General features: G+C 34.9%; 1 pseudogene across 1 annotated transcript; it reads right to left on the reverse strand.

Moving 5' to 3' along the window:
- Nucleotides 1-20,567: 20,567 nt before the first annotated feature.
- Nucleotides 20,568-22,210, reverse strand: LOC308419398 (eukaryotic translation initiation factor 2D-like; annotated as a pseudogene). Its single transcript has one exon. The product of its transcript is annotated as a eukaryotic translation initiation factor 2D-like (transcript).
- Nucleotides 22,211-72,089: the final 49,879 nt, after the last annotated feature.

A 72,089-nucleotide genomic window follows, 5' to 3' on the forward strand; every position in this document is an offset into this window, starting at 1 on the left:
TCAATAGTTACATGTTTTAATATTTTCAAGATTGTTCCAAATATTCTAAATTGGTGTGTAATTTATTGTGGTGATCATAGAAATTCTAATCTTGAAGACAACATGAAAATGCATAGAGATTTTTAGTTTCTATTTTAAATATCAGTTTTTAAACTAATTAGTATTATATTACTCTATAAATACCATATAGAAAAATTGCATTTTCTCTTTGTATTCATTTACAAAAGGTGTGTTTACTACACACATGTAAAATTTTTCACTTTTATTTTGAGTTAGTTGAATAAAGTTAATATAGTTTTCCACTTGTAGTTCTAAATTTTTATAATCATTTTTGGGATAAGAAAAGAACTCACTTTATAAAACATTACATTATGGAAATGGAAGACACATGTATGCTACAGGATGAAAACAGATTAGGCCCATCCTGGTGTCAGATAAGATGCACTGCCCTCTCAAATCTCACAATTCTTCACCTTCCAAGCACCTCTTTTGAAATCTGAATGTTTCATCAGTTACTTTTGTCTGAGAATTGCTGAACAGTGTTAGAGAATCTCCTAGTATCGGGCTAAGTGAATTTACTTAGAGGCGATTTTGTTTACTCATGATGTGCTATCTGTACAGTCTCCTAGAGGACAAATTCTAAAACATATTCAATCTACTCAAGCCCTGAATTTATCACTGTCTTCTTTAGTCTTATTTGAGGATGCTGTCAGAACTTGCCCCGTGATTGAAATTGGCAGCTTTGAACTTCCTGGCTCTGTAGGCTTTACTTCAGGAAAACAAAGAATACCTTGTGAGAAGTAGATATACTAGTAGTTAGTTCAAAGACACTGATTGATAGACCATATTAATATCCAATAAGCAACTTCCGAACATTTACTTTCTTTCAAATATTCTCCTATGTCTTCTTACATCTTCATTTCTTTTCCATATATTATAACTAAAACAGGATTACAATATCAGTTATCGCAGAAAAACTTGTGAGGGAATAAGCAGAAAAAAGAACAAAAGCAAATAGCAATGTACACACATAAAACCAATCAGATATATTACTTAGAAAAAAATGTTAAAGTGCCATAGGACATCCGTGCTTCTGAGAAGACAGAACATTCTCCCAAACCTGTCGATGTAACAATAGTGGTGGTGTGCTCCTATGGTAGTGGTTATACTCATGGTGGTGATGATACTGAGGAAGAGAAGGTTCGGGGAGAAGGAAGATTTCTCTGCTCAAGATGACAATGGAGAATATTCCCACACAGGTCTCTGTGCCACAAATGCACATGTTCTCCTCACCATGTGCTACCATTCATAAAACTGATCCCTGAAATCTACTGAAATCTGTCCAGAATCCTATCAGATGCCAAAACCAAAAATACCAAAAGCAAACTGGCCAAGGAGGTTGGCTTTTCCCCACTTGCTGTTATAAATTCATTAAATGACTGTAAAAAAAAAAACATTCCCATAATTTTGTAGGAAAAACAACATGGATCACAAGAAGACAGAAAAAGAAAAGCTAAATTAGGAGCATGCTTATATTAATTCATTTAATGGAGTAAGATTGTGTTTCAGAGAAGGGTCTTTTCCATGTCTTTCCTATTTATCTGCCTTGATCTTTCCTTATGGGAACTTTTGCTCCTGTGCTTACAGATCTGGAATTTCCATTATCCAATGCTCTGAGATTTCAGTAATCCCATCCTCGTGTGTGTTGTAAATCATGAATCTTAATATATGTTATAAACTATGCTCATCTATATGATCTTAAAAAAAATCAAAGACAGAATCTAGCTCTAAGTGGGTTATGCATTTGCCTTTAGCACAGATTTAAAGTCTGTTAAATGATATTTGACATATGTCATTGCTCTCGTGGTTGGACATGATGTCAATTAGCTTAAAAATTCCATGAACTATGACTTATGGTTTCCTGTTGTTGAATGCCCATTTCTTCTGCCCAGAGTGCTCTGGCTTTAACTTCTGCTTTCTATGTTTTGATTTGAAATTTTTTTGTGCACATATCTTTAGTCATGTTTCCTCAATTAACATTATAAGTCACAGATATTTTTTAACTTGTTTTACCCCAAACCTATGAACTTCTTTTTGAATTTACTTTGATGTTTGGCAAGTTTTCTAAATTTCTTTCATCTGCTGTAAAGAAAAATGATGAAGAGCCTTGAATTAGTAATCTGAAGACTTGGATTCCATTAAATTTTGATACAAAGTAGTTGCGTTTTGTAAATTACATTAATCTTTAGGAATAATATTGCAGAGTAAAAAGTGTGATCCTTCAAGACTTGAGGCAATATGATTCCAAATTGTTTTTAAAGCTACATCATAAAATAGATTTTGATTAATTTATTTTAAGAAAAAACATTCAGAGTTACGTGTTGCATCCCTTTTGTATCTGAGAAAGTCTAAATTAGACTTTTATCTCTTTCATTTTCTTAAATATAGCTCACTTAGTATTTAGCAACGTTTTATGAGTATCTACTTATGTAAGTGTTGGGTAGCTGTTTCCTCTGAATTGATAAATTGAATTATCATCCCTGCATCTCTTTAGCATATCCTATAGACATACACCAGGAAGGATCTACAAAATTTAGAAAATACATTTTCTTTCCTTCTGTTTAAACTTATATCAAACTATCGTATTATCATCTTTTAAAATATTTAAAATGTGCATCTATACATAAAATATTCTTCTGCACCTGGTAAAGGGGGAAACGGCAGCAGGGGCAAGAGGGAAAAGAGGAAGGCTGAAATTTTGACAGACTGCAGTAGAACCTTCTTACTTTTCAAAAATTATCAATCAGGATCATTCAAATCCAATAGCAGAGATTCTTCCAGGAGGCAGATGAAGAAGAAACAATTCAATAGTTATGTTTTCTTTATAAAAAGAAAATCTCTCAAGCTCTTACTTTAACACCTAAGTCTTGGATTGACATTTGTGAGAGCAGAGGTTAATCATCAATTGGAGAGAACACATAGTCATTTGAAAAATAGGCCTTGCCATTTGGCACTATGGGGGATTGTTGCTCTTGTCTTGTCTTGTTTTGTTTTATGTTATTTGAAGTGAGAAGACTTGCTCAATGTGGGTAGCACCATTGCCTGGATGGGTTCTCAACAGTATAAGTGACGAAACTGAGATGAGCTGAATATGCGTTTGTCCTGCTCAGCTTCTTGATGGTAGATGTGATGTCCTCAGTTGCTTTGAAATCCATCTACCTTGGCTTCTTCACCGTGACTGGATGTTCAGTACAACAGGAAGGCAGAGTAAACATAGTTTCTCTGAGGTTGCTTCTGTCAGAGAGTCTTGCATGCCAGCAACAGGTAAAGACACTTCAACATCGTCCTTGGGTTATTAAGTGTGTTATGCTTCTTTTTTTAAGTGAGCACGTAAAGTAATATGTCTCATTATGGTATCAATGCATTTATATAATTTTATCTTATCTATATTCATCCCTCTGTGTCAATTCCTTTACAGCAACCCTATAAAGTAAGTAAATTTGGCTGGAAAAGGCATGGGGAAGAGCAGGAATAAAGGCATTGTTCATTTTTTATAGTGTACAGTGATGTATCTCTAAATATTTTATAAGGAACAGAAAAATTACACAATGCTAAACAGGTATGAAAAGTGATGTCAACTTAAAGAGAAAGGCAATACCTTTGTTCTTTCATATATCAATAGACTTCCTCTCAGGGCTTTGGCTGAACAAAGTATTCATTAATTACATTGGTGGGGATGCATCTGTTGGAAGTGGCAATTCTCTGACATGTTGGTTGGGTATAAGTTGGGCGCTTAAAGCAGCACCAGAGACCAATTTTATTATTCATGGGGAATGTTGAAAAAAAAAAAAAGCAAAGCACAAAGAATGAGGTGTGCTTTAGAGAACAAGAGTGCCTCAATAGAACCTCCCAGCATTTTCAGCTGCTAATCCATTTTCCTGACAAGTTGGAGGATTAAGTGCTTAATACCAATTGTTCTGCAAGGCTTTGCAAAGACACCAGGGCACAGACTCACAAAGCACTTTAAAGAAACCAATCCCCATATTTAAAGGAAAATTTTTAAAACAGACCCCATAGTCACCCTCTCTGCATATTTAAGATCTCCCCTGTGTCCCTTAAGTATTCACACCTTCTAACACCTTGCCCCACTTCACAACTGCAGCTAGAATTTGTAATGAACCTCAAGGACTTGAAAAGTTACCTTAATCACAGTTTTACATTTGACTTGGAAATATTGATTTGAAATTTGACACAATATTTTTGGAGCACTTCTGTGTGAGTGCATGTGTGTGCATGTGCTATGTGTGTATTTGTGTGCTGTTGTGCATCCACTGAAACTGAATTTAGGCAGGTAGCCACCAGCACCAATGACATTGTGTGTGTCTGAGCCTTCTGTAATGACTCTTCCCTCATGGTGAATAGGCTCAACACATGGTACAGAAAAGGTAGGATGTGACCTCGGTCCCTCATACTCACAAGCAAGACCCATTATCTACTGAACCATCTCACCAGACACTAACATGAAAATGTTTAAGGGAATGGTATCTGGAAACTGAAGAAATACTCCATCTTTCTTTATATCAACACACAATTCTCACAGTAAATAATGTTAGTGTATGTTTGATCTTTTTAACGTTCATTTGATAAAAGGAAAGGTCACTGATTTCAGGAGCTGCCTTTTATTTTTTTACTTTATGAAAATGCCCTTTTGTTTTTAAATTCAGACTCAGAATTCATCCCTGAGCGGGATTCCTTAAACTAAGCCTAACTTTCCTATTTAAGAAATTTGGATCTGCTGTGTGCAAGCCTTAGCAAATTTCAGAACATCCTTTAACATCCCATCATCTCCACCATAGAAATATGGCGAAATAATTACTAGGGGATAATAAGGATGCCTAGTAAACAATTAATAATTCCATTTCCACAATCCAACATTAGAGTAATGATTCCTGATTCAGGTCTGTCAGACAATTGTGTGTATACTACAAGTCCCATAATGTAAGTGTTTTCAACTGTAATATTCAAGAAAGAAGATGCTCTACTTCTAGATCTTAGACAAAAACATGCCATTGCCTTTGAATTTATCAAGCTGTCCTAAAAATTCTGATCAGAGCCAAACTCTACATCATTTTAAACTACTGGAGTAGAAATAAGACTAAAAGTATATAAATTTCTCCAAAGCATCTAAGATATTCCTAAATGTCTTCTGCAAATAGGAGACGTTGCAGACGTTTGGTTTGTCTGATTTATGTAGCAGGTTTGTGCTCACACATATGAACACACACCGACAAATAATAGTATTTATATGAGTGAACTCACATCTTTAATTGAAATCTCCCTGGTTTCCTGTTAACCATAGCCTGGCCACCCACAATGCTTGTTCTATTCCAGAAGTTTCCTGCTTATTTAAGCAAGATCCCGAGGCAGAATTTCTGGAGGATTAGCGCTCTAAAGCATCCGTTCACCATGAGTCTCAAATCATTTTACACATTTTAATTCATGTTTGGAGAGCTACAGAGAGAGGAAGTTAACTGGCATGCCTCTCCTTGAATAGGAAGAGATTCAAAGAGATTGATACGTTTAATTCAAGCATATCAAATCAAGCATGAGGCACTTTGAGAGGAAATGTTTGAATTTTAACATAAAATAGCATTATTTTCATTCAGACCCTGGAAAGAGTTTGTAATAAGCTGGTCCAAGGTAAGCACACAGTTTCACAAACAAATGTTTTATTTAAATGTTATGTAATTATACTCATATCGCCTGAAAAAAAGAAAACATGCCTGGTGAAGAATAAATCTGTCTGTAATTAAAGTGTAACTATGTAATTTTACATGCGGCTTGTAGCATAAAGGTCTATAGGATCTTTTCATCCCTATATGAAAGACATAACATTAGATATATTCATTGTAGATATAAACTTCATTCAAATATATATATAGGAATGGAATTTATTATAAGTACATCTGCTCTTCCTTTGCCAAGAGCCCATAGCAATTCACAAATAAGTAGATAATTGATGGATTATGTATAATCAAGTAAAACAGAAAACGTTTTACTTAATTGTTAAGTAGAATTGAACAGCACCATGCATAGAACTTTTATTTTCCATGTGACAGTGTAACTCAGGAAGCTAAGGTATGAGCATTAAGATCATGAATAGGGGACAAAAGGCTTGAGATAAATGAAGCAGCTCATTTTGTCCTTAGCTTCTAAACAAGAACCAAAGTGGCTGAACTCCAATATAAGTTAAACAATAAATTTTTGTTTTTAGAATACTTATCCCAAACTAACCTCTCTACCTTCCCAAAGTTAAAAATGAAAATAGACATGTATTATTAAGGCATGAGGGGGAAAATACCTTTAGCCATATTCCCCCTTATAGTTATGTTTCTTCTCAAAACAATAAGACATTAAGATGTTTTCAGAATAATTTTAAAAGCCTGTGTATATAGATTTCACATTGCAAAACACACTTGTATATGTATAGGAAGCAATTCACAAATAGTTATGACAGGATCAATCATATACAATTAAATAATTTTATTTAAAGCATAATATAAAATTCTCACATAGAAGAAGCAAGTGAGTGAAATTAAATGTTCGGATTGAAAACTATCATTAAATACAGCTGAACAAAGTCACAGGAAAGCCTCCCTTGGATTCTGATAATTTCATTCCAATGATTCATAGCAGATGTAACTCTGTGGTTGAGTGCTTGCCTTTTCTGGTAGAGGCTGTGGATTCAAAGCTCAGTACTGATTTTTAAAACGAGCATAACATATTTTTAGTGAAAAGGTTATACCACCATCCTAACTGCATAGTTATAGATGATTATTTCTAATATTTTATTAACTTGACATACTCCATTTTTCATTATTTTATTTACTCCTAAATGAGAGCCTGAATTTTAATTAATTTTAATTATCATTTTAATCAATGCAATTTTTAATGCATCCCTGTTAGTCATTCAAAATATAACTGTGTATCCCTTTTTTTGTAACTTTTTTGTTTTGAAATTAAGCACAGAATAACTTAGATGTGTTGATGTGGTGGGTTGAGGTATCATCTATGTAACCTGTGTTTTTATGCTATCCATAAATAAATACTGATTTTTGTTAACATTGATCTGGATTTTGTAGCAAACTGCTCAGCCTCTTTCTGCTGCTTTTTTGTCTGTCACATGGGAATAAAAGCAATTAGAGTTTCCATTCCCACACCCCTTACGAATGTTCTTAGGTGAAAAATGTAAAGTATCAAAACAATTTCTGGTGTATGTGCTAATAATTTTTATCCATGCAAATAGTTTTAGAACTGTGGTTTGACTCAGGAGAAAATCGGTATGGTCAGACTGCACTGATAACACTTAAATCTAAAAAGAAAGAACACATGTTTCAAATTTACATGGTTTAAATCTAAACAAGGAAACAGTTTTTCTAGTAGCATACATAAAATGATTTAATGTCCTTTTCCAATCATGTTAATTGTTACGTGTGTGTGTGTGTGTGTGTGTGTGTGTGTGTGTTTGTGTGTGTGTGTGTGTGTGTGTGTGTGTGCACGTGTGTGTATCAGTATTCGCTTTCTTTTCAGAAACATGTGAATGGTGACTTTTCAAATAAGTAGCACCCAGTCACAATGCATATAAGTACTGGATTTAGAGAATGGGAAGCCTGTATTAACTGTGAAACAACATCTAGAAGCAGGTCAGAGTAGCAGGGCTAAAGCAATGCTCAGGTGGCTCCAATTAACCACATCCGGCAGGATGTCAGTCACGGCTGGAAAAGCTTGTTTATGTTTGCATTACATCCCCTTTGTTAGGGAGCCAGAAGATCTGTCTCTGCAAAGTCCCACCCACAGCAGCAGACATGATAGTGTGCCCAGCCCTTCTTGTTGCACCAGCGTGAACTCACTGAACTCTGGTTGAACCACACTGTGCAGCCAAGTACGTTTTAAATGCAATCGACTCCAGTTAAGTCTAATTTGTATTTCATTGCACAACCATGTCATTTCACACAAACCAATCAAAACAGATTTGAGAGCAGCAGCTAATCTAAAACCTAAATGATGCTCCTTCTACCCACCAAAGACGTAATTTTTGTTTCCGAAATCCATGCTTAGGAGAAGGAACTTGCAAGCATCTCCGTAAATAGAAATTCTTGCTTTCCCAGCTCCTGAACTGTCTTCCCTTACTCAACAATTGTTGTTGGACATTTTAAATGTTTTTGCCCTCCTCTATAGGAACCCTTAAATTAGTAGTATCCCAGAATATTGTCCATCATCTCAAACATGAGGAAACAATAGTATAACTTATGTGATTAGCAGCCATGCATTTTCATGCCTTCATTATGACATATTAAATATTAGAGTAACCTTCTTGTCAATTAAGAGGACAATGTGCCTAAGTTTTGAAAGATTCTTTGCATTCTCCTCCAAAAAAAAAACAATGAAAACACACAACACACACACACACACACACACACACACACACACACACACACACACACACACACCAGAACAAAATCTGGCCTTTTAACAGGACATCTGACAAACTCAGTAATAGAGAAGATAACTCTTAGCTGTGTAAATATCCCTTGACTTTCACAGAGCCACACACAAATTCTTTCTTTGAATTTAGCACATTTGAAATAATCTGGCAGCAACATTAAGTCCCTGAGTATAGACAAACCCTGAATAACTCTGAATTCTGGGGGGCACTTTCTTTCCACTTTAAATATATGTCATATTTATTGTATTTAGATAGGGCTTTTGAGATTTACTTTAATCTACCAAAGTACTTTTGGAGATGTGGTCCCTAATTTATTCTGAAATTCTTAGAATAAATGTAATTCCTACAAGTCATGAAATTTAGTCCTGGATCTAAACAATATTCTTAAGCAAGAGTCTTAGGTTAAATATCTTGGTTGAATCAATTATTGTCATTAGTATATACAATAATAAAAATTACCCATTTTGCATACATTTTTATATCTTCTTGCAAAAAATATTGTGATTTTTATTACTAAAATTTTATAAAAAAGTATCAGTTCCCTTTATCATTCATTTTCCTTGTTACTTTTATTATCTTAATATTTTTAACATAAGATCACACAAATACTAGCAGATATAAAATAGACCCACAGTGAGCTATCATTTTCAAATAGTCCTTGAAGTATAAAATACCCTGTCAATTTTAAGAAAAAAAAATCAGCTGATTCTTCAGTTGGTCATAGTAAAATTATTTCTGGAGCTGTGTCTTGCTGGGTACGTTCAGATATATGATTGTAATCTCAACTTCAGCAAATCTTCACAAAAGTAGTGTGTCACTTACAAACACTATGAGATTTTTTTCATATAATATTATTGAGGGGAGATTTCGGTTCCTATACTCATGTAGTTATTTTAGATAGAAAATATAGAAATATAACTTTGCTTTAATTTAAAACAAAACATATCTCTCACTGATGATGGCTTATACCAGAACTTAACTAGAAGTATCAGAATGTAATTAAAAAATCACAGCACAGTATAAGCAGTGTGATGAGACAGAGTTAGTACTGTAGTGTAATGTGGTACCTACTTTTTCTACAGCACAGTTTTCCCATCAGCTTCATTGTACAGAGATGCCTGGACTTATTCACACAGACTGAAACAATACACACATGATGGACACTAGAAATCACTTTAGTATGTAAATGCTAATACATAAATTTTATTTTACTCACTGGAGAAATAACTAGAAGGAATATTCTGTTGACATTTACTCTTAGATAAAAAGTAAATCATACTTGTATGTTATTAAAACAAAACAATATGGATACAGACATTTAATTCACAATCCATTGTTGACCAAAATCTTTATAAGGAATGAGCAAATATGCAGTACATAAATGTCCTATCCTCTTTTTGTTCTCAATGCAAAATATATATATTTTAAATTTCATAAAATAAGTTTGTAAAAAGTGTATTTCATCCACAAGTCTCATTACATTAAAGCAATAGTATGTCTCTTGGCAAAATCTACAGTCTACCAAAAACTATAAGTAAGGTAGCAGAGGTATCCTTACTTACATCCTCTCAGTATTTCATCTCCTAGAAAGAGCAGTGGTACCCAATTCTCATCACTGCGAAGCCAATTAGATCAGGGTTTTGTTTAGTTTTGTTTTCCTCTTTAAAGATGATATTTCTAATTTAAGTTTCTAAACTGTCTTGGCATTTGCTGTGTCCTGTAAATCAGAAGACCATTTTGTCACATATTAGAATGTATTCTGCCCAAATATTTGAAGCACTTTTTTTATTTCAACCTGGAAATTTGAGACTAGCAACATTTTGAGAACATTTCACTAGTAGACATGTCTGAACATCAAAGAAGAACACTTTCATCTTGTGACTAATTATCTTCAGCAAATATATGGGAATTTAGCAAAACAGCAAAAAAAAAAAAAAAAAAAAAAAAAAAAAAAGCAAAATAAACAAAAAACAATGTCTACAAAACTAGTCCATCACCAGTCAGATTGGCCAAGATCCAAAACTCAGATGACAGCAAATGAGGGTGAGGTTGTGGAGAAAGAGGAACTCTTCTCCACTGCTGCTGATATTGTAAACTGATACAACCACTCTGGAAATCAGTCTGGCAATTCCTCAGAAAATTGGACATTGTACTACCTGAAGATACAGATATTCCACTTCTGGGCATATACCAGAGAGACGTGCCAATATGCAACAAAGAGACATGCACCACAATATTCATAGCAGCTCTATTTATAATATCCAGAAGCTTGAAAGAACCCAGATGTCCTTCAGTAGATGAATGGATACAAAAATTGTGGTACATTTACACAATGGAGTACTACTCAGCTATCAGAAACAATGACTTTATGAAATTCTTAAGAAAATGGATGCATCTAGAGAATATCATCCTGAGTGAGATAACCCAGTGACAAAAGAACAGACATAATATACAGTCACTGATAATGGGATAATAACCCCAGAAAGCTCTGAACACTCCAGGGACAACTCACAGACTGTGTGAAGTTCAAGAAAAAAAAAGTAAAAAAAAAAAAAAAAAATGCTCAATCCTTACACAACAAGAAAACTTTGACTAATTCCAGATTATATCCTGTTTTACATGTACTTTATGCTCATTGTAACTAGTAAGACCTTAATGCACACTATCAAACCATATACTTTTATGCAAAAATGCTTAAAATTTGTATATTTATCTTTGTTTTTTAAAATAAACTTGTAAAAAAAATAGCTAGTCCATTGGAAATGAACATAAGGTGATGATTTTTCTGCCATTTCTTCATCACAAAATTTGGAGTGGTTAATTGATCTTTACCTTGGAACCATAAACCCATCTTCTAAGTTTCTGTCAACTCCTTTATATTAGTGGAAGTCTTCTTAAATTCAATGGGATGAAACCAACCAAAGTTGTGTTTCAAATTTAATGGCAATTAAATAAAAATAGCACACCATTTCTTCAACCTCTTAAGAGCCATGCTTTCTGGAAAGTTACTGAATCAAATATTGTTTGCCATTTTCTTCATGTTCCATACAAGCAGACAATTAATACGGCACTAAGTGATAAGTGCCTAATTGGTGTACATCATTTTATTAGTGTTTGACCATTCTAGTTATGCATTTAATTATAAACTAACAGCTATTAACTCGAGCTCAAGGTTATACCTTTGTTTCTGCCTGGACCACCTCAGTTCCTTCTTGTGTGACCCTCAGAATCACTGAGCATTTGCTTGTGGGAAAAAACAGTCATAAATTATTCTTCCTTGTGTAACTCCTCAGAGTCCTAAACAGCACATATTCAACTTTCCCTTATCCTTGAGGTTCGAAGCAGATGAGCTCCGCACATTCTTTGCATTCATTCCTTCAGCTCCTTATCTCCTTGCCATGGTTTCCTTTCCTTCCCACACTCCTTGGCATTCTAGACTGAACATTTGATAAATAAAAATGTTTCTCATTCTTGTGTACAATTAAACATAATCATAAAATCCTGTTCCCTCTATAATAACCCAGTATTTCCATCACATCCTCTTTCCACATCATTAATTGGTTTTCTTTCTTCCTTTCTTCTTTCTTTCTTCCTTCCTTTCTTTCTATTTATTTATTTGGGGAGGTTGGTTTCCATTATCCAAGTAAGGTCAGTGTTGTGAGTTCTTCTCAGAGATTGTGGCCACTGTAAGAGATTTCACTATTATTCACCATTAATCAGTTTATTCCCCAGCAAAATAGCAGAGTATCTCTCATGTCAATTCAACACCTTATAGCTTTGTTGTCAACTAAGTAGCCTCAGAAAAAGTGCGAAGATAAGGAAGTGTAAGTGATCACTTCTCTTAAGGCATTCTCAGTACTGACTTAAGAAAGTTTCAGTCCTTGAGTCCCTTTTTATGATTAATGTTACATAATTCAAATACCTCATTTATATACAAAAGGAGTGAATTCAAACTACAATGGTTATAGTTACCTTCTTAAAAACTTTCTCTGGAACAACTCTGCAGAGTCCAACATTTTATACTGAAGCATCAAAATAAATAAGTCTCCAGTGAAAGTCGATTTTGCCCTTCTTCTTAAAGTAGTATTCACAACATGAAACAAAACAGTTTTTGCTTTGTTTTCTGTATAAATTTCTAAATAAGGTGATGTAGTGTTAGAGAAAACTCTATGGCAAAACCTATTTGTATCTTTCTTTAAAATTATATTTAAGGTTATTTTTGACAGTTTTATATATACTTAGGTTTTCTCCATCTCCTTTTATTGTATTTTTCTACCTCTTTGAGAGTTGTAATGCTCTATGGGATGCAAATGACAAACTGACTCCTCCAGGTCTTATATTTGGCTGTGCTTCCTTGCCTGACCCACCTCATTATTCAACAGTCATCCACATAATGGATGACTTAAAAAACTATATAATCTGCACATTTCATTAGGGGCACATGTTTTCTGCATGTGCTGCCTAGTCTACTGCCGTTGCTGATGAACTTCTGTCTGCATTGCGTTCCTGTGAAATCCATGAAAGCACAGACTTAAGACTATGCTCTACCTGGAGAAGTGTGGGTTACACATAAATATTTCAAGACTATGTTAGACTCCACGGATAGATCTGATATATCTTGTCAAAGGCACTGATTCCATGAGAAAAGGCTTAATAACCAGGACCTACTGTAGCTTCTAAAACTAAATAGAAGAACGTCAAGGCATCACCACAAGCACATTTTTAACACTTATTAAGAAATTATCACAAACTTATTTGTTGGATTGAGGCAGCAAAATCTAACAAAGTCATGTCATAAAACTTGTTGCGCCTAGGAGCGTTATTAAAAAGAGGGGCCCTGGAAGTTTGAAAATGTTTGGCTCCTGGCAAGTGGCACTATTAAGAGATGTGGCCTTATTAGAAATGTATCACAGTAAGAATTTGCTTGGAGATGTTCTTTTTAGCTGCTTAGAACTCAGTCTTCTCCAAGTGGGTGTTGGCCTTTAGATCAAAGATGTAGAAGTCTCAGTCTCCCCTGTTCCATCCTGCTTGGAGCTGCCATGCTCCACCTTGATGATAAAGTTGAGCCTCTGAAGAGATGGGACAGCCCTAATCAAATGTTGTCCTTCATAAGAGATGCTTTCATCAAGTGTCTGATCACAGCAGTACATCACTAAGACGATAGAGTAAGGAGGTACAGATGTTATCTCTGGGTGGTGAAAGGGAAGAAATGAAAGGGGTTTTAGAGCACAGCTATTTATCCAGGATATGGTGCTGTGCAGGAATAAATGCAATGTGGGAAGCAATAGAAATGTGTCACCTCTGAGCAGCTAGTGGTGTTGTGTTATGTTTTCTCTGGATCCCCTTGGATGACTATGAAGTCTCTCTAAGTCTCTCTCTGTCTCTCTCTGTGTCTCTCTGTCTCTCTCTCTCTCTCTCTCTCTCTCTCTCTCTCTCACACATCATAAGGGGGAGTGAAATGGAAAGTGGTGCTTACTTTGGAGATATAGGTGTCAGCTTTCTCAAATTATTTCCTACTGCTCAAAGGTGTCCTCAATCTGTAACTTGAGTATAAAAACAAATAAAAAAAATAAAATGTTAATAAAATGAATTCCCCACTACAAAAGCAAACAGAACTCATACTGTAATACTTAGTGATTCCAGATACTATTTGCGATCAAAATTTAAATTACCTGTGTGGTTTTTTTCATACACCTTTATGCCTGGACATTGGTTCGATTTCTTACTTAAAAAACACTCTGTCTACAATAATGTTGTTGCTAATGGGATATTCACACTCATTTGGTGTTGGCGATTTGTATCTCAGTGTGAAATCTTTGGCAGAATGTGATGCCCATAAAAAAAATAAAAGCCATGCTGCCGTCAGAACCAGGTGAATCAAACTAATGTCTTTGCAAATTGCAATAAAGGGGGAAATGGAATAAGAAGGGCTAATGTTAGAAGTAAGATCCTCAGAAGTCAGAGAAGATCTATTATATGTTAGATCCAGGACTAATGGCTTCCAAAATTGACTGAAAAGCATCAAATCACATCAATATAGTAATAACAGGATTTAAAAAGCAAATTATTCTGAATAGCTTTTATATACTCAAGGTACTTACCCCTAAGTGCAGCACACATCTAAGTTTTGCTACCTTCTGGTTGTGCGAAGTACTAAGGACCCAGTGATACTTCAAACCAATGGCATTTTGGCATCATTATGATTTGAACCAATGGTGAAAGATACTGATTGCATTGTTTCTAAAAGCCTTATTATTTCTATCAGTTTATGATAATACTGATAGCTAAGCATGAGATAAAGCTTAGGAAAATGAAATAATAAGTACAAATACCATGTTGAAGGAAATTGCTTCTGTTCTGGGATTCATTTTCCACACCCCTTGTCACCACCGGAGTTCATTCATTTTCTTAAGAGCGGCATCTTATTCAGTATATATCATTCTTAGCCTAGGGTAAATCCTCATTTTTCCGTTTGCTTTTAGAGTCCCTGCTTTCACACATTTAGTCCTTTATTCTCTCTTCCCTACTAGTAAATAGAATGTGCCCAAAGAGTTCTTGCTATCCCTCTGTGTACAGGATAAGATTTTGTTTGCTTACCCCATGAAAGTCACTCTTGATGACTGGTTAAGCTTTTGCAAAAGAAAATCATAACAAAACAAAAATGAATTTGACATATATACTCTACCGATAAAATATTTTAAGAATTCGCAGATGCATATTTCACCACCATCAAATGTGTATTTTTATCTCTCTAGGAAACCAAGATTCTTCACCCTAGGTTTTCTATAGTAGATACAGATGGTTTGAAATGGTATTTCATCTCATACACACAATATAAGTGCAGGTACACCTTGCTCACAGTTAAAAATGAAGTAGTATTGTTTTTGTGTCTGTGTGATTTAGCTTAAGCTGAATGATTCATATGGTTATATCAGTACATCCAAACCTTCTTTGCCTTCTTTGCATGCACAGTTTTGCCTTCATCATAATTATTCCCACCTTCCAATCTATTTTTGACCCAAGTGTATACCAGACTGATGACCTATTCGGAGGCATATGTTTTAGAGAGGTCTTAGACTGAAAATCTACCACATAGAAAATTTGGAAGTAATTCAGAAAAAAACCACAGCAGGAACTTGTGAAGAAAGCATTTTACATAAATGTCTTTCCCCATGCACAATTGTCTCTCTTCAACCACTAGAGTTTGATATTTGGAAGGTTGTATATTTCTCATTTGTATATGTTTGGCTATTTTTATACTTAGAAGTTAAAATGCTATGCTTATTTTATATACACATCTTGAAAACATATGTTATTTTCTAATTATATTGTGATTTATTTCCATCTGGTACTCTAAAAAGTAACATACAAGCCAAGTCCTGAGTGAAAAGAATTTAGAAATTCTATCATTTTGGAAAAGCACACATAAACATGTAAAATTAAATCAGTTCAGAAAAATAAAGCATTCTTTTTATCACTACACTATCAAAGGCTTAAAATTATATATATGCAATTATATTTTCATTAACAATATAGTATTATAATATTGGTATTCAAAAATACTTTTAAAATCTACATTGAACATTAACATATTACTGTTACTATGTTTGAAGGGGGCATAATGGACATCTTTTGTATTGTGCATTTTTACAGTGTGCATTGTCTAATATTTTAGCTCTGAAACTCATAAAGATAAAACATATTCACTCCCATGGTAATGCTCAGTGGGTCTATGGCATTCCATTAGAAACTAATTAGCAGAAACCAAATTTATTTTACTTGCAATCATCATTGGATATTTAATCTTTCCAATTTGGGGGTGAATAATATGATTTTAATGATTTTCATGATAAATATATAACACACCAGCTGCATTATAAGCTAATTAGACTTTCATAGACCAACCTGATAATATATACTTTTGTTTTCTCTGGGAAAATTATATTATGCATTCCAAACAATTTATACAGCAAGTAGACTTTGGAGCATAATCCATATGTTAATTGTGTGCTTTCTCTACAATTAAGTATATTCACAACACAATGCAAGGAAATAGATGCATTTGCTAATTTTAAATGTTCTGTCCTAGTTACAGCATCACAAGAAACACTGTTTTGTCTTTTTTTTTTTTTTTTTTTTTTTTACTTATTCAGTTTACAGAGGTATGAAAGTATTGGCAATTCAAATGATCAAACCTGAGGCTAGTTGCAGAGAGCAGAGGGCTGTCCCCTGGGTGTACTTCAATGATTCAAATGCACTGCATGTTAGAGGAGCCCTATATATGCAAGGGTCGATACCAGCAAGAAATTTAGGCATAGATATTCACTAATGCAAGGTTTATTTTAGGAGGTATTTTTGTAGTCAAAGAGTCCAGTCATTAATGTTTGTCTGGCCCTATCACAGAACAGGACATTTTTTTGATCTTGAGCGCTCCTTATTCTCTGTGAGCTCTTCAAAATCAGAAAACATGTTTTTCTCTTAGTGAGTTCACTCTGTGTTGGTTCAATATCTAGTATATAGCAGGTCCATGAAATATGTTACTAGTCTTCTTCTGTGAGTTAGAAACCTATGGAATATTCTGGACTTGGTACTAATATTGATACTGATACTAGAAAAATGTGAATGCCTGCTAAGAAGTGGCAAAATTTGAAGAAAAAGAAAAAATGAAACTAACACCTTCAGGTTGGGAAAAATCTATGCTCAGCTCTTAGATTGGAGTCCCCCAATACACTGCAGCTTGCCGTAGTGTTAAAAAGGGAAGGAAGATGGTAAAGAGATCTTTCTACACTCCCAGAAATGGAATTCTCACTTATTCTGTTTAATCTTTTGTCATGAATGATTTATGAAAATTAAATTTAAATCCTGAATGCTTTTCAGCTAATACCCAGACATTTTTTCTTTCTCTTTTACCCACTTCAATTTTTTATATATAAAAATTAATGGATAAAAATTGTATAAAATAATTCCATAAAGACAATGGGTGAAGAGACATAGTAGGCAAGGCAAATGCTGGGAGAATCCTTGCAATTTCAGGGTATAATTATCCTGCTACCTACAGTAAGTTAGAAATTAAAGCTTTCAGATCTCCAATGACCATAAAGAATTCAGCAACAATTTTCACTGCCTCAAACCACTGACTGCACTGAGGCTTTCCCATAAAACACCCTCAAGTATGGGTCAAATGCATCTTGAGATACAGAGGTAAGCACATTCCCTTGAGATAAGAAAATTGTTGGGAAGCTGGTTTGAAACATGATGGCAGTTGTGGACTTTTGTTATACAGCAGGTTAAGGTTATAGCTCTTTCCTCTTCTCTTCTCCTTTAAGACTCAGAACTGAGAAGAATATAGCTTTTCTTTTATAAAATTGTAATTTGCATATTTAATAGGCATTTGTCATTCTGGTACATTTGATCCTACTTGAAATTATCTCTTGAAAAAGTCACCAAATAATGAAATGCTATCCTATAAATAGTTGCAATAAAAACATGCATGTATCATCTATGTATTTAAAACACAGTGTATTATTCTTCTACCACTATCTATGAATCTTTCATCTGTCAATCTATTATCTATCATTTACCTTTATAGATATCTATTCAACTAACTGGTTATTCTTTTGTCCACATTCGAGGCCTTTGTGACATTCGTTATTTATGATGTCTGATTTATTTAGTATATGGCATTCTTCATATCTATGCCTAATACTATCTTAGGGCTCTTTAAAAGAGATGCTACATACTGGTGCTAAAAAACAAAACTGCATTCCCACTGTTCTAGTATCTAGAAAGTTAAACCCATGGCAGCTTGCAGCACTACTCTAAAAATTGAGGGTGAAATCATTTCTTGCAAATCCTTCATTCCTGGTATTTTTCTTTTTTTTGAAAGCAAAGTGTTCTCATTTTCAAGCTACATCACTCCAATCTTTGTTTCTTTCTTAACTAGGATTTTTATCTTGGATTTCTCCACGTTTTAAATTTCTCTCTTCTTATAAATATTATATATTTGAATAAGGGCTGCTCTAATAATGCACGGGTTTCTATTCCTTTGGGCACATGACTAAAACAACAATTTCCAATCAAATTCCTAATCATAGGTACCTCCGGTTATGAGGATCTGGAGTTAAATTCTGGGAAACTCAACTGTTTCCACTTAACTTCCTGTCATTGTTGCAATGCTACCACAGTAATGCCTGTACTGATGCGATGGGCTCTTAGACTCCAAGCATTGACTGCTTCTGTGCTGTCGACAGCGCATCCTCACAGTCCAGCTTGACTCTTAGGACAGATACTTGATCCCAGTCCTCTCGCTCAAGTGTGATTTGTCTCTAGACAGTGAGCATCATATCTTCTTTCTAACACATTACTTAATACTTTTTTTTCTTACTGCTTGCTTGGTTAGATGTGCAGAGCCAAAGACCAACCAAGAAGACAGTCTGGCCACTTCATATTATGCTCCTTTTTCTGTTGCTCCTGTTCCTGAGATTGCATATAAAGGGATTAAAAGTATTGCAGATCTGTAAAAGAAAGTAGATATTTTTTAAGTTCGTATAGTTTATAGATTAGATGGTTTTTGAAGACCTGTAAGTAAAATGCTTGTCACCAACCTTTGTTATTGTATAGAAGTTAGGAATAATGGAGAAAGATCACATGAGTGCCTTTTATTTTCCCAGATCTAGGGACAATGTGAAAGCCATACACAAGCTGTGTGAATACATGGTTTGGGCAGAGCACAGAACATGGTTTTTATTCTGTTCTAATTATCCCTAGACCTAAGCCTTGAAGCTTCTAACCTCCATACAGTCTATTCTTTAAAGCTCATTGACTCAATCCAGCTTCTATCAACTTTTTATTGAATTGCTCTGCTTGGCCTCATGCTAACTGGCAGTCTGTTTTAATATTCTGGCCCCTCCTCATTCTGTGTCTTATTCTGTCTTCACGCGTGTCTGGTCTAACTTGTTCAGCCTGTAACCTGTCTTTGTAAAACGGCCCCCCTGAACCTGCCAAACACCTCTCTCTCCCTGCACTGCTCTAAAGTAGCCTCTCTTTCCTGTCTGTCCTTGTGAGAGTTGGGTGCGTCCTTTTACTCATTCTGTCGAGTCTTTTACTCTTGACATTGCCTCTCAATTAGATTTCACTTTCAAATATGTCTGTTTCCTTCTACAAACTTACCTTACCTTCATTGTTAGCAATTAAAGGCGTGTAGCAATCGTGTGTAATCCAGAGCACCTTCATAGTTCAGCGCAAATACATTATTTCGTAGGTTTTAGGTTTTGGGTTTTTTTTCTTTTTTGATGGAGCAGTTATGTTACTGCATAAAAATTCTTCAACACACACTGATGATGATATTGGGATACAAATACCTTTCTGTCTCTATTTTATTCCTAGATAACATTTGATAGCAATTTTAGCTTGATTATTGCTTTAGGTTTTGATTTTGATTTGTGCTTTCACAATGTCTTTCCAAATTCAAATGAGATGTCGAAATGATCATGGATATAAAACTATACTGTAAGCACCAATAAACTTTTCAAGATCCCCTTTTCTCAAGTTTTTGTCATAGCAACGCATAGATAACACATGAGGTTAGGAAATGAAAGTTTATAAGGCTTTTGGACCATGTATAAGGGACATAGTTCTTTTAATTTTTTTTATTTTTAATTTAATATACTTATATTATTTTGACATTCCCCTTCTTCCCTCAAAAACTGTCCCATGTAATCCTACTTGCTCTTTAAATTCATACTTTTATTTTTTATTCATTTTTGGTGTTATAAACATGTTCTACTCAATGTGGTGTTGCTCCACTGTTTGCTGGGCACATTTGTTGATACAGGTCTTGAATGTGTGGATTATGTAGTATTGTTACTCTATCCAAAGGCATGATTCTTGCTTAAAACAAGATCATATTATTCTATGAGATAATTGTAGAGTACTACATAAATTTCCCCTTTCTCTCTTCTTTTTTTTTTCAGTAAAATATTTCAGTTTTTATTTGTAAAAGTTGAAAATGCTCATATCAGTTACCAGCTCAGAACCTGGGTTCCAATGGGATGTGAGTCTGTCACTTCTTGCCAGGTTTGGGAGCCTTTTCTAGGCCTTGGATGTATTTTCCAGGGAGCCGATACTCTTCAATCAAGAGCTGGCCAAGGTGGTGGTCCCCTGGACCTGTACCTGTAGACTGTCTTTGGCCCCAGGGGCAGGGGAGACAATGGGGCTGGCCTGACATCGCTGCTGGAGAATGGTGGCCACCGAGCATGGGTCCAGACCATAAGTCTCCAAGTTCCGGATCACAGTTACCTTTTTATTACAAGCCTTCTGTGCCAGGGTGATATCAACTGGACAGAGTTTTCCTTTCTTTAGAATGGGTTCCTGGCCAGGAAATGTCATTTGGTAGGCAGGCTGCAGATTTTTCAAACACCTGGTCAAGAGACTGTGCCACGGAAGCTTCATGAGCAAGTGCTGCTCATTCTTCTCTAAGATGCAGTCCCATAAGACAGGATCCAGCATCACCAGATTCCTATTGTCTGCATCCACCAGGTTGTTTCTCTTGGCATAGTCAGTGATGATCCTCCGGACCTCCAGGAAGAGCTGGGTCATGTTGGCTGGGACACAGTAGAGAGATTTTATATCTGGAGGGAGATATGGCTGTTCCCTGCTACCTTCCTGGACAGTCTGGGAAGTCAGAGAAGGCTCAGGGATGACGAAAGAGGTAATCCTCGGGTGCCTCCAGTCCACAGCCACAATGCTTCCCACCCCTTTGCTCAGCTCCTTGACCTGGACAATCTGATCCTGCTGCGTGTGCTGCAGGAACTTAGAGAGCTTTTTATAACTTGACATCTTTATATCCAGTTGCTGTCCTTAAGGACAGCAGGAGAACATGTGACTGCCAAGAAGAGTGCTGGTGAGCAGAGGGAGGTCAGCTTTTTTTGACGCGACTCTTCAAGGCATGCAGGAAGCACTGCAGTAACAGCTCATCCATTTGCTCTTGAAGGAGCTTGCCATCTAAGGAATCCTGGCTCAGGGACCTGGGGCTGGTATCTTCAGAGGGGTCTGTAGCAGGGACCTGCCCATTTTCCTCTTCTCCCTCCAGGGTCAGACTCCTCAGGTTTCCATGCAAACCAAGGCCCATCTTCTCTTCGCAGCTATCTGTGGGATCCAGTGGGGCAATGGCAGATGGAGAGGACTTGTCTCCAGATCTCCACAAGTGGTCCTGTTAAGTGTGGAGCAGAGAGATGCCTTTCCCCTTCAGGCCTGAAGCCAGCATCTGAGCTGTGGACATGGGCAGCCACTCCAATTGCAACAGGTGCTCTGTTCCCCACCAAGGCAATGGCACAGAGGTCACCTTGCTGTACCTGAGGCAGACCAGTAGGGGGTACCACCACCCCAGGCAGCATCAAATCTGCTCCCCCAACCAGTGTTTCGAGTACTAGAGGCCATGTTACAAAGGCTGGCAGAAGATCTGGATAGGACCACAATGTGTACACTGTTGGATACAAATTTTTTCTCCAGTTCAAATAGGATGGGGTTACCCCACTGGTGTACACAGTCACTGCATCCCTTTTGTGAGCATATAACTTCACGACATTTAGCTCTTCTTTTCCAGGTATCAGTTCAGAGATCTGATCTGTTCCAAGGGTGGGAAAAGCAGCTGTCCGATCCCTTGATGGCTGTGTTGGACTTAACCCGAAAGGCCTTAGCGAACATGTCTGCTGGAGTAGCCCAGGAAAGACAAGAAAAGCACAGACGCCAGAAGCGGTCAACAAAACGAGGGTGTGGCAGCTCCTGGGTGCTCAACCCTGGAGGCGGCCATGCAGAGGACTCACCTCGAAAAAGCAGCCGGCTAGGAACCCCGGCACGTAGCTTTACCCCCTTCTCTCTTCTTAAATCTACTCTTTACAGATCTTCTTCTGAGTGTCTCCAGTAGGAACTAGCTATGAAATGTCCACATTGGCTTCTCCTGCTTCTTCAAATACCAATTCAACCACAAACAATGAGAATTTTATCTTCAAAATAATTATGAATTGGTGCTATTCTATGTCCTTAAGGCCACCCTATCTTATGTTGTCATTTGTATTCTCTGAAGAAAATGATGATAGCCCTCAAATGACTTCTTATGCCCATTTTTGTTGGTGTTGTTGATACATGTCACAGTATACTTCACTTAACTGTGACAAACTACAAAAGAAAGTAAATTAAAATGATTAAAAAAAAACATTTATTTTGACTCACAGTTTGAGAAGATTCAGTTCCTGATAATTTTCTATTGCTTTTAGTGCTGTTTCAAGGGGGAAACCTTATGACTGAATGAAAAAGCAAAGCAAGGGTACTTATCTCATGACTATCAGGGAAAAATAAAGAAAGAAGTGCTAGGAAGAGAGAAGCAATAATAGAGAATGAATAAAAAAGAGAGCAAAGAAATATATGAAATATATATATATATATGAAATATATGAATATATATATATATATATATATATATATATATATATATATATATATATATATATATATATATATATATATATATATATATATATATATCCTTGAATGGCACATCTCTAGTGAGCTACTTCCACCAAAGACACCCAAATTCATAGCATCTCATTCTTAAGTTGAATCAACAATGTACTCATCCTTCAATAAAGTTAACATCCTTAGTTTTTCTATAATGTCTTTCAAGTTCTAGTACATGTGGCTTAAACGTTTAACATTGATGTGATGCTTATATGTAAACCAAACCTCAAGAGCTCAACTTCTGGACACAGTAGAGTGATGCATCCAAAATAAAACACACTATGTAGCATCTTAGTTCTAATACATTGGGTTTCCACTGCAATCAGCTATAGAGGAAATTCAATCCAGTGTCATACTGCTCCAGCAAGAAATCACATTCAGAGCCCTTCTATATCAGTGAACTCTGGTATTAATATAGACAATCCATTATACATATCTTTAGTCCCAAAAATATAATTTCTAACTGAGGGCCAGACAAAGGGATGACTTAGAGGTAGATCTAAAAGAATGGGTCAGCGATAGAATACACTCACGTCTCAGTAATCAGCCCAAGAAGGCTACTTTATAGTAGAACAAGGAGAGTGAGGTGAAAGTTGTAATAAGACTGTTTTACAAAGATGGGTAGTAGGGAGAGCAATATAGGTATACACAGGTGAAGATAAAATGAGCTAGAGAACATGGAGGTCACAGGTGATTAAAACCTATTGCCAAAGTTAGTTTAATACCAAGTGGGGGACTTCAGTGAGAAGTAGAAAGAAGCTGAATGAGGCAGTTAGGAAGATTAGATTGTATGTAGTCTAGAAGCTTCCAGACGTAGGCCTATAGATGGAACAGAAAACAAATCTTCTGTGCTGAGCCCAAGCTGTGTACTGATAATGCTTGGGTATGACTCTCATCTGTCCATCAGAGGAAATTAAAGTGAAATTCAAAATCAGCATGAGAGTTGAGATTCTTACCTTCAAGCTGATGTTGTATCAGATATCTATCCTGTGCCTCCAGGTTTCTATCCTGACACATGGCATTGGAACCACTAGAAATAACTGTTAAAATCCATCTCATTGTTGGAAGAAACATGATACAACATTCCTTATAAGTTTTACCTTATTTGAAATACTTACTATATTAACAAAAAACAAAATATAGGTTAATCCTGAGCTTTTACTCTATTGAGAAAATAGTTTAAAATAATCATAAAGTTTGATATAGAGTTTAGAAACTTTCTTGTAATTCATATATAAAAATTGAGAAGTTTTGTTTATTTCTCATTATCAGGTTTATTCAATTTGTTCACTACACAGTTATATAGTTAGTTCTACAGAAAGAACAGGACATGGTAGCTCACATCTCTAATCTTACCTCTCAGAAGATAGAGAAGGATCAGGAGATCTCAGATCAACCTCCTCTGTATAATTATTATGAGTCTAATCTGTACTTCATTAGACCCTGTATCAATAATGAAACTAAAGTACAGATGATGGAAATATATGGTTCATGGTTCATATCTTAGTCATCTGTTCTATATTTTTTAATTTTTCTTAACGCTTTAAAGATATTTTATCCCGTTAAAATGATGTATTAAATTACAGCATCCATGAGGTAGTTTATGATAATAGTATACATGTTTTTATTGTGTCAACATATCCAGTTTTTTAAATACTTACATTCACTATGATGAAACAATTCCAAAGCTTTTCTTTGGAATTTTAATGACATTTCTTTTGTTAATAAGCCTTTGAAAATTTCACACATGCACAAAAGGTATTTTGAGGAAATTGACTTCTATTCCTTCCCCTAACTTTTCTTCAATTTCATTTCTCAATGAAGTGTCTTCATGTCTTCTTTTTACATTTTAAAGCCAGCAAATTCAGTTTCTGATGCCCATACACTCATTTTAATTGGACTAGCCAATGAAGCATAGTACATCTACCAGGGAACATATTCTTTTTTTATTACAACTTTATTTTTTTTAAAAAAAACAGATACATGCACAGATATTTAAAGGCATTTTTGGCATAAAACTATATTAATATATTTTTGTCAGTACGTGATTTTTTTAAAGGTTTGATAATATAGACATATTCTTATAGAAAACAAACCTTTCCCACAGAAGCATCAGCTGGTTTAGTTACTGAGCACGACTTGTGGATCCTTAGCTTCTGCTTCTTTCATGCTAAAGCAGTAGCTGAATTGATATTGAGTAGGACTTACACAGGAAACCATGGCTGCTCTGAGTTCATGGAAGAAACCCTAGTTCCTTCAGAAGACTCTTTCATCCTCATCTTTCCCAATCTCTTACAAAATTTCTCTCCATTTTTGGTAACACTTTCAGAGCCTGTGGAGCAGGTGAATGAAATGAATGTTCTTTTCATGGCTTAGAATTTCATGGCTATTTTATTTTATTTTTTTACTGTAACCAGTTTTGTTTGTTTGTCTGTTTGTTTGTTTCTGCACTATCATACCACGAATAAAGGTCTGAGAGTAAAATATGGACAGTTATTTGAAAAACCAGATAAAGACTTGATAATATGTACATTTTCCTAAATACATTAGGTTTACCTTTAGCTCTTTTTGCTTCCCAGCCATGGGGTCATGGGTAAAACTGCAGTACCAACAGTCTTTGTTTCTTGATGCAGGCCTTAATCTCAGATGAAAGAAGTTGGTTATCTGCATAATATTTATGACACTTTTTCACCTTTGAATATATCCTGATAAGTTTAGCATTATATTGTAGTTTACAGGGCTTATGCAAACAAAAGACTATGGATGAGTTTTCCTTAGGATCTTACATAGGAATTTTTTTAGTACTAGAAAACTAAGCACTTGGAGTAAATCTTCTTGGTCTGTAGCAGTTGGATTTCTCCATGTCGTATGATCTAACTGGCTTGTGTGTTGAGTACTTCTTCATATATAAGCATTTTGAATTTCCTTATCTATTTATCTGTTAAGAAAAATACACACATAATGGAAAGAATTCAAAAATTTAAAACATTAATTCCAAAGAAACTAAAGATTGGTAAATCTGGAAAACACATGATAACAAGTTAAAACATATTACATAAATATAAGGTTAATATAATTTAAAAATATTTATCCTTTACAATATAAATAGGAGACAGTGCTACTTATGAAAATCATGGTAGTTTTTGAAAGACTTGGCATCTCATATAGTTTGGAAATTTACTCAGATTGAATGGTTTAGTAATATATTGCTTCAACTTTAGTTTCTGCTAGGATAAATAGAGAAATATCAGATGACAACTTTATATATAGTTACCAATATACACTTCCTTCCTTAGCATTTAAATATCAAAACACAGGCATAAGTTAGATAAACATTTAATTTGCTACATGTTAGTGTGTATCTCTATGAATTATATGTGAAGCAAAGATAGACAACTAGAAAACAATGATATACTGTTAATTCCCAAAAACCACAAACAAAAGACAAAAATCTAATATATATATATATATATATATATATATATGGATGACAAAATTGAGTCAATTACTTTAAATATCTATTTAAATATTAAAGCCTATCTGGAAATTAATTTGGTGCTTTTCCTTTGTATGTTTTTGTAACTGGCTCTAGAGATCTCATAGCCCTTAAAATGGAAAAACAAAGTTAAGTTCCCATGAATATAAATGTGTGTGGGAAGTTATCATAACACTTTATCTTCCAGGCTAAGCAATTTGACCATGCTAGCAGCTTTCTGTGGGCTTGGCTCCTTTGCAAGAACAAAACAAGATCGTCATGTTCCTTCAGCTAGGTTTCCAAGCGCCACAACTGGCAGAAAGCTCTGGCATTCAGTACAGTTTTTGCCTCTCATGTCCTGTCCAAGGCTCATGGTTTTAAATGTCTAGGACAAGCTAATGATAACACATTCATTCTCTAGAACTCTGACAGGTTCTGTGAGATGACTTGGAATTTGACCTTTCTGTAAAGTAATTTACTTATTGTCACTTTGGCTATCAAGCCACTACATAAGTGAAAATCACTGTGCTGGATAATTAATTTCAGAATATTAACAATGACAATGATAAAAGTCATTAGGAAATGATAGTTAAAACTTCTGTTTTTTTTTCAGAGAAAACATATAAATAAATAAATTTATATTATAACAATGGGAATTACTGCCATATCATATTTTAATGCTTGACTCAGTTTATTTTTCCTATGTTATCATGTATGATATAAAAATAAAAATCTTAATATATTTAATAGCTGTCAGTTCATAGTTTGTGTTAATTTTATTTTAAAATATTTATTACTATTTTTATAAAAATAGCAAATATATAAAAAGAATAAGTGTCTACTAATAATTTTGGCAGCAAGTTGGTTATGCAAAATTTTATCAAATCATATTTCTTTTTTGATTATATAACTCCAATATTCTTGAATTTTTACACGCACACATATGCACAGTCAAACTAAATAGTGGATTGAAATTGATATAAGTAGTTTATCCACCAATATCAGAATTATACTCAACTATAGGTTATTTGTTGTCATAGGTTATTCGATTACATCTCCAATACTGTCAACAGATTATAAATTTAAACAAAGACAAAGGTGAAACATAAGTAGACATAATAGTTATAGACCTAATCTCCATCAGCCTTATTCACATACAGTTCAGCTTCACTAAATGACAAATAAAATCATTTCCCAATAATCAATAAGTTAAAGCTTGCAGTGTGGAATGGAAATCATAACATATATTTATTAGCACATATGCTTTGCCAGCAGTTACGAGGACTATTGGAATAGCAATTATGGGAAGCTATTATTGATTTTGAGCAACCTCTGACCATAGGTTTGTTTCAAATGATACAACATTTATTATCATCAGAATTTGCTATAGGAACAGTCTTCTATTGTGGTCCACAATTATGGATTATGATAGTCCTCATATGTCTAAGATTCTTCAAAGACTGACAGAATTCAAATGTATCTTTCATGATTATTCACACCAATATTCTTTTTGTCAACTACAAAATCTTTCTGAATCCTAAATATGAGGAAGAAGGAAAAGGTAACTAGCCACAAGGATGAAATTATATTTTTAAAGGTAGATCTATTGTGTTAGATAAGGATGAAGAAGAGTATTATATAATGATGTATACACAGGCTTAGGGCAAAGAATGGAAGCAGAGAGAGCTAAACTATACTGTACGTAGATTAAACTTCTTGTCGGTCAGAAAGTGAGGACATGACTATTCTTTAACCTGAACACATTAAGAAGTAATCTCACATGCTAATATCCAAATCAATATTCTTAACTCACAAGAGATTTTGTATAGGTGCTTCCTCAATATACGCTTCATAATAAGTTGTCATTACCAGGAGAAACAGGAGTGAAACCCTGAGGGTCAGCAGAAAGAATGAAAACAGGTAACCTTGAGAAGTAGGTGGTAGGGGGTGACTTCCAGAATGTACCAGTGACCAAGGAGGTTAGAGACCCTCAGGACTTAAAGGGAGACACTGTATATGAAATACCAAAGAGTTGGGAGAGGGAATTCATGCTGTATACCTCCAATAGAAAGATAGGGCCTCATATGGAGGAATTGGGTTGCCATCCCACAGTCAAAAGTTCTGACCCAGAATTGTTTCTGGTGAAAAGAACATCAGGAACAAAAATGGAAATGAGCTTGAAGAAAAAGAGGTTCAGTGACTGGGTTAAATTGGGATCTAGGTAAAGGGGGGGGGGAGCTCTAAAGCCTGACACTATTGCTGATGATATATTGTGCTTACAGACTGGAGCCTAGCATGGTTGCCCTCTGAGAATCCCAACAACCAGCTGAAAGAGTCAGATGCAGGTACTTACACACCCAACCAATGGACAGGATCCAGGGATCCCTATGAAGCTGAGGAGGAGAGTAACCCCATAGGAAGACAAACAGTGTCAACTAATATTGACCGCTATGATCTCTCAGACACTGAACCAATAGGCAGGCAGCATACACCGGCTGATATGAGGTACCCAACACATATACAGCTGAGGACTGCCTGGTAAGTGAAGAAGCATCTAACTGTAGAGATACTTGCTGCTTCAGGGAGTGTGGAGGCCTGGTGGGGTGGAGGTGATACAGTTTTGGAGACAGGGGAAGAAGAATGGGATGAGGAGCAGTCAGAAGGCAGACCACGAAAGGGATGATAACTGGCTGAAAAAAAAAATTAAAAAATAAAATAAAAGAAAATTAAAAATTTTTGACTAACAATGAGGTGAGGTGACCTGTAATGTATCTTTCTCCCAATGATACTGTAGTAGAAAGCAAATTGTGACCAGTGTGATCAATACTTTAGAAAGACAGAATAATCACCTGAAAAAGGGACTTAAAATGTATTATAATATACAGTCAAATAAACTCAAACATTGTCCTCCACATTCATGCTAGGATCTTGATAGGATAGAATTAAAAAGCATGCCTCATCTTGGGAAACGGCACTGTTATAAAACCATGAATATGTCAGAGGTTGTAAGTTAGCTTTGAATGAGCAGCGATAACCTTTGAAGTACTTATTTGCAAAATTCAAACCATGTGTGGGCAGTGGCTTGCAAACATACTCCTCTAAATTTCAGTCCAGCATAACTGAGCTTTGCTGTCAGTAATTGAGAGAAATTAAAAGGTAAGATTTCTGCTTACTGGAAATAAGTCACGAACTGGCTTTGCATGTCGCTATTTTGGTCTGGCATGCACATTTACTGGAAGACCTAATAGTAACCTCCGAAGAAATTCAGAATGAGGAAATGAAGTGATATTATTTCCATTTCAGATCCTTTCCTAAATGGCATGATAATGAGAACTTGGTAGGGCTATGAGTACTTTAGATGTGTAGGTAAGTAATGCATCTGATTGGGTTGGAAGGATGTGTTTCTGTGTTCAGAGGACCAGGGCATACAATTATGTCTACATTGGGAGGTATCAAACGTGAAAAAGTTTTGAACCATGTGTACCCTTTCAAAATTATTAACAAGGAATTTCACTTGTTTCAGATTTGAAAAACAAAGTCAGTTAAGAAGGTTTGTCTGGCACATGCTGAAGTGATACTGACCAGGGATGTAGCTGATGACCTTTTGGTGTATATGTGTTTGTGTTCAGAGCAGTCATATATAACTACATAAAGAAAACAAGTGTGGAAAACACTTAATATTAGAGAATATTATTTTTCAGACTGGATGGTTGTGTCTGAGTATTTCTGACAATCACTCCCCTTTACAAACCAAAGTGGCTAGCTTCTCAGACCGGGGTTCCGTTTCTATAGACATTCTGCCTTTATTCTGTATTTCCTGTGAAGCTTGTTTTTGCAATTCAACTTTTACATCAGTTTCTGAAAGAATGGCTAAAGCAGTGTCATAACTGAGCATAAACTCAAGGAAAGAAGACAGTAACCATGAGACATTCCAGGACACTGATTTTATAGAGTGCTGCCCACGTGATAATGTCCATTATCTTTCAGTCATGTTGCAATTAGAAAATTGTAAAAATAACTCAATAATTTCTAATATAGTGCCCATAAGAATGACTTGCTTTAGAGAACATTCTAATTCCTTCAATGTTTTTATAAAATATAAACAAGTACAAACTTTACTACACACACACACACACACACACACACACACACACACACCCACACACACATATAGGCACACATTTTTTGTTATCTTTACTATATGCACAGACACATTTTGTTATCTTTGTTATATCTATGTATTATATATATATATAAAATATTGTATATATACATACAAGCATGTATTATATACTAAAACATCAAACTGAACTTTAGAAAATGATACGGATTACAAAATTAGTAAGAGAAACAAATACAACATCAAAGTTGTCATTTTAACGTGTCGATCATGAAGTAAGTGTTTCGGAGAATTATAAGTGGCATTAGTCAACACTAGTCCTTAACATAATGCATTCTTCTTTACATATGCCAGGGATCTGGCATTAATTATTATTTTCTTTAAATTTTTTATTTAATTATTTTTACACTCCATATTTTATTCTCCTTCCCATCAACCCTCTGTTTGTTCCCCATCCCATCCCTCTTTCCCATTTCCCTGTCTCCATAAGGATGTCACCACCCTCAACCTTCACTGCTCCAGACCTATAAACTCCCTGGGACCTCCAGTTTCTTGAGGGTTAGGTGAATCTTCTCTGACTGAAACCACACCCCTCAATCTTCTGCTCTATATGTATTGGGAGCCTCATATCAGCTGCTATATGCTTCCTGGTTGGTGGTCGCCTATCTGAGAGATCTTGGGAGTCCAGGTTGTGACTGCTGGTCCTCTTACAGAGTTGCCCTCCTCCTCAGCTTCTTTCAGCTTTTCTCTAATTTAACCACAGGAGTCAGTAGCTTCTGTCCATTATTTGGGTCCAATATCAGCATCTGACTCTTTCAGCTACTTGTTGTGCCTTTTGGAGGCCAGTCATAATAGATCCCTTTTTTTGTGAACACTCCATAGCCCCAGTAATAGTGTCAGGCTTGGGGCCTCCCCTTGAGCTGGATCTTACCTTGCACCTGACTCTGGACCTTCTTTTCTTCAGGATCTTCTCCATTTTTGTTTCTGCATTTCTTTCAGATGGAAGCAAATATGGGTCAGAGTTTTGACTGTGGGACAGTAACCCCATTGCTCAATTGATGTCCTGTCTTTCTGCTGGAAGTAGGATGTACAAATTTCTTTTCCCTGTTATAGGGCATTTCATCTAAGTTTCCTCCCATTGAGTCTGAAAGTCTCTCACCTCCCATGTCTCTGGTACATTCTAGAGGGTCCCCTCAACTTCCTACCGTCAGAGGTTGCCCGTTCCCATTCTTTCTGCTGGCCCTCTGGGCTTCAGTCCTTCTCATACCCCCCAAATAAATACCGGTTTGCAGGCAAATGGATGAAAGTAGAAAATATTATCGTGAGAGAGGTAACTCAGACCCAAAAGGACATGCATGTTATGTACTTACTAATAAGTGGATATTAGGGGGAAAATATATTACCCAAGATACAGTCCACAGAACTTGCAAAGGTCAACAAGCTGAAGGGCTTAAGGAAAGATGTCTCAATCCCACTTGGGAGGGAGAAGACAGCAATCAAACAGGGAGGAAGGGACCTGGCTGGGAAAGGGGCTGGGGGCTGGAGGAAAAGTGAACATAATATATTGTATTTTTAACAGGAGAGGTAAAGAAACAACAGCAGCAGCAACATCAACAGTATGATTATTCGGTTTATAGGGTGACAAGGTAACAAAAGGAAGCAGAAGACCTGAACCAGAAGGACAGAAAGTTCACAAACCACAGTGACTTTGTGGAAGTGGAGCATGCATATACATGTCATGGGGCTTAGTGTTTGATAGGACAAGAGAGGATGGAAGACTTCATCTGCAGGTCAGGTTTCTTAGTCCTGAAGTGGTATATACCAGCTGGATTTGTATGTTATTCTTATTCTCAGAAACCATCCACCATTTTATTAGTCAAGCCTACCTTCCTGTGAAGAGCTTCACCATCTACCCAAGGCTTTAAGTAGCTACTTCTTCAGTGACCACTGAATAAATTAAAAATGTATTAGTTCTTGATTTCTAAGTAAGTTTACTTCCTGCTTTTCTTCTAATTTTGTAATTATTTATGTAGTTGTTTCATGACTTTCTTATTGATTACATTCCTTTTTCCATAATGATAAGGCATGTATTTTATATGTATGAGTATGTTCCTGTTATGTATATTTATTTTGTGTGTGCATTACCCATTGAAGGCAGAAAAGTGCATCATACTCTCTGGAATTGGAATTATAGATGATTGCAAGACACCATGTGAATGTTAGAATTTGAACCCTGGACATTTGGAAGAGAGCCCCCAGTGTTCTTAATCATTGAGCCATATCTCTCATCTTTAATATTTCTTAAATATTTTTCCAATTAAATATTGTACAAAAGCAGTTTCTTTAACAACTTTCATTCATATGTGTGTGTGCATGTGTGTATGTGTGTGAGAGAGAATAGGGGGAGCCCATAGGATAAATTCCAGTGACTTCTTATACTGCTCTCAACTTGAATTTTTGAGAAAGACTCTACTGAGTGTTCAGATAACTGAGCAAATCTGGCTTCACATATTCTCAGATATATTTTTATTTTTTTCCCCAAGGCCTGGGAATTCATCCATATGGTTTTGTCAGCTTTGTATGTTGCTTCTTTAAGTACAAATGTAGGTCCCTATACTTGGAAATCAAATACATTACATGCTGAAGTGTATTCCTACTACTCTTTCCTTTTTCAATGAAAAATTTACTGCAAGGTTAATTTTTCACTGCCATTAGTTCTTAGCTCCGTTAATCTTTTTTTGTCTTTATTCTATCCTTTTGTCTTAAAAAAAAACTTTGTTTTTTCTGCCTTCTTCTAACATGTCTTCCTTCCTCTTTTTTCTCTCATTTTCTATCTTTTCTTTCTCATATCAAAGTGTGTGTGTGTGTGTGTGTGTGTGTGTGTGTGTCTGTGTGTGTGTGTGTGTGTGTGGTGTATGTTTATAATTTGTGTACACACATGTGTGCCTTATGCACACATGCATATTTTATTCATTTCATTAAGTAACTATAATATCAACAAAAATATTCTCTAACTAGTTTAATAGATCCAAGCAAAAAGTAATGAATTAAACACCAGTCTTCTGTCTCTTAACTAAAATGTATTATTTTATTGAATACAATATTGAAATTCTGAGTTTTGTATTGTTACAGAGTTTTGGGACTTAAAATACTGATCCTTCTAATTACTTTTGTGACAGAGCATAGCAGAATGTTCCAGGGCGGAGTGGGATTGAGATGTGTTGGAATATATTATGGTATTATATGTGAAATAATTAAACATTTTTTTCAGAGTCAAAAACGCCTACATTTTCTCCAGAACTATAGTAGGAGAATTGTATTTTCCAAATAAACTCTATTTAGAGTCATATACAGCAAATACCAACGTACCCACTTATCTGTCAGCCATTTTGGAAAGAGACTAAAGATCTTTGGAATGCAACCTACATTAAATTTAACCAGTTTCATGAGAAAGAGTCACCTAGAATTTATTCTCACAGCAAAATAACACATACACAGAGTGCTATCATTTAACATCATGGACTAGTTTTCAGATAGCATTTTGAAAAATTCAACTCTCACCACAGCACTGTTAAGAACATCTCAACTGTAGAACTTCTTTACTTTTAAACCACTGAGAGCCACAAAAAGTATGGCTTGAAATAAAATATAAGCAATGTAGATACTTCCAAGTGGAATTCTGTGGATCTCAGACTTCAAGGTGTGGTGTTTACTCCTTTTAGGTGGGGAGGTTCAGAAACCTTTCTGTTTATATTTCACACTGAATAACAAGGCATGACACATCTGGGTTTTCCTCTTCAAAAAAATGCTTCTTATCAAAAGATTCTTATTGAAATGTCACTTGGAATAAATAGGTCAACATTGATATTGTTGCACAGTTCTGTCCTTGAATTCAGGCTATTCTACTCTAGGGGATAAGTATTACGTTTATTCGCAAGGAATCACTGCATTTCAGGCTGAGAAACTTACAACACCTACTGCTATAAAGCATGACCTCAGTCACTCTTCTTGGAGTTATTTTATATATCTTTATAGAAGTGTCTTTGTATGTCAGGGTTCTCAACTGAACATTCATCTTCAGCCAGGAAGCTTATGCCCGTCATACCTCTATAAAAGTGTGAAAAGTGTTGTGTTGACTTACCTTCATTATTGTTTTAATCTTAGTTGAAAATGTAAGCTTATTGATGATGTAAAAGTCCATTGGAGGTAAAGGAAAGATACTGCTCAGAATCACCTTGTGTCAGGCTTGATTGCTGTGAATGAGATATATCACTTCAAAAGACACCTTATTTACTAAGATTGTTATTTCCATTTTTGAGAACAAAAAACTTAAAGTTTATTTTAGCTAATATTTCATTTGATTATTATTTACTGAAGGATTATCAAACTAATTTATATTATAGTAAAATGAGAAAAGTATAGACTCACAAGTTAAATGTAACTTGGATTTGATTCAGAATCTTTAATTTTAATTACACCATACTCTTTCCCTATAGTTGAAAACAAGCATATTTACAATTCTTTGCAATGCTTACTATGGTATGAATTCTTCCTTGCTTAATCTACAAACCATGAATTAAAATAAATTAAAATAACCTTTAATAATCCAAAAGATAATACTGACATGAAACTTTCAACATGCCTAAGGATCATTAGAAATATAGGGTTACTTTGCAGATACTTATTTTTGTGACAACAGAAATAGAAAGCAGGCTCCAAAGAAAACATGAGTTGAATGGATTTGGATTTAGAAAAAGAAGACAACCAGAGATGAAAGATGCAGATGCTGGCAGCTGAGGCACGAACTAAAATGGAAAGAAACTGATTTAGATAAAGTAGTGCTTTAAATACAGTAAGAAGTGTATCAAATAGTTTGTTTCTTCGAAGTATGTATACCAGAGTTAGGGTTGATACCCATATTCCCTGTCTTTTTACTGAAAGGGTATACATTTGCTAACTGGGAGTGTCAGCAAATCTAGATTCATTTACAAAGAGGAGACTTTAGCTGAAAAACTGAAAAGATCACATTGGGCCTGTATGGATGGCTATGTATAAATGACATTTTCTTATTCGATAATTGCTGTAAGCAGGTGTAGCCCCGTACCTTTGTACGTTTGTGGGTGGCACATTCATTCAAATGGAAACTGAGTTAGCCAAGAGGAGTAAACTCATAAACAGTGTATGCTTTTGTTCTCTGTTTCAGTTCCTGTCTCCAAATTTCTTTCTTGAGTTTCTGCCACCGTTTCCTTTGGTGATGCTTTATAACCTGTAACCTAAAATAAACCCTGTCCTCTCATAACTTGATTTTGGTAAGTATTGTTTTATTCACTGCCACAGGAAAAAAAGAGAATAAAGGAGAAAAGTACTGAACTTTAATATTAATTAGTTTGCTCTTGGAGCAAGCAAGTGTCGCCCCCGGTGGTGTACAACTCAGAAAATGTCTAGGACAGGGAAGAACTAACTTATGTTTTACTTTTAACTACAACTTACATTTTTAAGTACTTATATTTTACTTATGTAACTAGCTCCAACCGATCTATTTGCTTTCCTTTATTTCATATTAAGTTCCAGGTAACCTGTGGATATTTATCATTTCCTCAGAAGAACAGTGCTATTCTTATTCTCATAACAACAAAAAAAATCTTGTGGTTGCAAGTGAATTAATCTTCTTCGGGTCTTTCTACTATAGTATTTGATGTTGACATTTTGAATTCTGTTTACTTTAAAAACTGTTGAAACTATTGTTGTGTGTGTTATTTATTTATTTATTAATTTTTCTGAGATTTCACACATATGTACCGTATTCTTTGGCAATGATTTACTTCCTCTATGGCAGAGGACATACCAATCACTGATTATCCTAATTGTCTCAAAGAAAAGTGATATTTTGGTACTCATATGCCTCAAAGGGTGTCTGAAAATTAAATGCATACATAGGGTCATTTTCCATGTGTTCCTCAATATCATCCCATATAAACTGTAGTTTTAGATGTAAACTGATAAGGGGACTGCATTGTCTAGAGTTACTGAAGTTATGGTATAAATCTACATCTTTATCTCTCAATCTCACTATCTCTATCTCTGTTTCTGTCTCTATGTTTCTCTGTTTTATATCTATTCATCTATTTATCTTTGTCTATCTATCTCTATCTATCTCTCTCTAGCTATCTATCTCCATCTAGATAGAGATAAATAGGTAGTCAGATGATATAGATAGAGATAGATATATGTATGCATGTATGTATGCTTGTATGTATGGACACATTTGTTCAGTTATTACAGGAATGGCAGGCTGTCTAAGAATCCAGTAACTTATCAGTTCTCATGGCTGGATATCTCAGTTGGTCTTTAAGATATGTTGGAATCCTATGTTTCAATATCAGCAATGGAATAGTTGTTCTAGTAACATGAAGGCTTACAAGCAAAGGACAACAGTATCCTTCTTTTATATCCTTATATAGACATCTAGCCAAATGCATGGCCCAGATTACAAATATCTTCAAGTATCTTCCTGCCTCATTATCCAGATTAAAGGTATGTGTCTTCCTTCTGCAAGATCTGGATCAAAATCTGGTTGTCGTTTTACCTTTGAGGTCTGGTCCAGAAGAGAACTCACACATTTCAAACCAAGCAAAATATCTCTCCCTGCTGTGCTCTCCATTCCTGGATTATAGCTCATTCCAGATGCAGTCATTTTAATCACCAAAAGTAACTTATACTTAGAAATTAAGACAAGCATATTTTAGTAAATGCTATGTAAAATACAATATGTATTTAAACACTGTGATACCATATTAACACACAATGTCAAAAAACAAATTTATAATTATCTGATACTAATATGTATAACTTGTGCCATCCAATCAACTACTGTTAAATTCATGTTTGTAAATTAGAAACTTCACCCCATCCTCAGAAAAATGGACATAGTACTACCTGAAGATCCAGCTATTCCACTTCTGGGCATATACCCCAGAGACACTCCAATATACAACAAAGACACATGCACCACGATGTTCATAGCAGCTCTATTTATAATTGCCAGAAGCTGGAAAAAACCCAGATGTCCTTCAGTAGATGAATGGATACAAAAATTGTGGTACATTTACACAGTGGAGTACTAATCAGCTATCAGAAACAATGACTTAATAAAATTCTTAAGAAAATGGATGCATCTAGAGAATATCATCCTGAGTGAGATAACCCAGTCACAAAAAAACAGGAATAATATGCAGTCACTGATAATGAGATACTAACCCCAGAAAGCTCTGAACACCCGAGAAACAACTCCCAGACTGTGTGAAGTTAAAGAAAAAGAAAAGAAAAAACCATTATGTTTACTCTTTACACACCAAGAAAACTTTGACTAATTCCAAGTTACATCCTGTTTTACATGTACTTTATGCTCATTGTAACTAGTAAAACCTTAATGCACACTATCAAACTTTTGAAAAAAAAAGCCAAGCGCTGACAAAAATGTATTTGTATACTTTAATGCAAAAATGCTTAAAATTTGTTCATTTATCTTTGTTTTTTAACATAAAGTTGTTCAAAAAATAAAATAAAAGCACACACAGATTAACAAAGTAATAAAGTTAAATATTTCAAGATAACAATGAACACAATATTTTAAAACAATTACCTTCAAAACAACAACCTCTCTGAAACTAACAGTACTTTGCTTAGAAACAAAGAATTCGTCAGAGTACCTACGTAAATTAAGTTTTCCCTGGAACTATGAATATGAGCTACTACCTTGCTCTCACATGCAGAACAGAATTCTCCAAAAATTGTAAAAAGTGTTTATAACCTTTTCCCCTTTACAACTGTCATCTTTGCTTTGAAATTTTCCATTCCTTTCTGTGGAAATTTTCAGATCCATTAGAGAGCATCAAAAGTTGTCAGCACTTAACAGCTATTAACGAATGAAATTATCATCATGTACCGTCTCAGTATACAGAGCAAAAAATAAAAAAAAATAAAAATCCCATTAGAAACTGGTTCAGAGGCAACAGAGAATGAGAATCCCCTTTAGATTCCTGAGGTAGAGTCCAGGTCATAAGCAATACATCTTTAACATGTGCAACACAGTACTAATTGTCTGACTAAAATAGGTTCACTGTCAACTCTATTTCAGAAAGCTCCATTGATCAGGCAAAGATGACTTTATTACTTAAGAACTGGAGGAAAAAGGACTGAATTGCAGTAGTTTTAACAGTGTGATACCGAAGAGGTCAAGTTTAGATATTTATAGAGTTGTATTAAAAGACTGTGCCAGAACAATTTAAGGAAAGTTTTTTTTTTTTTTTTTTTTTTTTTCATAATGAGAATTTGAATAGGATCAGCCAACATTTCACACTTGATGAACACATCAAGGTGAGGGAGATGAAGTACTTCATAAGTAATCATTTTGCCAGGGAACCATCCTGTCTACGAAGGGTACTGTTTTGGCAACTGGAGATATATTACTCCTAAATCAGGAGATAAATAGTTTATACTATTAGATAAAATCACTTTAGGAAAATTTTGGAACAGTCAACAAAATCATTGTTAAAAGGTGATATCAGTTTTAACTTTATGGTTAAATATTTGGACAGCCTCTTAAAATTTATATTTCTAGAGACAGATTTATGAGTATGCTGATAGATTAAGAATGAGGTTGAAAGTAAGTTTGATTCTTAACCTGAAGTCTACAAGTGACTGTGACAAACAGCTACTTATTTATTAAAGGGTTTGGATGTCATCAAGGTGAAACCTTGTCTTCATATTCAGCATGTTGTGAAAAATAGGATCATAAACACGAATCCACATCAAGAGAATGGTAGCTGGTCTGATGTGCTGAATCATCAGGTAGAGCTATTTCCTACTAAGCCTGATGACATGAGCTCATCTATTGGGATCCCTTGGTAGAATTGTTCTATGAATATCCATATATGGTTCTGTAGCCCATGTGCACTACAAACTCTAAGCAAAGAACTAAAATGTCTTTACAAATATGAATAGACACTTAGTAGACCATGATATTTCTCATCTACCTGAAATATCTTTATTATGTAACTAAACCAAAACAAAGAAATTACTATCTAGCTTGATATATTCAACCAAACAGACAAGGGTATTGTACCGACAATATCTGTAAGAATGGACACAATTAACTCAAGATGATAATTCCTCTCATGCAAACACTGCCTCCCTAGAAAATTGAAAGATTATAAGGTTGCACTGAAATACAGGTTAATAAATGCCGTCTTGTCACCATCTGGCCTCTTCATCTGAGGTGGGTCCCTTCTATTTTGTAAGAAACTCTGGTGGGTAATGCTGAAAGTCAAATTAGTAATTCATATGTATAACATCACCTAGAAGACAAATTTCTGAGCATGTTTTTGAGGAAGTTTTCAGATTGGAAAAAAATGTAGAATTAAGACCCAGTCTAAATGTGGACAGCACCATTCTTTGCACTGGGGTCCCACTTTAAATTAAAATGAGGAAGTTAACTGAGCCTTTATATCTCGAATCCCTAAGTGAGGAGAAACATCAACTAGGAAGGTTGAGAGAAGAAAATGATTGAGGTCCTCAATAGTCAGTTTCTCTTGTCAGTTCTCAGTATACACAGACCTGAATCATTAACCCTTAGACTATTCTTCCTGTTTTCTATAAAATGTATTGATATTCAAGTTCCAAGAGAGAAAAATAATCATAAGTATACCCTTACATCTTTCAGATCACTGTCAGAGTAGATGTTACATGAAATGAATGCATTTCCTGAAATCTTTCAATATCTTGATAGACTCAAAAGCAGAAGGCATTGATTTGACAGCAAGGAAAATGAAAGAGGCATCTGCAGAATTCAATACCTTTGAACACTGGCAATCACTCCAGCATTTATCTCTTTCTTGACACGGTCTTTTCAGATGAGTCTCTGTTAATGGAGATATTGGCAAATAGAAAAACTCTGTAAAGGAATCAGTTGTAAACGTTCCAAAACAGTGAGGCAGGAAAAGAATAATGCAAGACCTTGTAAAGGGAAATCTATTCTTTGTCAGATAAAACCAACCAAATGAACTAATCAATTGCAAACAGTGGTTGCCATGTATGAATAATGCATAAGAAAGAGCTACGAAGTGGAATATGGAGATAATTTACACACAGATCATCACTACAGATTTCAGAAACTAGAAGAAACTTTATAAATAAAAAATGGATATATATAAAGAACGGACATTTTTTTAAAATTGCTCCAGTTAGTAACCTGAGTTGTTTTTGTTCTTTCTTCTTTTTTGGAGAGAATGTTTCCTAGACCAATTTCTTCAACTTCTAAGCCTCTTATAATCACCCTTAAAGTGGTTGGAATTACATGTACATACAATCATACATAACTAATAAAATATGATTTTAAAAAACTCCAGAAAACAAAAATTATTCATTATTGATTCTGTATGTTTAATATGTGATAATATTGAACTTTCAAGAACTTTAATACTAAGTGTGATTATAACACGCAAAACTGGAAAATTTTTACAAACAAACAAACAAAAACAAAACACAAACCTGTATATATGATGTGCTTACACCCTCTGCCTTGTCCACCTCTGCCATCTCCTTCTTCTGGTGCTCCTGATGCTGTGTGCTCCATCAGTGAGGATCTGGTGCCTGTTTCATGAAGCAGCAGCTGAGGAGACTCCTGAGCTCATCATGGCCAAAGAGAAACACAAGCAAGGAGTCAAGACTGAACAACAATCACACTAATTTGAAGGTGGCAGGATAGGACGGTTCTGTGGTACAGTTGGAGATTAAGAGGCATACTTAGCAAACTAGTAAAAGTCTAGTCTGTATGAAAGGGTTTGTCAGCTAGGCAGATAACATTCCAGTTTGATGGGCAACCAACCAACGAAACAGACACACCTGTACAGTTGGAAATGGAGGGTGAAGATTGATGTGTTCTAGCAGCAGACAGGAAGTTTCTATTAAAAGAGAACCTGCCACTTTACTTCAGAATTTTGTTATAAACCAAGAATACATCCTCAATTAGAAAGCTATGATTGGGTCCCACCACATTCTGACTACTACAGAATAGTTTTCTCTCTTCTTTCATTTCCCTGCCCTCATTTCTTTATTGTACATGAAGTAACTGGTATATGCAGACAGGGATATTGCTCTTTTGTTCTCTCTCTTTTTTTTTAAACTGAATGGCTAGTGTTCTGTTTTGGTTGACATCAGATAGAGATGGTCTGGGGAAAGTACTGGTTCTGTGAAAATATCCTTCTTCTCCATTATTGGCATGTTCGTTTAACTCTTATCTTTATATTCTAGTAAGTTATTTTGTTCTCATTGGTCTTTAAATTTAAATTAATTTTTATTCTCTAATACTTTATTACAGTCCAGACTTTATGCCCCTTTCAGTCTGCCCCCAACCACTCCCTATTTTATACCTTCTCCCCCCATTTCTGAGGGAATATTCCCAATCCACCACTCCCACTCCACCAGAACTCTTTACTCCCTGAGGCCTAAAGTCTCTGGAGGATTAGCTGCATCTCCTCTCACTAACCAGACCAGGTAGTTACCTGCTGTATATATTTCCTGGGCCTCATATCAACTGGTGCATGCTGACTTTTAGGTGGCTCAGTGTCTGAGAGATCTCCGGGATCCAGGTCCATTGAGACTCCTGGTCTTCCTACAGGACTGTCCTCCTCCTCAGCTTCTTACAGCTTTTCCCCTAATTCAACCTCAGGAGACAGAAACATCTGACCAATGGTTTAGTATAAACAGCTGTATCTGGCTCTTTCAGCTACATGTTTGGTCTTTCTGGCGGAAGTCATGACAGGCAACATTTTGTGAGCACTCTACAGTCTCAGTAATCGTGCCAGTCCTTGGGGCCTCCCTTGGAGCTGCAGCGCAGTTTGTGCCTGTCACTGGACCTCCTTTTCTTAAGGTGCGTCTGCCTGTCTTTCTGCTTGAAATGGGCTCTACAGATTTTCTCTCCCCACTGTAGTGCATGTCAACCAAGGCCTGTGCTTTTGAGTCCTGGGAGTTTCTTGCCTCCCATCACTCTGATACATTCTGGAGGATCCTCCCACCTCCTACCTCCAGAGGTGGCATGTTTCAATTCTTTCTGCTGGCCCTCGCAGCTTCAGTCTTGTTTTGCCCTATCCCAATAATCGATCATGTTCTCCTCTTCCCCTCTGTGCACTTTCCTACACAGGACCTTCCCTTTCCCCCTCAAGTGATGGCTTTCTTCTCCCTCCCAAGTGAGACTGAGGTGTCCTCACTTAGGCCTTTTGGGTTCTTAACCGTATTGAGTTCTATGGACTGTATTATTGAAATTCTGTAGGTTCTTCTGTTTAGTTTTGTTTTGTTTTTGCTAATCTCCACTTATTAGTGATTACGTACCGTGCATGGCCTTTATTGTCTGAGTTACCTCACTCAGGATGATATTTTCTATATCCATCCATTTCCCTGCAAAACTCAGGATGTCCTCATTCTCAATAGCTGAGTAGTATTCCATTGTGTAAATGAACCATATTTTCTGTATCAATTCTTTTGTTGTGGGATATCTGAGTTGTTTTCAGCTACTCACTATTAAAAATAAGGCCTTTATAAATATAATAGAACATGTGCCCCTGTGGAATAAAGGGTCTTCATTTGGGTACATGCCTAAAAGTGGTATAGCTGTATCTTCAGGTAGAACTATTTTAAATTTTCTGAGAAATCTCCAGATTTGATTTTCAGAGTAGCTGTACCAGTTTGCAATCCCACCAGAAATGGAGTAGTATTCCTCTTTTGCCACACCCTCACCAACATGTATTGTCACCTGAGGTTTTGATTCGAGCCATTCTGATTGATGTAAGGTGCTATCTCAGGGTTGTTTGATTTGCATTTCCATGATCTCGAATGACACTGAATATGTCTTTAAGTACTTGTGAGCGATTTGAGATTCTTCTGTTGTAAATTTTCTGCTTAGTTCTATACCCCATTTTGATTAGGTTGTTTGGTTTTGGTAGTTACCATTTTGAGTTTTTTAATATACTTTAGATATTAACCATCTATCAGATATGTGCTTAGTGAATATTTTTCACAGGCTGTAGATTGACAGTTTGTCCTATTGATAGTGTACTTCCCCTACTGAAGCTTTTCAGTTTCATGAGGTCCTACTTATCAATTCATAGATCCTAGAGCATGTGCCATTGGAGTTATCTTTAGGAATTTCCTCCTGTGCCAATTGTTAAGATTCTTTCCCAATTTCTCTTCTATTAAATTCAGTGTATCTGATATTATATTGAGGTTCTTGATCCACTTGGACTTGTGCTTTGTTCTAGGTGACAAATGAGGATCTATTTTATTTATTTCTCTATCTATCTATCTATCTATCTATCTATCTATCTATCTATTTATTTTTACATACATCCAGCCAGTATCATTTATTGAAGATAATGATAGATCAGTATCATTTATTGAGATAATTTTTCCCATTGTTTAATTTCGGTTTCTTTGTCAAAGATCAAGTGTTCACAAAAGTGCTGCTTTATTTCTGGGTTTTTAATTCTATTCCATCGATAAATATGGCTGTCTCTGTGCCAATACTATGCAGTTTTTTTTATAACTATTGCTCTGTAGTATAGCTTGAGATAAGAGAAGTTGATTCTCCCAGCAGTGCTTTTGTTGGTAGGAATTGTTTTGCTTTTTGAGGTTTGCTGCCTTTCCAGATGAATCTGAGATTGCTCTTTCTATATCTTTAAAGAATTGTGTTGTGGTATTGATAGGGTTTATAGCCAAAAACACACATTAATCTCCACAAAAAATAGTGAGAGACTTCAACACCCCACTTTCACTAATGGACAGGTCATTGAAACAGGAACTAAAAAGAGACATGATAAAACTAATAGAGGTTATAAACCAAATGAATCTCACAGACACCCACAGAACATTTCACTCTATCAAAAGAATACACGTTTTTCTCAGAACCTCATGGTACTGTCTACAAAACTGACCAATTTTTCTTACAACTTTATTTTAAAAAAGAGAGATACATGTACAGACTTTTTAAAGCATTTTGGCATAAAACTATATGAATATATTTTTGTCAGTATGTGATTCTTTTTAAGGTTTGATAGTATGCATTGAAATCTTACTAGTTACTATAAGCATAAAGTACATGTAGAACAGAATATAACATAAAAAGAGTCATTGTTTTTTTTGGTGTGTACAGAATAAACATAATGATTTTTGAATACCAAAAATTGCCACAAGGTTATATTCTTAGCTCTTTGATTATTAATGATTTAAGGTCCAGGTGTACCACACTCTGAGAGGGTGCTATAAACTTTTTTTTTTTTCTTAGAAGAAGTGAGGCTTTTACTTTTTGGCCTTTTTGTTTGTTTGTTTTATTTTGTTTTGTTTTTGAGCTTCATATGGCCTGTGAGTTGTTTCTCAGGTCTTCAGAGCTTTCTGGGGCTAGTATTCAATTATCAGTGACTGCATATTATAGGATTTAATGAGATTGCAAAACTGACTATTTAATTGGATACAAAACAAGCCTTACCTGATACCAGAAGACTTAAACAATCCCATGCATCTTATCGGACTACCATGGACTAAGGCTGGTCTTCAATAAGAATAAAAACAACAGAAACCCTGCATACAGGTAGAAACAGAACATCTCTATTCAATGATACCTTGGTTAGGAAAGGAATAAATAAACAATTTAAGGATATCTTGTAATTCACTGAAAACCATTACACAACATATCCAAAATTATGGGAAACAATGAACGAGGTACTAAGAGGAAAATTCATAGCCTTAAATGCCCTTGAAAAGAAACTGGACAGATCCTATAGAAATTTAACAGCACACATAAAAACCCTAGAATGCAAAGAAACAAACATACGAACCTACAAGGAGTAGAAGGCAGAAAATAGTCCAACTCTGGGCTGAAATCAACCAAATAGAAACAAAGAACTATATAAAGTATCAGCTAAGCAAAAAGCTGGTCCTTTGAGAGAATCAACAGGATGGATAAACCCCTAGCCAAACTAACTAAAGTGCCCTTAGGCATTATCCAAATTAACAAAATCAGAAACAAAAAGGGAGACATAACAACAGAAACAGAAGAAATTCAAAAATTATCTGATCCTACTACAAAACCCTATACTCAACAAAACTGGAAAATCCAGATGAAATAGATGTGTTTTTTTTTCTATACAGATACCACATACCAAACTTTCTAATCAGACGCCTATCCTTTAAGGAAATAGAATATATTAAAACATCCTAATTCCCTTTTTCCCCCAAGACAGCCCAGGACCAGACACCTTTGTTGCGCAACTATAGAAGACCTTAAAAGAAAGCCTAAGACCAATATTCCTCAAAGTATTCCAAAAATAGAAACAAATTAAACACTGCCTAATTCATTTTATGCAACCATAATTACTCTGACACCTTAACTATTCAAGGATACAACAAAAAGAAAACTTCAGACCAATTTCACTTACAAATATTGATGAAAAATACTCAATAAAATTCTTGCAAACCAAATCCCAGAAAACATCAAAGCCATCATTCACAAAGACCATGAAAGCTTCACTCAGGGATGCAAGGTTGGTTAAACATATGAAAATATGTTAACATAATACACAACATAAACAAACTCAAAGAAAAAAATCACATGGTACTCTGCTTAGATTCTTCAAAAGCACTTAACAAAACACAATACCCCTTCATGTTAAAAGGATTGGAGAGATCAGACATTCAAGTCCCATACCTAAACATAATAAAATCAATTTTTGCAAACCAAAAGCCAATATCAAATTTAAACCAATCCTAGGAAAATGGGGGACAAGACAAGGATGTCCGTTCTCTACATATCTATCCAATATAATACGAAATTGCTAGCAAGAACACAAGAAGTAATCAAGGTGATGCAAACTGGAGAAGAAGTAAAGGTATCACTATTTTCAAATAATATGATACTATACATAGTCAACCCCAAAAATTCTACTAGAGAACTTCAGCAATAGCCTTCATTTATATAAATGATAAACAGGATTAGAAAGAAATTAGGGAACGAACCCCCTTTACAATAGCCATAAATAATATGAAATATCTCAGAGTATTTCTAACCAAAAAAGTAAAAGAACGATTTGTATGAAAAGGACATCAAGTCTCTCAAGAAAAAAATCTAAGATCTCAGAAAATGGAGAGCTCTCCCATGCTCACTGACTTGCAGAATTAACATAGTAAAAATGGACATGTTACCAATGGCAATCTACAGGTTCAACACAATCCTTAATGGGAGAATTTTAATGTTTTTCATTTATCATTGCAAACACAAGGAGAATTTTACAACTTTCTTTTGTATGTAGCTGTTACATGGAGGGCAAACTGTCTTTAAAGAGGGATAAATTACTCTTGAACAGAATTATACCAGATGGTTTTACCTTCAAGTCAAACTTCTTGTTGTGTAAATAAACTTGTTTTAAATTTATAAACAAACAAACAACAAGAAAACACTTTATGCAAGCCAGCTTCCTATTGCTTCAGAAACGAACTTTCAAAATCTTTGTTGTATAAAAACATAATTTATTATCTTTACTTCTTGAATCTCAAATTCTGAACTACTAGTTGCATAAATAAAACCAGGTGTGTTTCTTTTCAAGACTATAACTGAAAACCTCTATTATATTTTCTGAGCGATTTACAGTGCTCTGATTCCTCAGATAATGGTTCTGTGCTTGACCCTTGAAATGGGGGGATCTCTGTTACTATGTTGTTACTTTCTTTAAAGAACTTTTGATATTTAATTTTCTTTTACAGGAACATGTCATAAAACCTCCCAACATCAAAATCGTTAATATATTCACATTAGCATGCTTCATTTTGCCTTGTAAGGTAACATAATTAATGTTTTAACTAACATTGCTATTTAATTTTGGAATAATAAATTCATTTCTCTGTGGAGAATATTTATACCTAAATATAACCCACAGAGTAGCCCACTCACACACACAGTATCACACTAGATTTAAATTTCCAATAGATAATTTTGAGAAAATATACATATGTATACACTCACATACACACACATACACACACACAGAGAAATATATATTAGTATTGTATCTTTAGAATTGGAATTGTCATATATATATATATATATATATATATATATATATATATATATATATGATAAATGTCTATGACAGAGAAACGATATCCTGATACTGAACAAATACTGTCTGCTTTTTGGTTTTATGAACTATTTTTCTCAAACATCAAGGTTATTGCTTTTGTTCTTCTATATTTATGGTAAATTCATACAGTGCTAGCTGCTACACTATAAAAATCTGAAAACATAAAATAAAACTTTCTAGGACACAGACACACAGAACTAAACTTGTTAGAGTAGCAATAGCCGCTGTGCAGAGTGGGAGTATATGTATAGTGTCCTAATGGAAAATAAATACAGCATGTGTATCATATAATTTTCCTCACACTACAGATAAACCAATGTACTGACATCCCCAGAGCAGACAAAGCAAAGCTTCAGTTCTAAAGTTTATAGGCATGACTCTTGGCAGTTGTCCTTTGGAACTCATAAAAATATTTTTTAACTGATAAAATAGAGGAAAATAGCTTTAACTCATAAAAAAATGTGTTGCAATTTTCACTAGAAGACAAGATGTCGGAGTAAAATGCTAATGAACATGACCCTCTTCTCCTTTGTCCATTTTACTGCAGAAACTGAAATGCACAATAGTCTTTCCTTTGTATGCTACTCCTTGTTTCAAGGGTTCTAAACTTATATTCATTTTACAAACATCATTCTTAAAGCTTTAGTCAAAATCATTTGCAGGAGCACATGCAAGAACCATTAGAAACACATATGGAATTTAGAGTTTCTTAATTTTTTTAAAGTATAGTTTTAATTGATAGAATTACATTATTTCCCTCAATCCCTTTCCTTTTCTGAGATCCTTCTAGGTATCTGCCTCCATCACTTCCCATTGCCACCTGTGTGTGCATGTGTGCGTCTATGTAGCTCTGGTTATCTTAAAATTCGCTCTGTAGTCCAGGCTGGACTAGATCTCAGATCTATAGTGTTTTCCCTGTCTCTGCCTCCCAAAGGCTAGATGTATGTTTTTTCATCAATCTATGTACATTTTTTTTACCAGTGCAATTGTGATGTGAAAGGAACACATGCAGCACTATGATGGTTAAAGCGCTTTAATGCCTGGTCTTTTGCTAAGTCACTTTGTGTTCAGGTATATTCTCCTAGATGGGAGTATTAGTCTAAATTTAAAATAGATATATTTTATATACTATCTTCTGTTCACACTTTACCCTGTTGTACCCAGATCATTTTTAACATCCCATTTACCCAAACACTCATTCATTTTTGCTTTATGTCTTATTAGAAAACCAACAGGCTTTAAAAAAAATAAGGAAAAAATAATAACATTAGATACAACAAAAACAAACTAACTTGACTGAATGAAAGGACAAAAATAAACTGAACTGAAACAAAGCAGAGGAACAAACACACAAACAAACAAATGAACAAAAACCTACAAAGGAGCAGGACTGGGGGATCCAAAGCAGAAGCACTAGACAGACACATAGATGCAAACCACACATTCACATACCCACAGACTACATACAAATTATAAAACCAAAAACAATGTGTGTGTGTGTGTGTGTGTGTGTGTGTGTGTGTGTTTGTGTGTGTGTGTGTGTGTGTGTGTGTGTGTGCATGTGCACATGCATATGTAAGGTGGAAGAAAATGAGAAAAAAAAAGAATGCCATGACAAAACATGATGAGACCAAATCCCTCCAGAGATAACATGGAGTTAGTTATGTGTTAGTCATCCATGACACAGAATGTAGACTGCCCTTAAGTGCAATTTTGATAAGGGAGAGGACTCTAGTGTAGAAAACTAAGTGTTCCTTTGTGAGCAGTTATCAGTTGGAATTTGTTTCTGAGTTGGAGGTGGGGTTTATGTCTATCTCTGTGCTCAGAGGTGGGAACCCATCTGTGCAGACCTGTGTAGGCCCCGTGAAAGCTTCTACGTTCAATAATACCATATTTGCCTTTTTAGGGTTCTGGGTTACGCCAATCAGGATGATTTTATTATTTTTTAGTTCTACCAATTTACCTAAAATTATATAGTTTTGTATTTTTTTTATCAGATAAGTGCCTACCACTGTGCAAATGGGTCATATTTTAAAGTAACTGTGATGGTTTGCACATGCTTGGCTCAGGGAGTGGTACTAGTAGAAGGTGTGGCCTTTTTGGAGGAAGTGTGTCACTCTGGAGTAGGGCTTGGAGACACTCCTCCTAGCTGCCCGAAGATGCTTAGTCTGTTCCTGGCTTCCTTTGGATGTAGAACGTTCCTGCACTATACCTCCATGGATGCTGTCATGCTCCTGCTTTGATACTGGACTGAACCTCTGAACCTGTAAGCCAGCCCCACTTAAATGTTGTCCTTTATAAAACTTGCATTGGTCATGTTTTCTGTTCACAGCAATAAAACCCTGACTAAGACAGTAAACAAACAAGAAACAAAAACTATTAACATGATTATACTTTGTTTCATTTTAAATTCCAATGTTTTTTATTCTAGCATTTCTGTGTCTGCAAAATTACAATAACTTTCTTTATTAAGTTTTTAAGAATATTTGTCAGGATATGTGAACTTTGAGGATACATATTTTTAAGGCAATATTACAAAATTTCTTCCCAGGAAGAGCTTATCTTCCTTTAAGAGCTAGATGACCTAATCCTCCTATTCTCGCTTCACCTTTGTCTCTCTGTAACATTTCATTCTGTTTTTCCTTCCTTGGAAGAGCAAGGCATTTTACTCTTTACTTTCAGATTTTTCATATATTTCTACAGCAATGTTAGCTGAAAGCTTAGGGAATTGTAGACAGTGTAGAACTGACCAAGTATATCATTTGTATACTATGTTACAGTATAACATTTTACTTCTATATATGGGTAGTTCCAGGACAGCAAGGGAAATATTTATTCTACAGCTTCTATGTTGTTTTTAATCTCCATCATAGAACTAGAACATTAAATGTCTCCTTCTCTGATTCATTTTTGTTTCCATAATAAAGTATTTATAAAGTTCAGTGAATACAAAGAATAAGGTCAAGATTAACACATTGAATCAATATTTTGAAGTCCTTAAAATGTCTAGTTTTTTGATACTTCAGAAAAAAACACATAATTGGCATAAAACATTTTTTCTTCAGACAATATTCTTGCACTAACAAATACCTTAGTACCAATATGTTCCGTATTATTATCTTACAGGTGACCTACATCATCCAAATGATATTTTTGAATATACAATGTAATAGACAGAAAGCCATATAAAAGTTTTGAGTCTCACTTGGGCATGTTAAAACAATAGAGTGTGTGTAGAATTCAATAAAATATATCAGCTTTTGTTACAGTATTTTAACCTAGGAATTTTGAGTGATATTGGATTGGCTCAGAAAATACCCTGTGTAGCTCTCTTTCAATTTTGCAAAATGCCAACATTTTATATGTTCTCAAAGAATCCCTTTGGCCATGAGAATAAGCCCATATTTTATCAAAATAAACAGCCATGTTGAAATTTGTCTGATTTGCATTTCCCTGATGGCTAATGATGTCAAGTACTTCCTTAGATGCTTCTCAGCCATTCGATATTCCTCAATTGAGAACTTTTCTTTTAGCTCTGTACACCATTTTTAATAGGGTTGTGAGATTTCACCTAACACCAGTCAGATTGGCCAAGATCAAAAATTCAGATGACACCAGATGCTGGCGAGGATGTGGAGAAAGAGGAACACTTCTCCACTGTTGGTGGGGTTGTAAACTGGTACAAACCACTCTGGAAATCAGTCTGGCGATACCTCAGAAAATTGGATATAGTACTACCTGAAGACCCAGTTATTCCACTTCTGGGCATTTACCCCAGAGATGCTCCAACATACAGCAAAGACACATGCACCACAATGTTCATAGCAGCTTCATTTATAATAGCCAGAAGCTGGAAAGAACCCAGATGTCCTTCAGTAGATGAATGGATACAAAAATTGTTGTACATTTACACAATGGAGCACTACTCAGCTATCAGAAACAATGACTTTATGAAATTCTTATGAAAATGGATGCATCTAGAGAATATCTTCCTGATTGAGATAACCCAGTCACAAAAGAACAGACATAATATGCAGTCACTGATAATTGGATACTAACCCCAGAAAGCTCTGAACACCCCAGAAACAAGTCACAGACTGTGTGAAGTTCAAGAAAAAGAAAAGAAAAAATCATTATGTTTACACCTTACACACCAAGAAAACTTTAACTAATTCCAAGTTACATTCTGTTTTACATGTACTTTATGCTCATTGTAACTAGTAAGATCGTAATGCACACTATCAAACCTTTAAAAAAATGCCAAGCAATGACAAAAATGTATTCATATACCTTTATCCAAAAATGCTTGATAATTGTACATTTATCTTTGTTTTTTTAAATAAAGTTCTTCAATTAAAAAAAGAAATTTGTCACTTTGTCCTAAATATCTCTTTGTTTTGTAATCTTTTAATTTTAAAGTTTTTGGCAACTGTATCATGCAAGCATTTCAAGTGTAAGCTTCAACAAGTAACAGCCTTCATGAATAGCTGATACATGTTGCTATTCCCTATTAATGTAGCAACCTGAACATTGTGGGAGTTTAAAATAATGACCAATACTTATCTGATTTTCATTCATATTGATCTATGTACAAAGAAAATTACTTTAATAGTCTCTAGGGTGATAATTAAATTCCTTTAAGAATGAGTAGCATTGGCATCCATACAACAAATAGTTTTACAGTAGAGCATCAGGAGGATAATGCATGAGACAATCCATTTATGATTAATCAAGTGAAAGTATATGAAACCAGAATCTGTCTACTAATTACTTAACAAAGACATGGTAGCTTTCTTTGAGATTGCAGAGTAATAGTTTCAAAATGGAAACTATAGGAAAGAAATGTATATCAGTGAAGTTATTCTGAAACTAATGATTGTGGTTTCATGACACATGTATTCCATTGACTATCAAGTACCCTGGCTCACTGTGGTACCTCTGTGTCTACTAAAATAGGCTGTAGAATATCTTCATAAGATAAAAGCATTCCCAGGACTATTCATCCCTGTATATCCAGGGTTGAGTAACTCTTAGGGCATGTTAACTTCTGGATTCAGGAGTACAAATTTCTTGTAGGAGATGTTTTATTTATTTATTTCATATTTTTACTCAAGAATACACTCAAAGATCAGCATCAATCTGAATACAGCTTTTACATACATGTATTTACATGCATATAAATATACAATAAAATATTGAACATATCAGCTAAATCTATCAAGAAGGCAAAGCAGTTGGTCATCTTTCTGCTTCATAATCAAGACACGTCATACATAAAATCTGAAGTAGCATAGCACATTCATAGTGTAAAGGAAATTTGTCTATTTAAGGTAATGCATGTGCATGAGATTAACATTTTGCTTGCAGATGAGTTGATGAAAAAGGCAGTAGATCCAGTTCCCACTGAAGGTGATGAGCAGAATCCTGAGTCACTGTCCCAAAAATATAAAACAATCTAAAATTCTAAATTAGATTAAGCATAAACTTGAAAAGTGAAAGATGTGATATGTGTATATTTTAATATTAATTTTGCCTTATAGATCTATATATATATATATGCTGATATTTGTGTCTATGAACTACAGAACATAGGATTTAATAGGAAGTCTGACTTCTAACCTGTTGAAACTTAAGAAGTATTTGGCCCAGATATGATAGACAATTATTCATAGAATATTTGATCCTCCCTGTTTCAGAGGATAAAAGAAGAAGGGTTTTTCAGCTACTAAACATTACCAAGCAGTGTACTACAAAAGAAAATGATATTTTCCAATATTTTAGAGTTATTTTTATTGTAACAAAGCTATTTTAAGTACATGAGAACAAACAAACAAACAAACAAATAAGTAAGTAAATAAATAAATAAATAAAGGTGTGATGAAGAACCAATGAGTTTCTCTTTAAGGATGAATAAACTGAAGTTTTCTGAATTTCCTTGCTCACATTTGAGGTTTAATCACAGAATCTTAGTTTATTATTTATTATCTAAAGAATTCCTCCAATCTAGAGGATATTGTATTTTATTTCTACAGGTATGTGTATGACACAGAATCACTAGTAGATTCTTTATTACAGAAAGAATGCAATTTAATCTTAAGTATTTTATAACAGGGCAAGCTGGGGCAGAAGTTCCTCCATCTTGTGGTTTTGCTGAGGCATTTTCAGGTTTAGATAGAATTTGAACATTTTATGGAAATTTTTGGGAAAATTATCCACTTCTAATCTGTGAACTGGAGATCAAGATGTTCTAGCCAACTTAGGTTTTTTTAACCTGACTTGCTGTCAGCTAACCACTTTTGCATTTTTAAAAACTTATGGCTTGAGCCAAACTTCCCCATGTAGCTTTAGATCAATATACCAGGTATATGGGTGGGAGTAATAGCATCTTCACAGAAGCAGGGACTGAGGAAGGGGTGATGGCAGAGGTGATAAAGAGGATAAAATTTGAAATGTAAATTCATAAAACATCCAAAAAGAACACAGAAAAACTTTAAACCGCAATAAACTGTACAGCATTTCCAACATTTGAATACTCATTTTATATCACTGTATGATGTTTCAGTATCTCTATTTGCATTTTTTAAATTTATTAGAAAAGATCTTCAAATTCATATTTAGAAATCTTATTTGAATAATGAATATTTTTATATATACATATGTAAAGTGTATGTGAGGATGTCAATTTATTAACATAATCATATAGTCAATATTCGTAAAATTAAGTGTTCATCTAATAAAAAAACAAATATACCAGGATGTCAAGATGTGAATTTTTTCTTATAAACTTCTTTCTTCAAAATGTTCTACATGGCTTTTTTGGGAAACAAATGCCCATGCATAATCTCTTTTTTTTTTTTTTACAACTTTATTTTAAAAAACAAAGATAAATGTACAAGTTTTAAGTATTTTTGCATAAACATATACAGTTTGAGAGTGTGCATTAAGGTCTTACTAGTTACAATAAGGATAAAGTACATGTACCATGTATAATCTCAACCTGCTGGAAATGCTCTCAATGGCTAGCAATGGTCTATTACTGGACAACTCTGCTGGGTTTCCTGTAACTTTCATTCGTAGTTTTTCTTTCAGTTTTCTATTTTTGCACTAATCATTTTTATCCTAAAATTCAAAGGATACAATTTTAACATCAGAAAATGTTGAATATGTAAGTTAATAATTATATTTTTATTTTTAAAAATATATCAATGGTGCAGTAATTTCCAACCCCAATAGTTTAATCAGTTTTGCAGAGTTAATCACGTTACAGAGTTATACCACTAACAGGTGTTTGGATGATATTTGCTAGAAAAGCAAGAAGGCACACATTTCTCACAATGAATACAATGTGAGCCAAACAAGGCCACTGAGGGTTCTTTACTTCACACTGAATAATTTCTGTGTGCTATGATCATTTCTTTTTGATCGTTTAATTCATTTTATTTATTTTGTGCCTAATTTTTTTTTTACTGTGACAGGATTTACTAATAGACATTTGTATTGGAATCACTCTCTCTCTCTCTCTGTTTCTCTGTCTCTGTCACTCTTTCTGATTCTCTTTCTCTGTCTCTGTTTTTGTCTCTTTCTGTCTCTCTGTCTCTTTCTCTCTCCTCCTTTCTGTCGGTCTCTCTCTTTCTCTCTTTATCTCTCTGTGTCTCTATTTCGTTCTCCCCCTGTCCCTCCACAGCCCCATCTGTATCTCATTTCCTCTCATGTTTCTTGATTTATGTCTGAAAGAGACCGTCTGTGCTTACTGCATCATAGTTGTCTCTTAGGACACTTTCCCCTGATTGGGGGAAAAGTTCAACTACCAGCTACTTATTTCCCCAAGTGTTCTCCAATAGTCTCTAAGAGCTTTTGTTACCAAAGCTAATTTGCCACCATATTTCCAATATCCATTTTCTTTATTTAAAAGTAATCATCGTTTCTTTATATTTTATATGTTTTGCCTATATAACTATATATATATATATATAGTTTATATTTATACTATATATAAATAGTTTATATAATTTTACTCTGAGTTTTAGCCACTTAATGCTACATTTTGCTCTTTAATACCAATGCTTCTCATGCCGAAAGCCTTCTTGCCACAAGACCTCATCTTTCTGTTATGACTTAATTTCTGTGTGACCCGCTGAGTTTAATTAAATTTTTCCTCAAGCATCAATGAAATGTATTTGCTGCAGCAATATATAATTTATCAGTGGAATACCACTGAAGAAAATGACACCTCATTTTTCAACAAAAGTTAACTTCAAAAAAGTTGGGAACTCATGGTCACCATTTAATGAATATCCAAACTGATGCTCCAATTTTGTGGACATATCTTAGGCATATAATCACATCTTTAGTGGGTTCATGTGTGAAATAAATATGTCATGTTCAGAAGGTTTCTAAGTGCACATATCCATATCACTTGACTCGTACATACATTCTCACTTGTACAAGTTCCCTAGCTTTAACAAAGGTGACATAGCTCAGACATTTGGGACAAAAAACATTTTTGACACTGTCATCAGTTATTGTATTTCTCCTTAACTGATGTAAGAACCTCCTTGATGCAGGCTAAGCACAGAACAAGTCAATGTGCATAAGCTTATTGTTTCTGATTTTCATTTCTAGCAAAGTAACTAATCATTTAACATCTCACACCCTTACTCATACCCATAACTATTTTCTTTTAATTTGCTAAATTGGCCATTAGATTTTAGTTGTAAAAATTCCGTTGTTTTACAGACCTGATATAATAATTTTGGAAAACTCACATGCCAAATATTTTAGGTATGGTCACTGAATCATAGATGCATACACATGTTTATCATACATGAAATAATAGTTTCTGTGTAACTTCAAAATGACATCAGTAACCCCTAATGAAAAATTAATCTCACTCAAACATCTGGCATATACATGTGAAAAGATGCTTGGATTTAACTATGAATAGACATGGTCAATAGAAGTAAACCCACCAGGACATGGTAGAAAGAATTTTAGACAAACCATTATATCAAGTCTACAGTAATGGTGTACAAAAGCAGTGAGTGAGCCAATGGGCTTGTAGATTCAGACTTAATTTTAATGATGCGAAGTAAACTTCCTTAGTTTCTTAATTAGTGGAAAACTTTTAAAAAGGGCTCTTAGAACCTTCATGCTGGCCTTCAGAAGCATACATTCTGAGCTCTACAGCTACCAAGAATTGAATTTTGAAAAAAACTTTGAGAATGTAGAAGAGGGTCTAATACTTTTTCTTGGGCCGTAGACTCAGTAGAATCATTACTATGGTCATATGGAAGTCTAGGGACATTAAAGCCTTGCCAGAACCATGAACTCCATTAAATTAGCAGATAAGAAGGGTATGTAGACTAAACTGCTAATTTCCTGTAATTAGTTGTATAACTTGCCTCCACAAAAATCATCATTGCTAATGACACAAAGTATCTTTATTATCTTATCTACTGTCTGTGTTCTCTCTTTTAATCCAAGGATTGTAAATTTTCTTGGTACTGTCATGCCAAAGTTCAATAAGAAAATGAAAATTATCCAAGGTAAGCTTTAACCATTTCTGTGATTCCTTTAAGTACTAGTGTCTAATTGTAGCCAGTTTTTGATACTTTGTGGGTTCTTCTTTTTCCCAACCTTTATCCAGTTTTACCCCTTATTAGAGACAGAAGAGAATGAAGAACAAAGTGGAAGAGAGATAGAAATCCCTGAATCTAATTTCTTTCTTTTTGTTTCCTATGTGATAATGACTACGGATAAACTGCAACTAACCACCTGAAAAACAAGCATTTTGCCTATCAGGGATCTAGAATTTATATACATTATGAACAGATTACAGAATTTCAAATGTCACACAAACACAGAAACGAAATGAATCTGGCACGACCATGCTTCTACTAGAGAACAAGGCAAGTCATAATCAGTATCTATGGACAGCCCCACATCCCCACACCAACTATTAAAATAAAAACATATTCTTATATTTCTGTAATTTGTTAATAAGCCAAAATTTTAGAATTGTCACTCCATATGATGATATAGGATTTCTTCTTAAAATGTAGTATATACCTGTTTGTTAAAACCCTATGGTAGTGAGTTTTCCTTTCTTCAACTGTTGCTCTTCTGGGGATGTAGTTTACAATGTTTCATTTAACTACACTTACATATGTTTGAGTTGTGTGTGCAAGTATTTTTGCATGTGCAGATGCATAGATCCAAACAAGCACACTTATATAAAAATGCTTTGTTATGTAATATGCCAGCATTCCCTTACCAAAAAAATAATTATTGAAATTAATGCTATAATACTTTCTGTATATGTGTATGAATATACATTTGTATGTTTATATATACAAATATAAATTATGCATATTTCCTACAACTTTGTCTCATTTTCCACACACTCAGCCATGGTTCTTCTTCAAAGAATTGCCGGTATTCTAAATCTGCATTTGCCTCTATATCCCATTAATAAAGCCTGAATATTTAACCTTCATCAAACACAGTAATCACAGTTTTTTATTCTTTTAATAAGTGAAAATATTTTCTTATATTTTAGTGTTATAAGTGCTGTAATCACTTGTTAATCATAAATATATATTCACAAAATCCACCAGGGATTTGTGACATTACTTTTTCTTCTGTAGTTTCTTATTATCAAATATTGCTGAGTTTTATAAAATTGTATTGGATTCCTATACTTTGATCTCAGTAAAATTTGAACTGAATTCCTAACATGAGAGTCCAGGCTCACCCTTTCACTCTTCACTTAACTGACCTCAGTAACTCTCATGATGTACTTTCCAGTGCGTAGCCTCAAATATTTCCATTCTGATGATACACCCAAGATTTATAATCATAGTTCCTGAGCTCTCTTGTAAACAGCTCATTCAAGATTAACCTGCCAACATTCACAAACTTAATTTCACATATATGAGACAGAATATTAAAATTGGTAAGATCCTTGAAAGTCATTATGTGGCTCTTACTATTCATTGATACCTCAATAAATATCACATGGTAGGTTTCTAGACAAAAATAATAATAATAAAATTTATTAAGGTTATTTTTGATGTGCTTGTTTTTTAATCTTCCTTTTGTTCTACTAATATATTACAATACATTTTAAATTAATTTAGATTTATTTATCATTATTGCTTTGTAGACAGTTACTATAACTTTATAGATGATATCACCAAACAAGTCATTTATTTGTTCTTACTAGTACTGAATAAAGAAGATGGAGAGCTGCCTCAGTGTTTAACAGAACATTCCCAGTACCCAGTTGAAATGTCAGTCTCACAAATCTTCTCTCACCTAAATCTTCTGTTCTCGATTTTCCCTGCATGCTGATGATGCACACATAGTCAGGTAGGCAAAACACTCACTTACATATTGTAAAAAGAAATTCCAAAAGGCATACATCATTGCTCATTTATAATGTCAGTGTATACTTCATCAGAAATAAAAAGGGAAATTCAGATAATATTGTAAAAAAAGGATAAATGCACCTTTCCCAAATTAAAACTGAAATAAACTCAGGGATGAATCTTAATAAGAATCTCTGGCATCAATGGGAGAGGGTCCCTTGATCTTGCAGAGGCTGGATGCAGAAGCATTGCTGGATGCCAGAGCAGTGAGGTGAGAGTGGGTGGGTGGGTAGAAGAGTATTCTCCTTAAGGCAAATGGAGGGGCAGATGGGGTCAGGGGTTTGCAGAGGAAAGACCAGGAAAGAGGACATTTAAAATTTAAATAAATTTGACAAATAAAACGTTCATCAATAGTTTGTATTTTAGCTTTTATTATTTATTTGAAATGTCTTATATTTTTAAAAATTTTAATATTTTTCTATAGACATACTGATTTTCCTTTATACATATTATTATTAGTAGTATTATTATTACTCTGAATATTTTATTCATTGTAATCCATACTAGATGATAAATATTCTCAACTTCCTACTTCAATAATTATCAAAATTGGTCAAATATCTCTGTGTGTACACATTTGTGTGGATTTGTGTTCTACTAAAATCCTCTATTACATGGGAGTTCCACAAGTTAGTTGCTTGTTGAATTTTTTTTTTTATTATACCACATAGAAGGGTTTCTATAGAAAATAGAAATGTTCCATTTATAAAAATCCCTATGAGCATAGATTTAACTGAGTTCTATATTACCTTTCTAACTGTCAAGAATATTGGCTATAAGACATTAATGCACACTATCAAACCTTTGGGAAAAAAAGCCAAGCACTGACAAAAATGTCTTCATATACTTTTATGCAAAAATGCTTAAAATTGGTACTTTTATCTTTATTTTTTAAAATAAAGTTGCTAAAAATGAATATTGGCTATGGAACCATAATGTATACCTAGTATAGTCACTGAGTTTTCCAGACCTGTGTTATGTACATGGAATATATTCCTTTTTATCTCTGAATTTATTCTAAGGATCACTTGAAACACTGATGAGTAAAATCAGAGCTCTATTAAGTGCTATGTATGAGAATTTGGAGAAAGATGGGGATAAGAAAGGGTTGATAATCTTATGATAAAAGAAGCTATGCTCTCCATCAAAACTTGAGAGAAATTCATTCCTGAGAGTAGATGATAATGAGATCTCAAACTGAAGCTCTGCAAGTTGAAAAGACAATTAGCTTGTCTATCTTATTCACCTACAGGGGCAAAAACAATTCAGTTCGCACTGTTAAAATGGATTGCAGTGGTATTGGATTTTAAAACCTGACTTTTTAAATATGTATGAATATATAAACTTTGTATAGGAGCAGCATAGATCATTTAGAAAAATATCATTCAGCTAAGTGACTTCAATGTAGAATTTCTATTTCATTTGAAAGACAGATGGAAATATGTTTACTCCCTGTTATGCAAAATCACAACCAAAACGTATGAAATGAAAAGGGTACTGTTCATTATTAGTCTTGAAAATGGAATCATAATAATTTCTCATGATTTATTCTTTTATTTAAAAAAAATTGGATTGCTTTTAGATAAAACAGTTTAGATAAAACCCAGATAGCAGTGTGTATGTAAAGACCATTCAGAATCGCTTGCTCTAGGAGCTTGAGGTTAGTGGTTAGTAGACATGAAACTTGATTAGTATTCATTTAAATGTCACCTGTGGGTCACTATGTTGGATAATTGTATCCTAATACAACTTTTTTTTTTAATCGAACAACTTTATTTTAAAAAAAGATCAATGTACAAATTTTAAAACCCCTTTTGCACAAAAGTATATGAATATATTTTTGTCAGTACTTGACTTTTTTTAAAGGTTTGATAGTGTGCATTAAGATCTTACTAGTTACAATTAGCATAAAGTACATGAAAATAAGATATAACCTGGAAATAGTCAAAGCTTTCTTGGGTGTAAAAATCAAGAATAATGATTTTTCATTTTGTATCCTAATACAACTTAAAAAATAAGTGAATGAATTCACCAATTGTTAGCTGTAGACAAATTATACAAATTGACTAAATTTACCAGTATATACTTGGCTTAGATATAATACTTATATTATGGGATTGCTGCTATATCAAAAGGTACAGAGACAGAGCTGCATACACATTCATGGGTAGTATAGTTCTGTTTACTGCAGCCAAGATGTGATATACGACATATGCACATTAACAGGGCAATGGATGAAGAAAATGCACATGTATCCAGCCCAAAAGAAGTCAGAAACTGTTATTTAAAGCAAAGTGGATAGAACTGGACATCATCATGCCAAAGAAAGTAAGTTTAACTGGAAAGACAAATATTATCCTCCATTTATACATGGAATCTATTTACTATCTCTATCAAGTATCTATCTATCTATCTATCTATCTATCTATCTATCTATCTGTCTGTCTGTCTGTCTGTCTGTCTGTCTGTCTATCTATCTATCTATCTATCCATCCATCCATCTATCTATCGATCTAATTTTCTATCAGCCCATTATCTATTATCATTTACCTATTATCTATTTATCTATCATCAATTTGTCTGTCTATTATCTATCTAACATCTATGCAGCTTTTTTTAAATGTGAAGGAAGTAGAAGAACTTTAAGAGGGAGGAAGTCTAAAGGGAATGCTTGTGTGTGCCTGTGCATGTATGTGTGTGTGTGTGTGTGTGTGAGTGTGTGTGTGTGTGTGTGTGAGAGAGAGAGAGAGAGACAGAGAGAGAGAGAGAGAGAGAGAGAGAGAGAGAGAGAGAGACATAAAAGTAAAAGGTGGATGGATTTGTGGATGTAAGGGATTTCATAAACCATGAGAAGAAAGGACAAGTGAAATAATTCAGACAATAATATGAGCAAAAGATTATGACATTTGTCCTTAAATATATGATAATAAAATCACCTATTAGAATTACTGATAGAAAACAAAATTATCACTGATAGTACATAAATAAATGATTGCTTTTCTTTTTAATGTATCTTTAGTTGTTTTCTTAAATATTACATCAAAACCACAATTTTCCTTTTCTCCACTCTTCCCTTTATCAACCTATGCTCACCCACAAATCTACAACTCTTGTGTTTCCTTCAAAATAAAAAAAGAGAAAATCCCTCTCTACTTAGTTTGATTTATATTTTTATATAAATCAAACTGAAATACAATAAATTATAATTAAACTAGGCACAAGCCTTCACATCAAAGCAAAAGAGTCAGAGACATCTTGGACTCACACTTTTCGATGTCCCACAAAGACAACCTGCTATACAACCATACTATATATTCTGAAAATGTAGTTCAGACCTAAACAGGGTTTGTGACTATGCCTTCAGTTTCTGTGATCCCCTAGAAGTTCCACTTCTTTGATTCTGTAGCCTATGTTCTCATGGTGTTCTCTATTCCTTGGCGCTCTGCAATCCTTTCCCCTACTTCTATGGGGTTCCCGGGGCTGTGCATATTGTTTTGCTCTGGGTCTCTGAATCTTCTGAATGACACATCTAAGATGACAATTGGGCTAGCCATCAATCTATGACTATAGCAGAATATAGTTACAAATTATTTCATTAATATTCACCGAGTTCTGTTTGTGTTTGGTTTTATCCTTTATCTCTTGGCTGTCCAGACTCTGGTTTCTGGTTGTCCAGAATAAAATATTATTTAAAAAGACACAAATCAATTTATGACTACTCCCAGGTACTAACATCTACTTCTAAAACTCATACACTGGAAAAACTAAAATAGAATATAGAAAAATTATGTGATCAATGGTTAATTTAATTTGTCACTGGTTTATAGATATCAAAAAAGGAGGAGAAAGAAGAGAAGAATGAGAAAAAGGAGGAGAAAGAGAAGAAGAAGAAAGGAGAAGGAGAAGCTATTGGTAGGACTTCACCATGGTCCCTGGTGGCGGGGATAGCCACCCACAGCATGCTTATTCCTGAGTCTCCACTTTAGTCTTCATAATGCTCATGCTGCTCCTCTTCTCCTTCCCCCATATACCTACCAAATACTGGATCAATGTGGACATTCCCCTGAAAGTTTGCTAAGAGGATGGCAGGATCTTGGTAACATCCTCTAGCAAGCATGTCTATGCCAGGCCTGTGTTGTGTGCTGGAGTACACGTGTGTGGGTGACATGGTATGTAGTTCTCTGTATTTCTTCCTCCTCCCATGCTGTACTGCCTGATGGTAGTGGGTCTCTGTGTCTCTGGCTCACTTGTACAATAGGGTGGAAGGTAGGTCTGTGCACATCTCTCCCTATCCATGCCAAGTATCCTATCAGTACGTGGGTCTCAGTTATCTTTCTCCTCCTCTTCTGTGAAGACTGGATTTATTTTTTTATTTTAATTAATCATTCCATTTGTTTACATTAAATGCTATCCCACTTTCTGGTTACTCCCTCCACGAAGGGTTTATCCATATCTGCCCTCCCCCATTCCCTTTGCCTGTATGAGAGTGCACCCCCCTACCCACACACACCTGCTTTACCCTCTTGTCCCACCACTCCAGCATCCTTCAGTGCTGGGGTTTCAAGCCTCTCCAGGACCAATAACCTCCCCTTCTGTTTCTTTCAAGCAAGGCCATCCTCTGCTACATATATATCTGGATTTGTGGATCCCTCCATGTGTACTCCTTGCTTGGTTTTCTATTCTCTAGGAGAACTGGGTGCTCAGGCCAGCCTATGTTGTTCTTCTCATTGGGTTTGATTTGATTTTTATTCAAGCTAAGATGAACAAAAGAATGCCATATGCTCCACTCCTGACTGATATAGGAACACCAAGGTGTGCCTTTGTCCATTGCCAGGGAGATTTTCACTATGTGCTGCAAGGGAAATTTTACTTAATTAGTGGTGAGGAGTCCAATTCTCTTTGGGAATTTGGACAGCTATTTTAGCCTGTAGTTAGAGGTTATGCTGGTTTATTTAAGTGGTAGTTGTAGATAGATTTTTCAAGGTTTATGATTTCATTGCCTCGGGGTATTTGGCAAGGTTTCCAGCACCAAACATGACTTCCCCCTTTTTGGACCACTCTTAAGTCCAACAAGAAAGTTTTGGCTTACCAAAGTATGGGAGTCAGTCCTACATGGATTGGGCTAGGTTACCACCCAGGACATTGTTGAGGTTCATAGGCATTGTAGTTGGGTAAGACTGCTGGTTGATTTTCTCTATGGGTAGCTTGCATTGTTGTACCATGATTGCTAGTCTTTCCTGAATAGACTCTCATATCAGGTCTAACTCAGGTTCCTCTGGGCATACTGTCTGTAGCAATAGAAGCCTACTTTTCCTATCTTTGCAGTGACAACCAAGAACAATAACAATGGCCTGTAGTGTATTCGAAGGCTGCTAACCATGAGCTAAGTAAAGACTGCAACAATCAACAGGCTATATACATAATGATAAAATGAGCCATGAATTTAGAGTAGAATAAGGAGGGGGAAAGGGGCAGTGCTCAGGGGGAAGAAGGGGAAGAGAAAAAAATCTAATTATATTAAAATCTCAAAAATAATAAAAAAAATTTAAGAAATTTCAGACAATATCTTATAAAATTATATGGTCAGTGGAGGATTAATGTGTTTTTGAGCAAGGTAAAAAATACATTCAAAACATATTATATAAAAATAGACAAATAAGATTAATTGTTAAAAGATTTTACATTTAGTTATATACTCTTTACTTTTAGTTATATACTATATATAAATTTTAATTGAAAATTGATGTGTTTATAATAAATATTACTTTACAATATCATCTTCCTGTCCTTCATTTCCTCCCAGATCCTCTCAATTTCCTCAGTGATCTAATTTCATAGGATTTTTTCTCTCTTTCTTTAGAAAACAAAAATGCCATAAGAAAACAAAGCAAAATGAACAGAACAAAACAGTGGGAAACAAGACAGAAAGAAAAAAAAAAAAAAGATCAGTTGTTTTCTATCATCACAACGAAATGGTGATATATTAGCCTTCATTAAGTAAATGTTTAGAAAATAAAAACTCCTTTTGATTTTTTTCAACTTTATTTTAACAAAAACATGCATACATGTACAGATTTTAAAAGAATTTTTGCCTAAAACTATATGAATATATTTTTGTCAGTACTTGATTTTGTAAAGATTTGATTTGAGGCAACTTCTCACTATATAGGACATGAGTTCCTAACATGCTTCCGTGTTTCTGGCTTCTTAGCCTCAGCCCACACCTTGTTAACCTCACTGTTCAGAGGATTGCTTATTTCCAATGACTATCCCCCATAATTCCACATATAATATCATGTTGATAAATCCTAATTTTTGCCACTTTGTTTATCCCTCATCCCATCTCTGTCACTCTAAGTACTCCTCCATTCATTATCTTCGTAGCTTTTACAGAAATAGGATTCATTATCCAAAATAGGGTTTGGCTGCCAACTTCTCGTTGCTTCTGATTCACTTGCAATGAATTAAATTCTATGAAGAATGCTATCAAAATTCCATGTCCCTTCATCAGTAAACTCAAATAGAACTGAGAAATATGTTTTGCCAAGATTCAGAGAGTGTGCTTTGGCCATGCATTAATATTCTATGCAGAGGGTCCAGCTATTTTCATGCCTCCTTCTCTGGATTTCACAGATAATTTTATTTTAACAAAGCAGGCCTAATATGTCACTCTGACATCACACTTATTAGTCTTTTTTTTCTAATTTTTTTAAAAAATTCTATACTCAGATAAATTTCCAGTATTTTTCTGTTATCACAAAGTGCAAGGGAGACACAAGAGCATGACTTAAATGTCAGTAAGTTGTGGTCATGGATGCTTTAAACATTTAAATTCTTCTCTGAAGGGCAGACAGACAACATTTGGAAAGGTAACATTTTGTTATGAAAGATGAAAAGAAAGAATCCATACCCAGTCTATTATCTTATGTCCTTTTAAAGGTGAGCTGAGTCCATTAATATTGAGAAATATTAAAGACAGAAGACTGTTCATTTCTGTTATATATGCTTTTACAGGTGGCTTTATGTGCTTGTGGTTCTCTCCTTTTGGCCTTGTTGTGAGACACTCTTAACCCAGTGTAAGGCAAAGTCAGGGTCTTGAGCTGAAAGTGGGTGGGTAGGAGAAGAACCATCCTCATAGAATTCAGGGGGTATAGGAGAGGGGAGAAACCAGAATAGAAGATAACAATTGAAATGTAAATTCATTGACTATCCAATAAAATAGCTTCTTAGTAATGGGCTTGTGCCTACCTACAGTTCTTCATGCTGGAATATGGTTTGGGTTGTGTGTGATGTGTCAGCTTCAGTGAGTTTGTCTGTAGAGCATCTTTCAGATGGAAATTTCTTTGAGGTATATAATACCATTTTCCAAATGTTCAGAGGTGGACCACAATTTTCAACAATAGGTAAATGTTTATCTTTTCTAGTACTGAAAAGACCCAACCAACTAAAACTTTTTGATTGTTTAATTTATCATCCAAAATAGGAACCTGGTTAGCTAGTCTTTGAAAATATAATTACTCATTGTTTAGGCTATGTAATGAGAATATTTATATTTTCCTCATTATATGTACTTTTAATTTTTTCTCCTCTCACTTAATTGTTTCTCTAAACAACTTTATTTTACAAAGCAAGGATAAATGTACAGACTTTAAGCATTTTTTGCGTAAAATTATACAATACATTTTTGTCAGTACTATTTTTTACATATTTTAAAATAATATTTACATAAAACTATATGAATATATTTTTTAGTCTGTATTTGATTTTTTAAAGGTTTGATAGTATGCATTGAAAACTTAATAGTTACAATGAGCATAAAGTACATGTAAAACAAAATGTAAAATGGAAATAGTCAAAGTTTTCTTGTTGTGTAAGGACTTTTTTGCTTTGCTTTGTTTTGTTTTCTTTATTTCTTGGACTTCGTACAGTCTGTGAGTTGTTTATACGGCAGTGCAAGCCTCTGGGGTTACCATCCCACAATCAGTTACTGCATATTATGTCTGTTCTTTTGTGACTGGGTTATCTCACTAAGAATGATATTATCTAGATGCAGCCTTTTTCTTAAGAATTTGGTCAAGTCATTGTTTCTGGTGGCTGAGTATTATTCCATTGTGTAAATGTACCACAATTTTTGTATCCATTCATCTTCTGAAGAACATCTGGGTTCTTTCCAGCTCCTGGCTATTATAAATAGAGCTGTATGAACATTGTGGTGTATATATCTTTGCTGTGTACTAAGGTGTCTCTGGGGTATATGCCCAGAAGTGGAATAGCTGGGTCTTCAGGTAGTATTATGTCCAATTTTCTGAGGTATCTGCAGACGGATTTCCAGAGTGGTTGTATAGGTTTGCAACCCCACCAACAGTGGAGAAGTTTTCCTCTTTCTCCGCAACCTGCCAGCATCTGTTGTCACCTGAGTTTGGATCTTGGCCATTCTGACTGGTGTAAGGTGGAATCTCAGGATTGTTTTGATTTGCATTTCCCTGATGGCTAAGGATGTCGAGCACTTCCTCAGATATTTCTCATCCATTCCATATTCCTCAACTGAGAACGTTTTGTTTAGCTCTGTACCCCATTTTTAATAGGGTTATTTGATTCTCTGGTGTCTAGCTTTTTGAGTTCTTTGTATACCTTGGATATTAGGCCTCTATCTGATGTGGAGTTGGTAAAGATCTTTTCCCATTCTGTTGGCTGCTGTTTTGTTTTCTTGACAAGGTCCTTAGCCTTGCAGAAACTTTGCAATCTCATTAAGTCCCACTTATTAATCTTTGTCCTTAGAGCTTGAGCCATTGGTGTTTTGTTCAGAAAATTTTCTCCTATGCCTATATGTTCTAAAGTTTTCCCTACTTTCTCATCTAATAGTTTCGGTGTATATGGTTTAATGTGGAGATCTTTGATCCACTTACACTTGAGCTTTGTACAAGGAGATAAGAAAGGGTCGATTTTCATTCTTTTGCATGCTGAGTGCCAGTTGGACCAGCACCATTTGTTGAATAGGCTGTCCTTTTTCCATTGAATGTTTACTGCTCCTTGGTCAAAAATCAGGTGACCATATACATGAGGGCTCATTTCTGAATCTTCTATTCTATTCCATTGATCCACATGCCTATTTCTGTGCCAGTACCATGCAGTTTTCAGCACAATTGCCTAGTAATATAGCTTGAGGTCAGGGATAGTGATACTCGCAGATGTTTTCTTGTTGTTGAGGATGAATTTCTCTATTCTAGGTTTTTTGTTGTTCTATATGAAATTGCACATTGATAGTTCAAATTCAATGAAGAACTGTGATGGAATTTTGATGGGGATTGCGTTGAATCTGTAGATTGTTTTTTGTAGGATGGCCATTTTTAAAATGTTGTACTTTCCGATCCACGAGCATGGTAGATCTTACCATTTTCTGAGATCCTCCTCAATTTCCTTCTTTAGAGGATTGAAGTTCTTCTCATACAGGTCCTTAACTTGCTTAGTTAGAGTCACACCAGGTATTTCATAGTTTTTGTGACAATCGTGAAGGGTACCTTTTCCCTAATTTCTTTCTCCAAATGTTTGTCCTTTGAGTTTAGGAAGGCTACTGATTTGTTTGAGTTAATTTTGTATCCAGCTACTTTGCTGAACTTGTTTATCAGCTGTAGGAGTTCTCTGGTGGAATTTTTGAGGTCACTTAAGTACACTATAATGTCATTGGCAAAGAGTGATATTTTTATCTCTTCCTTTTCGATTTGTATCCCCTTGATCTCCTTTTGCTTTCTAATTACTTTAGCAAGGACTTCCAGTACTATGTTGAATAGGTAAGGGGAGTGGGCAGCCTTGTCGAGTCCCTGATTTTCGTGGGATTTCTTCAAGTTTCCCACTATTAATTTTGATGTTGGCTGTTGGTTTGCAGTATATTGTTTAAGTATGGACATTGGATTCCTGTTCTTTCCAGGACTTTTAAAATGAAGGGGTGTTGAATTTTGTCAAATGCTTTCTCAGCATCTAGTGAGATGACCATGTGATTTTGCTTTTTGAGTTTGTTTATATGGTGGATTACATTGATGGATTTCCTTATATTAAACCATCCCTGCATCCCAGGGATGAAGCCTACTTGGTCATGATGAATGATCGTTTTGATGTGTTCTTGGATTTGGTTGGCCAGGATTTTGTTGAGTATTTTTGCATCAATGTTCATAAGTGAGATTGTTCTGAAGTTCTCTTTCCTTGTAGGGTCTTTGTGTGGTTAGGGACAAGGGTTATTGTGCCCTCAAAAAAGGAGTTAGGTAGTATTCCATCTGATTCTATCTTTTGGAATAGTTTGGAGAGTATTGGTGTTATATCCACAATAAATGTCTGATAAAATTCTGCACTGAAGCCATCTGGACCAGGGCTTATTTTGGTTGGGAGGCTTTTGATGACTTCTTCTATTTCTTTAGGTATTATTGGGTTATTTAGATGGTTTACTTGGTCCTGGTTTAACTTTAGTACCTTGTATCTGTCTAGAAATTTGTCCATTTTCTCCAGATTTTCCAATTTTGTGGAGTATAAGTTCTTGTTGTAGGGTCTGGTGATTTATTGAATTTCCTCAGTTTCAATTGTTACTTCTCCACTTTCCTTTCTGATTTTCTTAATTTGTATACTCTCTCTTTTCCTTCTAGTTAGTCTGGCTAGGGGTTTATCAATCTTGTTGATTTTCTCAAAGAACCAACTCTTGGTTTTGTTGATTTTTTCAATGGTTCCTTTTGTTTCCATTTGGTCTATTTCTGCCCTAATTTTGATTATTTCTTGCCCTCTACTCTTCTTGGGTATATCTGCTTCCTTTTGTTCTAGGGATTTTAGCTGTGCTGTCAGGTTGCTGATGTAAGCTCTCTCCAGTTTCTTTCTGGAAGCACATAGGGCTATTAATTTTCCTCTCAGTATGGCTTTCATTGCCTCCCATTTGTTTGGGTATGTTGTGTTTTTGTTTTCGTTGAATTCTAGAAAATCCTTAATTTCTTTTTTTATTTCCTCTTTGACCCTGCTAACGCTTAACAGAGCGTTGTTTAATTTCTAGGTTTATGTGGGCTTTTTGTTGTCCTTGTTGTTGTTAAAGAGCAGCTGTAGAACATGGTGATCTGAGAGGATGCATGGGAGTAATTCAATCTTCTTTTTTTCTTTTTCTACAACTTTATTTTACAAAACAAAGATAAATGTACAGATTTTAAACATTTTTTGCTAAAATTAAACATTTTTGTCAGTACTTTTTTCAGATTTTAACATAATTTTTTCATAAAACTATATGAATATATTTTTTAGTCAGTACTTGATTTTTTTAAAGGATTGATATTATGCCTTGAAAACTTAATAGTTACAATGAGCATAAAGCACATGTAAAACAAAATGTAACATGGAAATAGTTAAAGTTTTCTTGGTTTCTAAATTTTTTTTGTTTTGTTTTGTTTTCTTTATTTCTTGGATTTCATACAGTCTGTGAGTTGTTTCTGGGGCAGTGCCAGCCTCTGGGGTTAGCATCCCACTATCAGTGACTGAATATTATGTCTGTTCTTCTGTGACTGGGTTATCTCACTCAGGATGATATTCTCTAGATGCAGCCATTTTCTTAAGAATTTGGTTAAGTCACTGTTTCTGGTGGCTGAGTAGTATTCCATTGTGTATATGTACCACAATTTTTGTTTCCATTCGTCTTCTGAAGGACATCTGGGTTCTTTCCAGCTCCTGGCTATTATAAATAGAGCCGCTATGAACATTGTGGTGCATATATCTTTGTTGTGTATTAAAGTGTCTCTGGGGTATATGCCAAGAAGCAGAGTAGCTGGGTCTTCAGGTAGTACTATATCCAATTTTCTGAGGTATCGGCAGACTGATTTCCAGAGTGGTTGTATTAGCTTGCAACCCCACCAAGAGTGGAGAAGTGTTCCTCTTTCTCCACTGCCTTGCCAGCATCTGCTGTCATCTGTGTTTTGGATCTTGGCCAATCTGACTGGTGTGAGGTGGAATCTCAGGGTTGTTTTGATTTGCATTTCCCTGATGGCTAAGGATGTCAAGCACTTCCTAAGATGTTTCTCAGCCAGTCGGTGTTCCTCAACTGAAAACGTTTTGTTTATCCCTGTACCCCATTTTTTAATAGGGTTATTTGATTCTCTGGTGTGTAGCTTTTTGAGTTCCTTGTATACTTTGGATATTAGGCCTCTATCTGATGTGGTGTTGGTAAAGATCTTTTCCCATTCTGTTGGTTGCCGTTTTGTTTTCTTGACTATGTCCTTAGCCTTACAGAAATTTTGCAATCTCATTAAGTCCCATTTGTTATTCCTTGACCTTAGAGCTTGAACCATTGGTGTTTTGTTCAGAAAATTTTCTCCTGTGCCTATGTGTTCTAAGGTTTTCCCTACTTTATCATCTAATAGTTTCAATGTATCTGGTTTAATGTGGAGATATTTGATCCACTTACAAAGATCTTTAAGATCCACTTTGAGCTTTGTACAAGGAGATAAGAAAGGGTCTATTTTCATTCTTTTGCATGCTGAGTGCCAGTTGGACCAGCACCACTTGCTGAATAGGCTGTCCTTTTTCTATTGAATGTTTACTGCTCCTTTTTCAAAAATCAGGTGACCATATACATAAGGGCTCATTTCTGGATCTTATATTCTATTCCATTGACCCACATGCCTATTTCTGTACCAGTACCATGCAGTTTTCAGCACAATTGCCTAGTAATATAGCTTGAGGTCAGGGATAGTGATTCCAGCAGATAATTTTTTGTTGTTTAGAATGGATTTCGCCATTCTAGGTCTTTTGTTATTCCATATGAAATTGTACATTGATCTTTCCAATTCCATGAAGAACTGGGTTGGAATTTTGATGGGGATTGCATTGAATCTGTAGATTGCTT

The sequence above is a fragment of the Micromys minutus genome (genome assembly GCF_963924665.1).
Source record: "Micromys minutus genome assembly, chromosome: 1".
Lineage (NCBI taxonomy): Eukaryota > Metazoa > Chordata > Mammalia > Rodentia > Muridae > Micromys > Micromys minutus.